Below are 72,089 nucleotides of genomic sequence, written 5' to 3' on the forward strand. Positions count from 1 at the left end.
CTGTGGTGGGACACACAGGAGCTGCGTGCACGAACAGTCCCGGAAACCACAACAAATTTCCATTGTTGCCAAAAGGGCTTGTGGGGACCAAAAGCACAGGCCAAATTCAAATCAAAGGCAACCATTTCAACTGTCTTCTTGATTCTGGCTCTCAGGTTACTACGATTCCTTTTTCCTTCTATAATACTTACCTTTCAGACCATCCAATCAAACCACTGGATGATCTGTTGGAAGTAGAAGGAGCAAATGGACAAGCCGTACCTTACCTGGGATACATTGAGATTAACATGACGTTCCCAGCTAATTTTCTTGGTTCATCCATTAATGTTGATACACTTGCACTTGTCGTGCCTGACGTCCAGCAATCACCCCCAATGATACTTGTTGGTACCAACACTCTTGACGTTGCGTACAGCAAACACTGTGATACCCTCTCTGAGCAGTCATTCCTGCCATCTGGTTCCGGTTACATTGCAGTTTATAAAATCCTCCAGTGTCGCCACATCCAGAATTCAAATGACCAGTATGCTCCTGTAATCTTAAAGTCAGACCAACCGCATACGATTACTGCCGGCCAAACCACTGTCCTTGAGGGATGCCTGGTCACAAGGCTATTCCAAGGTGAGAAAGCAGTTATTCTGGAACACCCCACCTCCAGTTCTCTGCCTGGTGGACTCCTAGTAAAAACCTGCCTTGTGGACTTACCTAAACGTCGGCCATATTCTCTGCCTGTTGTAGTGAGTAATGAGTCCGACCATGAAATCCACATTCCAGCTCGAGCTATTATTGCAGAAATCAGCGCCTTCCAAGAGGTCATTTCCAAAGAGCAACCCACCCAGTATTCAGACCAGTCTATAGAGTCGTTACCTCCATCTCAACCACCATACAACTTTGGAGATTCCCCCTTAACTCCAGACTGGAAAGAACGCATTGTTCAAAAACTCAACACTATTCCTGAAGTATTTGCCAAACACGATCTGGATTTCGGCAGGACCAACAAAGTTAAACACCAAATCAAATTGTCCGATCCAACTCCTTTCAAGCAAAGACCACGACCAATTCACCCTCAAGATCTTGATGCTGTCAGGAAGCACCTGCAAGAACTTCTTGACTCTGGCGTCATCAGAGAATCTGACTCACCATTTGCCTCTCCAATTGTGGTTGCACGCAAAAAGAACGGCAGTATACGTCTTTGTATTGACTACCGCAAACTCAATCTGCAAACAATCAAAGATGCTTATGCTCTGCCTAAACTGGAAGACACCTTCTCCGCACTTGCAGGATCAAAGTGGTTCACGGTGCTAGACCTCAAGTCGGGTTACTACCAAATCGAAATGGAGGAGAAGGATAAGGCAAAGACTGCCTTTGTCTGCCCAGTAGGATTTTGGGAATTTAATCGGATGCCACAAGGGATTACCAACGCACCAAGCACTTTCCAACGGCTGATGGAAAAATGCATGGGAGAATTAAATCTAAAAGAAGTCTTGGTTTTCATTGACGATCTCATTGTCTTTGCACCAACTCTTGAGGAACATGAAGCTCGCCTGATGAAAGTTCTCACCAGACTCAAAGATTTTGGCTTGAAGCTTTCACTTGAGAAATGCATGTTCTTCCAGACATCGGTGAAGTATCTGGGCCATGTAGTGTCCCAGGCTGGTGTTGAAACTGATCTGGACAAGATTTCCACACTCACTTCTTGGCCAGTGCCAAAAAACTTGAAGGAATTAAGATCTTTCCTTGGTTTTGCTGGGTACTACAGACGTTTTGTCCAGGGATATTCGGCCATTGTCAAGCCGTTACATGAACTCACTGCTGGTTATCCACCTTCCCAGAGGAAACTGAGACGAACTGTAAAGCCAGAGAATTACCTCAACCCCAAAGAGCCATTTGGAGGACGATGGACGCAAATGTGTCAACAAGCTTTTGAGTCCATTATTGACAAACTCACTTCTGCCCCAGTTCTGGCATTTGCTGATCCCCAGAAACCATACACGCTCCACACTGATGCCAGTGCCACAGGTCTTGGTGCGGTGCTGTATCAAGAGCAGGATGGAAAAAACAGAGCTGTAGCATATGCCAGCAGAGGTCTTTCCCGGAGTGAGTCAAAGTATCCCGCCCACAAATTGGAGTTTCTTGCTTTGAAGTGGGCGGTGACTGAAAAATTCCACGACTACCTTTATGGTGCTCAGTTTACAGTTGTGACAGACAGCAACCCATTAACATACCTATTATCATCAGCAAAACTTGACGCTACCGGTTACAGATGGCTTTCAGCTTTGTCCACTTTCACCTTCAAATTAATCTACAGAGCAGGAAAGCAGAACTCGGATGCTGATGGTTTGTCTCGCCGACCTCATGGTGAACTGTCTGATGATCCTCGGTCACAGAAAGAACGTGAGCGAATCTGGAGATTTGCATGGCAACATCTCAATGAACCAGATTATGTCTCTATTGACCAGCATACCATCAAAGCAGTTTGTGACCGTCATCTGATGTACAGTTCAAGCACGGATCCTGATCTTGCTCTGGTGTTATCCATGTCTGTCAATGTCGACAGTCTGCCTGACAGTTTCACGGACGACATCCAGTTCACCTCCATGGTACTCCCCCAAATCTCAACAGCTGACCTTGCAGCCAAACAACGCCTTGACCCTGTCATCCGGCATGTCATAGCTCAGGTTGAACGAGGCGAGTCACCACCGCCATTCCTGAGGGAAGAACTTCCCGATCTACCTCTATTACTGCGAGAAGTAAATAAACTGGAGCTCCATAACACCCTTCTCGTCAGGAAGAGACAAGTGGGAAGTGACTTCGCATACCAGCTAGTGCTACCTGAGGAATATCGACCAGTTGTACTTAACCACCTACATGATCAAATGGGTCACATGGGAATTGACAGAACGCTGGACTTGGTCCGTTCCCGGTTTTATTGGCCTAAGATGACACGTGATGTGGTCAATAAAATAAGACAGTGCGAAAGATGCGTGAGACGCAAATCCCCATCTGAACGAGCCGCACCTCTGGTCAATATCAAAACCTCTCATCCCATGGAACTGGTGTGCATGGATTTTCTCTCTGTGGAACCAGATCGTGGAGTCAAAGACATACTTGTCATAACTGACCATTTCACAAAATATGCCATTGCTGTGCCAACACCAAACCAGAAAGCCGGGACTGTTGCCAAATGTTTATGGGACAACTTTCTTGTGCATTATGGTATCCCAGAACGTTTGCACAGTGACCAAGGCCCTGACTTTGAATCCAGAATCATCCGAGAGCTTTGTGAAATGGCTGGGATCCACAAAATAAGAACCACTCCATACCATCCAAGAGGCAATCCTGTTGAACGGTTTAACCGAACATTACTGGATATGCTAGGAACACTCACAGCTCAACAGAAATCCCATTGGAAAGATTTTGTAAAACCCCTGGTGCATGCATACAATTGCACAAGAAACGATGTTACAGGTTTTTCACCATATGAGCTTATGTTTGGCCGCCAACCTCGCTTACCGGTGGACTTGGCCTTTGGACTACCCCTTGCCAAAGAAGGATCAACATCCCACACACAATATGTGGACAAACTAAAGTCCCACCTAGAAGAAAGTTACAAGCTGGCCATCGAAAACTCACAAAAGGTGATGACACGTAACAAAAACAGATTTGATAAAAATGTCACTGCATCACAGCTGAATGTTGGAGACAGAGTTCTTGTGAGGAACGTGCGGCTAAGAGGCAAACACAAGCTTGCAGATAAATGGGAGTCATCTGTGTACATTGTAGTGAAGAAAGCCGGCACTCTTCCTGTGTATACAGTTCGACCCGAAGGCCAAGACAAGCCCCTGAGAACTTTACATCGAGACCTCCTACTGCCCTGTGGGTATTTACCACCTGAAAAGGAAATGCTTACTAAGCAGAAGAGGAAAATGCCTGTCTTACCCGTGTCTCCTGTACGTGCTGATGATGCTGATAACAATGACGAAGAGGAACTAATCTCATACCTACCTGTTCCCTTCTCTGCTGAACCTGTCACCTTCACAACAACCATCGACTTACCCAATACTCCGCAACCTGTGCCGCTTATCAACCAGCCCGATGTCCCTGTAGTATTGGCTACAGAGGAAGAGAATGCTATCCTCTCAGAGGAACCTGTACCTGCTGAAGAGGAACAAGTTATTGCTAGCGGAACCGTGGAAGCTGGCTTTGAGCCAGTTGATCTTGTCGAAACTTCTCACGATGAAGAAAGTCTGTCTTCTGATTCGGAAGGGTCCAGAAGTAACTTGTCACAACACTCACCTACTGAATCAGAGCCTCTCAGTCCTGAGGCAGAACCACCCTTGAGGCATTCAACCCGCACCAGGAATCCTCCTGATCGGCTGCAATACATCAAGCCTGGTAAGCCTCTGTTAAAGAGCGTTCAGACCTTCCTGCATGGGTTAAGTTCTGTCTTCTCCTTCGCTCTTCAAGACGATGAAGAAGAGGAGACGATGCCTTCACACCTCAGCCAACCAGTCATTCGCTGCCAGCCTAGTCCATGTACGAGGTCGTCCATGAGATTAGGGGGGGAGGGTGTAACCACGGTAACCTCTGACCCCACTTCCGCCAGTCCCTTTATTGTGGCGGGAATGAATCCTGTATAAGTTCCGGGTCAATCAGCTGTATGTCCCTGCTCCTCTGGCTGCTGTTGTCCCTGTGGTTGGCGTACTTGTCAGATATCGACAAATTTTGCACTACAGGCCAGTTGACAGCGTGCAATAACCCGGCCGATTCATTCATCTTTACACTACCTCACACTCGACTCAACGGTCAGGTTTTTTTTTTTTGTTCTCCCGCGATCTGCCCTGATCAGCGCGAGATGGCGAGCCACCCGACCACCGCTACGTTGCGGTAGGAATTGTGAACCTATGGACTGAATCACAAATTGTTGACACATGACCTATCACAGGTCCATGGAACTAAACTAAATCACATACTGGACTACACCTCATCCCACCTCCTTTTGGAACCTACTAAGCTGTTTTGTATTGTCAACATTATTTTTGTTTGTGATATATATGCATATGTTTTTATTTCTTTTGTACATCCGTCTATACACTTCTCATAACAAACATAATATATATATATATTTGAGCTCTACTTTTGTTTCCTGTGTTTTATTCACACCCTTAGGCTCCATAGTCGAATCTTATTCTGATAGCTCATTGTCTATGAGGCTGCAGTCAGGCGCCCTGGTCCTTTAACCGCGTTACATAAGACTTTAAAATTCAAATGATGGGTAATTTTCAAAGTCTCAAGTTTATTTCCTTTCAGAGGTTTCAGTCTCCTTAGACTTCAGCAGTACGTTTTCCAACAGGAGTCTGTAACAGAGGAGGACAGTAAGTAAGCAACACATAAAAACTACTAGAGGTACTAAACAGTATTAGCACACCAAGTAGTAAACAGTCTGACCATAAACAGAGAGGTTATTGTCCCTTAATGGAAATTTCACGTATTGATGGTAATTGGCCATAACATTCCTGCATTGGTTAAAATCACAACCCACAGTACGTGACTACAGCACTTGTTTCTGTAGTCATGTTATCTCACTGTGGCAGAATGTAAACAGACCCTTGGACCTGCTAGCCTTGAACAGTGAAGGTACTGGAGTCACTTTTTCCTGAAGCTCTTCCAGTAAATGTAACCTCTGCCTTCCTGTCCCAGTTTGAGTCTGTGCTGCAGCTGGAAGCCTGGTGTGGAGCTCAGAAGAAATCTGCCAAAGTAAGAGCAAACTAGAAAATCAGCTGGAGATGCTTTCCCTTGAATTTGTTAGCCCTCTGATGGTACCACAGCCATTTTTCATCCACAGCGTTTTTTAATATTAGGCCATTTTCACTGTGGTGAATAGAATATAGTCAAACCTTCCAACCCTTTTTTTTTCTTTCGAATTGCAGTCTGAGTTTATTAGATTAGCTTAAAGTGGCTAAGCTACAAACCGCCATCCACATGACGCGCTAGAGCCATAAATCGCCTCATTAAAACCCATTATAAACGCTGTTTTTCTTTTTTTCTTTTCTTTTCTTTTTTTTTCTTTTTTTTTTTTTTGCCTGTCCCGTTTGGCTCTTTTGCCATCAGAATTGTTGTCTAAAGGCAAAGAAAGATGCCCAATGGATTTACTTTACCAAATTGACCATCCCAGTCTTGCCATAATGGTCCATTTGATTCACCTTTTATTGTTTATTTTATTTTCACTTACTGAATACGGGACAGACTTGACTGGGGGAAAGAAGGGGAGAAAGAAAGAGGGAAAGAGAAACAGCTGAGAAGAGGGACGGGGGAGAAGGGCAAAAGACAAAAACCAACAGAACGGGCAGAGAAAAAAAAATGCATATATCAATCACCTGGATCACCTGCTGAGAAAGAAAAAAGAAAACAAGCAGAAGAGAACAAGAGTAATAGAATAAACAGCATCACAATGATATATGGGAATATGACAGTAAATACTAAATATTAAACATTATTGTGCAGCACATAAGATCAACAGAACACAGTGTGCTTTGAGGTAGGAGCCAAAAAGGGTGTAGTTTGTGGGTGTGATCACCCGTGTGTACACCTGTGAGCATGGACGCGCTTGTTTTTTGTTTTTTAAAAGGTTCCTTCATGTAATGATCTGCTAGAGGGTGTGGGGGGCCACAGCCCCGTCCTCCAGGGCATGAAGCAGGTATGGAGGAGATCAAAACTCCAGACATCCAGAGGCCCCCAGAACACAAGAGACCAAGGAAGACCAACAGAGGGGCAGCCGCGCCACTGTCCCAGAAAGAGCTGAGGAGAGTCCCAGATGAGGGCTCACTCAGCAGCCGCGGAGCAGAAGCCAGGGGGAGTTGCAGTGACGCGCCCGTGAGCTCCGCCGGCAGCCAGCTGTGCCTGAGTGACCGAGCCCCAGGCCGAGAGGCCGGGGGCACCCCACCTCCGAAGTGGCCCAAGCGAGCCCCAGGCTCCAGGCCCCGATAAGCGGCCGCCAAGGAGTGAGCCGGTGTGTACCTGGACGCCCATCCCCGGACACAAAGAACCACCAACGCACCGATGTCTGAGGGAGTCCGCCACTGGCAGGGAAAGTGGTGGTAGGGGGAGATAGGCCTCCAAACCTTGGAGGGCCTAAGATGTCCCCAGAGAGGTGGCACCTGACACCCAACCTGACATATAGACACAGACATACAGGCACACACATATACAAACATCCATTCCCACCCTCATGCTCTCATATATTATGTATATATTATTATTATATTATATATTATGTACTTCCGGCGCCCCCCGTGTGCGGCAGCCTGTTACAGCAGCTCTGCTCATTCTGAGTTTCTTTCTTTCTTATCTTTTTTCTCGTAATTTTTTTATAACTAACGTATTAGTAATTAGAATCTGCAACCATGTTCTACCGTTTTGTGCTAGTCCTGGTCGTTTTTCTCAGTTTATTTCTACTTTTTTCACCCGTGTCTGGGGACCCAGAGCAGAGATCCTTTGTTTACAGTAAGGATCAGCTGTTAGCGCTGAGTCCTGCAGCGGTACTGCCGGCGGACAGACCCGATATTCCCAGCGAGCTGAGGAGGAAAAGACGGGGGTGTCGTGCTGGGAAGGAGCGCCGTCGCCCGAGAAGGAGACGTTATCGACCATCTCTTCCTTCTGTAATTATTGGAAACGTAAGATCTTTGCCCAATAAGATGGATGAGCTCATGTCGCTAACCTGGTCACAGAGGGAGTACCGGCAATGTAGCATTATGATGCTAACGGAGTCGTGGCTAACATCGCTAACTCCGGACACAAGTGTGACACTTCCGGGATTCCAGCTGCTGCGAGCGGACAGGACCAGAGACAGCGGTAAGAGGAAAGGAGGGGGACTGGCAGTTTTTGTGAACGACAGATGGTGTAACCCTGGGCACATCACTGTAAAAGAGCAACTCTGCAGCAGAGACATTGAGCTGTTAGCCGTTAGCATGCGTCCGTACTACCTGCCCCGGGAGTTCTCGCATGTTATCGCGATAACAGCGTATGTCCCCCCCTCGGCCAACGCGGATGCAGCCTGTGACTCTCTCCACTCTGTGGTCAGCAGACTGCAAACACAATCACCGAGAGCCCTTCTCATAATATCAGGGGACTTCAATCATGCCTCACTGGACTCCACACTGCCCACCTTCACCCAGTATGTGACCTGCCCAACCAGAGTCAATAAAACACTGGACTTACTGTATGCCAATGCAGAAGAGGCATACAGTTCATCACCTCTCCCTCCCCTGGGCAGATCTGATCACAACCTGGTGCACCTTGTCCCTGTGTATGAGCCCTTAGTGCGCAGGGAGCCACCAGCCACCCGCACAGTACAGAGATGGTCAGAGGAGAGCGAGGAGGCTCTTAAGGATTGTTTTGAGTCGACTGTGTGGGAGGTGATTTGTGATGACCACGGTGAGGACATCGACAGCCTTACTACATGCATTACTGACTATATAAACTTCTGTGTGGATAACACTGTACCTACCAGGACTGTACGGTGTTTCTCCAACAACAAACCTTGGATTACCCCAGAAATTAAAACCGTCCTCAAGCAGAAGAGGAGGGCCTTCAAATCCAGAGACAAAGAGGAGTTGAAAAGGGTGCAGAGAGAGCTGAGGGGACTGATAAGGAATGGGAAGGAGAGCTACAGGCAGAAGATGGAGAACCAGCTTCAACAAAACAACGTTGGTGAAGTCTGGAGAGGCCTCAGAACCATCTCGGGCCACAAACAGCAGAACTCTCTGCCTGGGAGGGATGTGAGATGGGCAAATGAACTGAATCATTTCTTCAACAGATTTGACTCAGCCATGAGGCAGTCTGCAACATCGGCTGCAGACTCACCCACCCCCACTGCTGCTGTTCCACCTCAGACACTTCACACCTCCTCTATTCACCCTGCTCACTCCCCCCCACCCCCAACAACAGCATCCAATACACACTCAACACAAGGCTCCAGCCTGTCTCTCTCAACCACCCAGGTTAGGAGGGAACTGAGGAGGATTAATGGCAAGAAGGCAGCGGGTCCAGATGGCATCAGCTCGAGGGTCGTCAGGTCCTGCGCGGACCAACTGTGTGGGGTGATGGAGCACCTCTTCAACCTGAGCCTGAGGTTGGGAAGAGTCCCACAGCTCTGGAAAACCTCCTGTGTTGTACCAGTGCCAAAGACTTCACGCCCCAAGGACCTCAACAGCTACAGGCCGGTGGCTCTGACATCCCACCTGATGAAGACCCTGGAGCGGTTGGTCCTGGCTCAGCTTCGGCGCCTAATAAGCTCATCACTGGACCCACTTCAGTTTGCCTACCAGCCTGGCATTGGAGCGGATGATGCCGTCATTCACCTCCTACATCGTTCCCTCGCTCACCTGGAGACCGCTGGAAGCACTGTGAGAATCATGTTCTTTGATTTCTCCAGTGCCTTCAACACCATTCTTCCCGCGGTTCTAAAGGACAAGCTGGTGAACTCTGGAGTGGACCATCACCTCACTACCTGGATCCTGGACTACCTCACCGACCGACCACAGTATGTGAGGACTCAGGGCTGTGTGTCGGACAGGGTCGTCTGCAGTACGGGGGCCCCACAGAGAACGGTTCTGGCTCCGTTCCTCTTCACCATCTACACTGCAGACTTCTCCCACAATTCCACCCAGTGCTTCCTGCAGAAGTTCTCTGATGACTCTGCAATAGTCGGCCTCATCACTGATGGGGACGACAAGGAGTACAGAGGTCTGACCTAAGACTTTGTAGACTGGTGCCAGCTGAACTACCTCCAGATCAACGCCAGTAAAACCAAGGAACTGGTGGTAGACTTCCGCAGGCACAAGCATCCTCCACTGCAACCACTGAACATCCAAGGTATGGACATTGAGGCTGTGGACAGCTACAGGTACCTTGGTGTTCATCTGAACAATAGACTGGACTGGACTCATAACTCAGACGCCCTCTACAGGAAAGGGCAGAGCAGGCTGTACCTGCTGCGGAGACTCAGGTCGTTTGGAGTGGAGGGCCCACTCCTGAAGAAATTCTATGACTCTGTTGTGGCTTCTGCTATCTTTTATGGCGTGGTCTGCTGGGGCGGCAGCATCTCTGCTGGGGACAGGAAGAGACTGAACAGGGTGATCCGAAGGGCCAGCTCTGTTCTAGGATGCCCTCTGGACCCAGTGGAGGTGGTGAGTGACAGGAGAACGGCGGCTAAGCTGTCATCCCTGATGGACAACATCTCCCACCCCATGCAGCAGACTGTGACAGCACTGAGCAGCTCCTTCAGTGGGAGACTGCGGCACCCACGGTGTGGGACGGAGAGATTTCGCAGGTCTTTCCTCCCCACTGCTGTCAGACTCCATAATAAAGACTTTAACTGATCAAGCACACACATCCATACATATGCAATAATACTAAGTGCAATAATCCTTTCTGTCATCGTTGTATTTTTACTCAGTTGTATATAGTATTTGTATTTGTATTCTATTTTTATCTTATTGTATATTTATTTTATTTTATTCTACTGTATATAGTATTTTATTTTATTCTATTCTGTACAGCTGTGTACTGTATTTATTCTTATTGTATTCTAATTTTTGCCTCATAACTTTTGCACTGTCCACTTCCTGCTGTGACAAAACAAATTTCCCAAGTGTGGGACTAATAAAGGTTATCTTATCTTATCTTATCTTATCTTATCTTATATGCACTTACTCCACACTCAACCAACGTGGAGACAGACATAAAGAGACGCTGTACACACGATCACACTCACCAAGCGTACTCTACAAACCGGGTCTAGGTACCCTTGCCCCTGGAGGGGGGAACTGCACCCAGACCCAGGTGGTGTTACCCTTTTCCCTGCGGTGGGGGGAGGCAGACCGCCCCGACTCCGCAGCAGCAGGGAGGCCCCACACTCCAGACCGCAGTCGGACGGCCAACTCCTCCTCCTAGCTCCCCCGCTCCAGCAGGTCGCAGAGAATGGGGGTGAGAGAAGACTCCAAACCTCCCTCCACCCGCTCATTGTAGTGTTGATGCATGTGTGTTCTAAGGTGCATTTAAAACCCAGGAGGGCATGGAGCTACCTGCCAGAGAGCAGCAGGTAAGCGCATGGTCCCTCCTGCTGGCCCTCAATGTCTACGTGTATTTAACATTGAGAGGTGGGCAACGACGCCAGGGGTGAGGTGTACACCCTGATGGTACTTTGGATTCCGTGTATCGTGCCCACCCCCAAGATCCTATATGTATGTGTAATGAGAGTGTGAGTAATGTGAATGTCTAAGTTGTGGGATAAAATTGAGGCAGAGGCAGCCAGAAGGGGACGGGTGGCCTCCTCTGCACCCTGGTGACATACCCCTACTCCAAGGTCCTGCATGTGTGGGTGGTTGTGGTGGAGCGGGAAGAGGGAGGCAGCTGGAGATGGGGAGGGAAGGACCTGTGTAATCTTTCATGGTTGACTCCTAGGCGCTGTTGTCACATGTTAATCGTAATCCCTCTGACCACCTTTTAAATTAAGGTTTCAAATCCATGAGGTTTGGTGGCAGGTTTAACAGATTTTAATATTCAACTCTGATAAGCTCAGCAATCAAGTATTTGCCGTAAGTTAAGACTTTAAAATTCAAATGATGGGTAATTTTCAAAGTCTCAAGTTTATTTCCTTTCAGAGGTTTCAGTCTCCTTAGACTTCAGCAGTACGTTTTCCAACAGGAGTCTGTAACAGAGGAGGACAGTAAGTAAGCAACACATAAAAACTACTAGAGGTACTAAACAGTATTAGCACACCAAGTAGTAAACAGTCTGACGGGCGCGTCACTGCAACTCCCCCTGACTTCTGCTCCGCGGCTGCTGGGTGAGCCCTCATCTGGGACTCTCCTCAGCTCTTACTGGAACAGTGGCGCGGCTGCCCCTCTGTTGGTCTTCCATGGTCTCTTGTGTTCTGGGGGCCTCTGGATGTCTGGAGTTTTGATCTCCTCCATACCCACTTCACACCCTGGAGGACGGGGCTGTGGCCCCCCCACACTCCCTAGCAGATCATTACATGGAGAAACCTTTGGAATGCAAACATGCTGATCCACACAGGTATGCACACATGGGTATTCACAGACGCGGACTAAAGCTTTCTTGGCTGCTGCCTCAAAGCACACTGTGCGCTGTCTATCTTGCGTGCTGCACAATATCGTTTATTATTTAGTAAATATTGATATCTATGACTAGCTAGTTTATTGTGATGGCGCTTTGTTTTCTCTATTATTATGTTGCTCTTTGTTGTTTGCTGTCTCCTCTGTTTGTTTTTTTTTGTTTGTTTTTGTTTTTTTCTCCATACAGGTGACCCAGGAGTTCTTTTTTTTTTCTCTCTCTTCCCCCCCCTTCTCACCGTCTCTTCTCCCCTTTGGTTTTCTTTCTTTCTCTCCCCCTCTTTCTCTCATTCATTCCCCCTGTCCTACTTATTAAAAAAAAAAAAAAAAAAAAAATGACAAAGGATGAACTGAAGCTCTGCTATCACGTAATGTCGCATACTGCTGTTTCTGATGTCATTTAAAAAAACAAAACAAAAAAAAAAAACAGTCTGACCATAAACAGAGAGGTTATTGTCCCTTAATGGAAATTTCACGTATTGATGGTAATTGGCCATAACATTCCTGCATTGGTTAAAATCACAACCCACAGTACGTGACTACAGCACTTGTTTCTGTAGTCATGTTATCTCACTGTGGCAGAATGTAAACAGACCCTTGGACCTGCTAGCCTTGAACAGTGAAGGTACTGGAGTCATTTTTTTCTGAAGCTCTTCCAGTAAATGTAACCTCTGCCTTCCTGTCCCAGTTTGAGTCTGTGCTGCAGCTGGAAGCCTGGTGTGGAGCTCAGAAGAAATCTGCCAAAGTAAGAGCAAACTAGAAAATCAGAGAAAAACTTGTTATTGGGATAATAACCGAAATCTTCTCAGACAAAATGCTGATTTAAACAATTTGTCAAACGCTCTTCAAACAGTTTAAAATGAAAAGAGTAAAAAGAGAAGCGGTGTTTTCAGCTGCTGCTTCATAACAGTGAGAGTTCAGATAAATTAACAGTCATTGTAGAAAGAACAAACACACACTTTTCAGAGGTGTGTGTGTCGATCATTCCAGCATTTAAACAGTCAACAATTACAATTCAGTTTCAATTTTATTTACACAGCACCAAATCACTCTGAGGATGCCTCACTGATCCTCAGAGTATGTAGTCCTGCAAGAACACACAGGAGTCACTAAACAATTATTTCATGCAAGAAATTTCATAAAAACCAAATTAGTGTCCAAAGCGGTCATTATATTCAGGGCCACATGTATGCCTGTTGCATACATGTCATGCATGCTCTTTGGGTTTTTTTAAACAGCACATTGTTGCTGGACATGCTAAAGGAAGGTAGAAGTTACTGTTTTTCGAACCATAAGGCACACCGCATTATGAGGCACATTAAGCGAAACAAAACAGTCAGATAAGTCAAACTTTGCTCAGATCATTCTTCTTGCTTCCTCTACTTCTGTACCAGTGATTCATTAATGTTGAATCCTTTTGCAGCTGCTCTGACCGGAAAACAGGGTTTGGATTTTGGTTTCATTCTATAATACTCGACTTATTTTTCTACAAAGTTTGAACTTTGAGAGTGTTTAAACAAAAGAGAAAAGTGTGAAAATGTTTATACCTGTCTGAAAAAAGTGTATAAAGTGTGTAGTGAGGGGTTTTACAGCCTTAAAGCATCTATAATAATTGTAAAAAAATAAATAAATAAATAAAGCTGGCTACTTCATGGATTATGTCTTTGTCACCACCTGGTTGGATTACTGCAATGTTGAGGATTTCCACCAAAGCACATGACAGGTTCCAGTATGTCTAGAGCTAAGCCACCAGATTTTGAATAGGCACTAAGCTGTGACAACACATCACCCACACCCTCATAATTATCCACTGGCTCCTCGTCATGTCGCGCCTTACTTAAAAGATCATTCCTCTTACTTCTCACAAAAATCTCTCAATGCTCTGCGCCCTCAGTACTCGTCTGACCTGCTGGACCCATACAGTCCACAGCCATGGGTCTGCTTTCTGTCCTTCACACCTTAACTTCATACCTTTGGTGACAGAGCTTCCTCTGCAAGTCTCTCCTAAATAAGCTTCCCAATGTTCCATCACTGTAGTCCTTCAAGAAACTTCCCAAAACTCACCTCTTGAACCAAACCTTCAACCTCTAGCCTTTATTTTTGTGTTTTTTTATTTGTACTCATGTGTAAAGCATTCTTGGGTTTCTTGAAAGATGCCATATACAGTGCTCAGCATAAATGAGTACACCCCACTACATTTGTCAGAAAACCTTTGGTTTCCTTTCAGAATCAACATTTTCTATGAGATGCTATACTACAAAATACTCTCACAAATGTGGGCAATTGATTGCAAACTAGATTTGTTAATTTGCACACACAAAAAATGATTTTCCTAACAAACTCATTCAAGCCCATGCAGCAAAAATGAGGACACCCTACTTATAGTCTTAGGAGAAAAGCCATACTTAAGACTACAAAATTTGAATTAACAGGCATTCAACCACAGGTGAGTCCAAAGATTCATTTAAGACGTGTCTAGCAAAATGTAAGAAAGATGGAAGCGCAACCATCTTACAGAGACGTCCATGCCATCCATGGAAGTTAACATCTCAACAGGAGCGTCTCCTGATGAGAAGGGTTGAAGAAAATCACCATGGAAGTTCACTGCCGTTAGCTAAAGCAATAGAAAGCCAAACTGGAGTGACTGTTTTCCGTGACACCATACGGCGCACACTGCAGAGGAATGGCATGCATGGGTATCGTCCATGAAGGAAGCCTCTCCTAAAGCCCATGCACAAAAAAGCACGCCTAGAATTTGCTAGGGCCCATGCTGAAAAAGATGAAGACTACAGGGACTCTATACTCTGGAGTGATGAGACAAAGATCACTGTTTTTGGAACTAATGGTTTCAAAACTGTATGGCGTCATGAAGGTGAGGATTTCAACGAGAAATGCATAGTTCCTACAGTGAAACGTGGTGGTGGCAGTGTCCTTATGTGGGGCTGCATGAGTGCTGCTGGTGCTGGGGAGCTGCATTTCATTGATGGTATCATGAACTCAACAATGTACTGCTCTATACTGAAGGAGAAGATGCTGCCATCACTCCGTGCACTTGGTCGTCACGCACTTTTCCAACACGACAATGATCCAAAACACACATCTAAAGCTACTGTTGCATTTCTGAGAAAGATCAGGGTGAAGGTGATTGAATGGCCAAGTATGTCTCCTGATCTGAACCCAATCGAACACCTGTGGGGAATTCTGAAGCGGCAAGTTGAGCATCACTCTCCATCCAGCATCCAGGCTCTAAAAGAGGTTGTTCTTGAAGAATGGAAAAAGATAGATGTTGCAATATGTCGTAACTTGTTCATTCCATGCCTAGAAGATTTGATGCTGTCCTTGAAAATCATGGTGGTCATACAAAATACTAGATGTAGTAGTTTTTGTTGCAGGGTGTATTCATTTTTGCTTCAACCAATTTTAGTAAAACTGAAGATTTTGTGATCTAAGTTATATTATTAACCTTAATTTCATGATATGGAGTTAAACAAGTGTTCAATAAAACTCAGCCTGGTGAAAATTTTGGAAATTGTTCTTTTGTTCATTGAGCTACTGATTAAATTCGTGCTTCTTGAAGGGGGTGTACTTATTTATGCTGAGCACTGTGAATCTACAATAGAAGGATATTGTAGCACTGACTAAATGTTGTCCTAAAAATGAATAACTTAAAAAAGACGAGTTGAGATGCACTTACTAGTAGCTGTGGTCCTAACAAATAGTACTGTGCACCAATAGTTTTATCTATAATAACTCTGGCATACAAGTCACTCCGTAAAGGGAATGGCAGACCCGCATTTCTTATAGCAGCCCAAGTCCCAGGAACATGCCTGGGAAGAGTCCCACTCATCTGTTCAAGAGAGGTGTATGAAAACAGGTCAGTCAGTTATCAAAGGTGATTTGCTGGAAGCAAATGTTGTAGGCAACCACTGTGAACAACACCTTGTAGCAGAATAATTCAGGGAAACCTGTAACAAAACTCTATGACCAAGTTTACAGGCAAGATCATGCAGGTAATGTGAGCATAACAGCAGATCTGAGAATAGATCACAGCAATGATGGCCACTGCAGGTTATACATCCTTAATTTTAAGAGTGGCTGGAACCAACACCAGCCACCGCTGGAGAAAGAACCTTAAAAGTAAAATAATCACATTAGTGTCACGGCTCGGCTGTGTGGTAGGCAGGAGGAGGACCCAAACGCAAAACTCACAGACACGGGGATGAACTCAAAATCACAGCTTTAATGCTGGAATGGCAGAACATGGGAAATACAAAACTAAACTGGGAAAAGTAAACTAACATACGCAGAGAGACACAGGGAGATCCACACAACATGAGGGACGACGCAGACAGAAATACACAGAGGGTTAACGAGGAAGGTGGGAACACACGGGGAACACAGGTGACACTGATAATCATAACGAGACAGGGCGGGGTGAACTGAACATGACATGTACGGGCGTGAGAGTCACAAAGTAAACAGGAAGTGCACAGAGGTTCAGACAGGAGGAGAGAGAGCACGGGGAAAACACAGACATAACGGGCTGGGAAAACATGAAACAACCACAAAGGGAGACGAGGGCTCATAAATACATAGAGGGCACACAGGGGGAAGAGAGAGCACGGGGAGAACTTAGACATAATGGGCAGGGGAAACATGGAATAAAACATAAGGAGAGACGAGGGCTCACAGATACACAGAGGGGCACACAGGGGGTAAAAGCCATGAAGGGAAAACACTTAGGGAACAACACAACAGGGCAACTCAGAAAACATGGCCTAAGCAAGGAACAAAATACAAACATACAAGAACACTGTTGAAAACACGCAGTTCTTTGAATCTTTGGGCTGAAGGAAGGACAATACTCGGTGTATCAATGCTCAATCAACAATCATTTATTTCCATACAATTCAACAATAAGAGCATTACAACGTCCGGACGGGAGAGATGCTACCAGAGGGTCAGGCACATGTCTCAAAATGGTGACGGGTTGCTCAGCTTTTTATAGTCTCTAGTGGCCCCCAGCTAGTCGTAAAAGCCAAAACATCACATTTTTTCTCTGTTACAGCGCCTAAGTTATGACCTCGGCAGTTGTTTCTCTGCTTTCTGTAAGGTGGGGGTGTGGAATGTGGTCTGTCTATCTCCCCTGTCTTTAGACACAGAGTCTCCTGCTTACAACCTTCTCTTCATGATTCAACAATTAAGCATGTCAAGAAAACAGTGTAACACATTCCCAGCAGATCAAGGATACAGAGTGATGCACATTTATCTAATGAACTAATATGTGAATATGTTCTGTTAACTCAAAAGTATAATGAGAACTAAACTACATACAGATCACACACTCTATATTAAAGGGTATAATGTGATCTACAGCAGTATTCTAATTCAACTACTTTGATTACATATATAAGGTAACATATAATAACAGAATAATTTAATAATTCCCCCTTTTGATCTCTGAAAGAGATCACTTACAACATGCACTCCAGGGTCGCAAGGTCCAAGTTTTCTTGATCCTGAGGCCCTCTGTCCCCCTTTAACGGGTGGACCATATGTGGGATGACCTCTGTGTTCACGCAGTTCAGATGCAAGCAAAGTTAGATTTACAACCATAACAGCAGTTACAGATGACTCTCCCATCACTCCCCAATTCTCCCACAGCTTTATTTTGGTGCTCCAGTTTTCCACTCCCATTTTAATGCCCCCTTATACCTTTCAAATGTACTTAGACTAGAACCTCTGTCTAAGGAGCTTTTAACCTTTATTTTTATTGCTGCAGCTACCAGTGTCTTCCAGTTGGGTGATTCTCAGCTTCTTTCTTCGACCTCCGGGGATAGACCACCCTTTAGTCATTGCACAGTTCTGGGGATTATTCCGCCCCGATTTCAAACAAGGATCTGTGTGTTTTGGGTTCACCGGCGTGTCCCCCTTTTTGCCAAGAGCCTCTCGAACCTCGTTGGTCTGGTGTTCCTGGTTTTCGCCAACCCCTTCATGGTTATTGCTGTGTCTGTGGGATCCATCTTCTCCAGGAGCCCAAACGTCATGACACTTGACCCCAGTTGCTGTCTCGGCTGTCCCTACATCTGTCTCTGCTGTGAAGGGTCCTCACATCTCCGTGTCCCCGTCTGGTGTCTGTTCCTTTCTCTGCAAGAGACAGAAAACCAAAACACCTCTCTCCCTAGCCTTGATAATCTAATATTGTTATCCATTGTTGTTCTAATGATTCAAATTTGGTTTACAATATTATGTTCAGGACTTATTCTAATCATAATCTATGTGTGTGCAAAAGAAATAAAAATTAGTGAACCCTTTCTAAGTCTAACACATTATAAGCTTAAGTTTTACCATAGCTAATTTATTAAACACAGAAATAACGTCATAAGATGTTCATAAAACCATTGTTTGATGTTCGGACTCAACTCCCCCTTTTTGACACACTCCCATGTGTCAATTCATTGGAGCTAGACACTTAAAAGAGAAGGTTAGTGACATCATATCTGGTAACTGGTCCATCCAGAGCTGTAACATTTTGAAATGTACATACAACAAGCCAAACCACACCTTGGTCACACCAACCCTTTTCTGCCCCGAAGATGTCCAATGCCATCCTAGTATGGACTGTCAAAAGTGGCTTTAACGCTGACTATCCTGACAATCCATTTTATAACGTTTCCTGGTCAGATTTGCCAATCTCTGCACCAGGGTTGTAATAGTTTTGCAATTTTCATCAGTTTTTATTTTTATTTAGCTTCGACTTCAGATTTTCAATTTTATATCAGTTTTAATTAGTTTTTACCAATTCTTTGCTAGTTTAGTGTAGTTTTGTATTTTCTGAAAATCCTTAGTTTCAATTTAGTTTTATTTGTGTTTTGCAAAAATTAAGTGTAACAAAATCCCAGTTCCATCATATCAGTCATGCTCTTCTGGTTATCCTTGGGTGTTGAGACTAATAACTATTAACTCTTGCCTCACCGTGTGGTCCTAATTTTGGTTGAAGTGAATTGATAACCTTTTGAAGGCGATTGTTTCACACATTTATTTAGATGTCCCAGTCCTGTTGTCTCGGGATACATCACGCTGCCTTATCTGGGGTTAGCTGTTTTCTGGGGATGCGGGTTGAGTGGGTGAGCTCTTCAAGGAGGGGGAGTGTGCTCCCCCTGATGAGGTCTTCTAGGTAAGCTAGGTTAACCTTCTTGTGTGGGCTTTTCAAGTGCACTTTAAGGTTAGTGGGACTTTTAGTTTTATAAATGTCCCTCATGACCCCCTGATGACCCAGTATTTCATTTTTGCACACTGTAGTACACATTTAGTTTTTGCTTGTAGCTCGCATACTCTACTTGCCACTCCTCTAAGTCCTGATGTTTCTTAGAGAGGGCAACAGTACCTTTAAAATTATATCACACGTGTGGGGGTGTGGCCTTGCCAATTGTTTTGCCCACCTTTTCAAAATGGCTGGCGTGCCCAAAAGCACATTTCATGGAAAAAGAAAGGTAAGCTTGATATTTATATTTAAAATGTTTTGTTAAACTCAGATTTTTATTTTATTCTTTTTGCAAGTACCCCTCCTCGGTGGCGAGAAACTGTTGGTGTGGTCAAGTGGGTGCTCTAGAAACAAACGCTCAGGACAGAACAGTTATCAGTCATGTACTTCCTACAAATTTTGCATATGTTTTATTCCATATTGATCCTCTGAGTGTAATGGTACATTTTAATTTGAATTTATCCAAACTAAACACAATATTTTCTTTATTTACTTTGCTCTTGTTCTTTTCCAGTACCACATCCTATCAAATGTCCCTGTCGATTATATTCTACATTTAATAACTTACTATTTCAAGTGAGAACCTAAATCATGTGGACCAATGTTTATTATTGCATATCTCTATTCTGAATGTGGCCAGTCATTCATAGGTATTGTTCAATTTTGGCGATTTTCCTCTATAACATTTAATTGACTTTTTACAGTGGCCTGCTATGGTTAATAATAACATATTCCAGTCATGAGTGATATCAATAGTTATCTCCACTGTAGCATTTGGCATTCCCAATAATATAACATGATACCTTAATCAAAACACAGCTACTATAGCACAGTTTTCTTAATGCAAACATCAGTAACTCAAAATCAGCAACCACAGTGTTAAGTCTGCAGTTCATACTTATGTGAAGCTAGAGTCTCCTCCTCCAGTCTCTCTTATCCTCCTGCTCCTGAAAAAACAAAACAAAACAAAGCGAAGCATCCACCCTTCTCTTGTCGGCTGGGTGAATTGTTTATGAATTGTTTATTGGCATTTACTAATCCTAAAGTGGGTGCAGTCATTGTCTCAGTATCAAGTCAGTCAAAACTTTTAGTTGTCAGTCCATCACAGTCCATTCACATGCATACCTCCACACACATTCATACCAGATGTTGCTGATAATGGAGTCTCACGCGCAACCTATTCGAGCATCCATCACCAGCAAGATGACGTCATCATTTTAAAGGAAAACAATTCCTTGTTGTTTTTGTTTTTTTTTGGGCCGGATTGACTCGGTGCAATCCTTTTAGATCATTGTTCCCTATAAGTGAATTTCTCCCAAGCCAATTACAATCATGGAGAAGCACACTTTGCAACTGTTTACAGTAATAATATTTTATAGCGCTTTAAATTTCAATCTTTCAGGCCTTGTTTAAAGAGCCGATTGTTAAATCATGAACTCACAAAATATCAACATATCACCACCGGTGGATCACACCTCTCAGATGTTTTTTCTCCAGTGCACTGTAACAAAAACGAAAACAGACATAACCAACAAAATACTACTAAAATAACACAAACTAGGGCCCGTTGCAGACATGTCCAAGCATAAAACTATCCCTCTCTCGCTTACGAGAAAGAACACAAGCCAAAGCTCACTGATAAAACCAAGCTAGCGCTAAACCAAAACCAAACAATCAACCAGAAATTCACAGGAACATTTTGCTTCCTGCCGGGACAATATTGTGTGGGAATGAGAACCTCAGGTGCCGTAACACCTTTTGTTCCTCCTTGAATTAAAACTCAATCACAGAAAATGCCGTACTCCGACCTAAAACTTACACTATTAATTCATCATTTTCACTCTGTGCCACTGTTCCTCATCAGGGCTATGTGAAGCACAGCAAAGAATTCAGTCAAGGCCTTGAGCCATAAACAGACATCACGCACAGACATTGTTTTCATAACCAAACCGTTTTAGAGCTTATTCCTAAAATCTACATAAATGCCTTCTAGGTGACATATAACACATTCTAAGTAATCAATGGCTCCTCATAATAATTATGCATTGGGATGTTTGTGTGCAGCATTTTGCATATCAGCATAAGCAAAGCATTCTTCATTGCATCAGCGTGTATGTGTGTGTGCGTGTGGATCACTCTTTATTGCACAAGCGTGTGCATGTGTATGTGTGTGCATCACTTCTCAGTGAATCAACATTCCCGTGTGTGTGTGTGTGTGTGTGTGTGTGTTTCTCTTCATTCTGAGTCAGTGCATGTAGATGTGTGTGTTTGTGTGGGTGTTTGTGTTCATCACTTTCCTGTTCTGGTGTTCTGGGTAAACCACGGCCTGAAGCATGCCCTGGGGTCCTGCCCCCCCCTCCTTTTCAGTTTGTTTGCGACCATTGCTGCTGCTTCTGCTCAAAATTCAGTCCGTCCTGGTTCTGACCCCAATTGGGGCAGTCCTTTCTCCAGGGTCGATGTTCACCGCAGGTGAAACCTGCATCTTCTTCTGTGTTTTTGTCCATTCTGAGGTGCCTTCTGTCCTCAGTTACTCCTCTTGTCTCGGTCACGCCCTTTTTCGCCACCCGATCATCCGTGTTGGTCCATCACTGTCCTGCACAGTGTGAATGCAAAGTTATCAAGGTCAGCATTCTTTCGCTCGGCCTTACTTTTCATTCGGGCTTGGCGGGCGTCTCTTTACAGCTCTGTCAGCTGACGCAGTCTGGGAATTTTCCCCCGTGTAGTGAAACGGGCCTTAGGTTTAGTGCTCTCCGTCTCGGCTGCATGAGATCACATTCTTGCAGGTCTGTTGACATTCTCAGGTCGTTGTTGTGGGTCCAGCTGTTGCAGCATTTGGTCAGTGTCACGTATGGGGGAGAGCAGGAGTCCAGTCAGCCTCGGCTTTCAGGGCCGGCAAAGCAGCCTGTAATTAAATATGTATAGAAAAAACAAAAACAAAACAAAACAAAAACAAACAAAAAACAAAAACAAAAACAAACGAACAGGAAAATGTTGTTGTGTTGGCTGTGTTATTCAGAGGGGAGACAATGGGGCCAGGCCCTATGTGTTGTGTTGGCTGTGTTATTCAGAGGGGAGACAATGGGGCCAGGCCCTATGTCAGCCTTCTCTCCCCCTTTTTTTTGTTTTTTGTCTCCCGATATAATCAACTCCTAACCCACCAAGTTGACAGGACAACACCGGTATATGTTAAAATTCTTAAGATCATGTTTAAAAGCCCAAAAAAGGAATTTTCTTTCATTCAGTAATCACTTTTATTAATCAATCAACAGAAAACATGTCACAATTTGAATCTTTTAACCACTAAATTTGTTGTGTCTTGCCTGGTTGGTTAGACCAGTGTTCCTTTTTTTTTTTTTTTTTTGTTAAATTGTTGTCCTGCAACCCAGAGGGTTTCTTTGTCAGTAATGTATAGACTTCATCATTTAAGTATGTTAATTTTTCTTTAACCTTGCTGGAAAATCTTCACGTGTTCATGAGTGTAAGCTGTTTCTTCATTGCGTGTATGTGCATTTGTATAAAAGCAGGTTAATTTTATCTTTTCTCAAACTAGGCGTTACCTTAAAAGGAGCCTTTCTCTCAGATTTCTCTGCTTGTGTGTGTTTTTGTTTCACCTTTTTGTTGTGATGCTCCGGACGCCTTCCCAACCTCCACAAGTCCGTTGGCCCCAATTTTATGTGTTAAAACTTCTCTTAATTTCTCCTCTAATTCTCTCCTCGCTGCTGTCTGTTTCACAGCTGCTGATTCGTGCTGGGTGTGGTTCCCATTACCTATAATTTTGCTTCGGCCGCTGTGCTTGTGGGGGCAGTTGGTCCAGGTCCGCAGCTTCCTGTATTAACACACTAAGAGATTTATTTAATTTCATTTTCATCACTTTTAAACCGATAAGCAGGCAACACGCCTACCTTGACAGCGTAAACTGTACGCCAGTCTCCCAACACATTCCTCTCTCTACTCCTCTATAATTCTCCACTGCACACCTCTTACTATCTCTCCTTTTTATTTTTATTACACCACAGAGTAATACACCCAATTATGCCCGTCTATCTCTATGTGGCTCCAAATTCCCTCTTTATTTTAATTTCACACTCGTCAGGGGACAGGCACACAACAATTTCAACCACTGAAACGAGGAATTCAACCTTTTTATATTTCTTTACTAATCTAGACTCAACGTTTGGTCGCAAAATGTGTCTTGTTCTAGTCCGGAAATAAATGTGAACCCGTGATTACACGGCCGTTCCAGTGTTATTTCCGTAGCTATGCGGGGGCCCTCACCTCCCCAAGTCACCACCTCGGCACCCGGACAACGCCGGTCCTGGCCACGCGTCCACGGACAGGAGGGTCGCCACTCCTAGGGCAAAGTTCCACAGGTACACTAGGCATCAACCTTTGATCCTAAAATGTGTATTTGCTCTAATGTCCTCCTAATCAAACACATTAACCGTCACTGTCACTGTGTTCACGCTTCACACTCCACACACTCAGAGCGCGCCTCACTCACACTCTCACTCAGTGCGCGCTTCACCCACAAGACAGCACCCAGAGCGCGCCTCGCAGCTTCACACACACTCTCTCACCCAGAGCGCGCTTTGACACTCACACACAACACTTTTCCTCAGCGGGAATTCTACACAGAAACCTCTGAGCTCAACTATTAGATCTTCTTAAAGCACACTGCACCATAGACCAAAATACCCTTTTCTCTGCGCTTATGACCGCCACCACGGGGCAAAGTCGCATCATAAACGTGATGCTTGCATCCCCGAAGTTATACCAGACATCATAAACCAGGTTTTGCTCTATGTACTTCTTGGCAAGTAAAATTTTACTTTGTTTTATGACCGCAGCCCTTAAAGAAAAAAAACTCGACTGACGCCACAAACCACCGTCAAACCTCTATCAAATGTACTAAAACTAGCACCAACCACTACTGCACTTCACGGCCGCATATCACCGGAACACGGCCGTATCATAAACCAAACCTACGGACGTGTTTCGCTCTCGCGTTGCCAGTGTTTAACCGCACCGTGAAGCCAGCATCTGCTTTTCCTTAAATCAACTTCTATTTCATAGCCGGCAAGAGCCAGGACGTAACCGACACCATAAACAAACTTCAAACCTCAACTTCAATGTACTGAACTAATGGCCGCGTCTTCAGAAGAAATTCTAATGTATTATTGCTACAGAAGCCAGTATTAGACAAAATTAAATGTGGAAGGTAAAGTGGCTGCATCTAGTCCAACGTAGTATGTTATTAGTATCTCGGTAGAAGCAGATTACTGCAATCTAGACCAACGTAGTATGTTATTAGTATCTCGGTAGAAGCAGTTTATTTAACACACTGGAATTCAGCCTCAACTTATGTTGTTAGTATCTTGCGCCAAAAACCAGACACCGACAAATTTACTGTGAAAATACATGTGACTCAGCGAACAGATTAATTTGGAAAGCCCAATATGCACATTTGGTATTTATAATACAACAGGCTGTGCTTACCTTTTTATTTTTGGACCGGTCCTCTGTTCACCTCGCCTCACGATCTCACCAAAGGTCAAATCTACACCTCCTCAGCACACCAAAGATCCGGGTCACGGCACCAAGTTGTTGAAAACACGCAGTTCTTTGAATCTTTGGGCTGAAGGAAGGACAATACTCGGTGTATCAATGCTCAATCAACAATCATTTATTTCCATACAATTCAACAATAAGAGCATTACAACGTCCGGACGGGAGAGATGCTACCAGAGGGTCAGGCATATGTCTCAAAATGGTGACGGGTTGCTCAGCTTTTTATAGTCTCTAGTGGCCCCCAGCTAGTCGTAAAAGCCAAAACATCACATTTTTTCTCTGTTACAGCGCCTAAGTTATGACCTCGGCAGTTGTTTCTCTGCTTTCTGTAAGGTGGGGGTGTGGAATGTGGTCTGTCTATCTCCCCTGTCTTTAGACACAGAGTCTCCTGCTTACAACCTTCTCTTCATGATTCAACAATTAAGCATGTCAAGAAAACAGTGTAACACATTCCCAGCAGATCAAGGATACAGAGTGATGCACATTTATCTAATGAACTAATATGTGAATATGTTCTGTTAACTCAAAAGTATAATGAGAACTAAACTACATACAGATCACACACTCTATATTAAAGGGTATAATGTGATCTACAGCAGTATTCTAATTCAACTACTTTGATTACATATATAAGGTAACATATAATAACAGAATAATTTAATAACACTAAGAACACTGGGCCAACATGGCCCAGGACCATGACAGTACCCCCCCCCGCAAGGGCTGGCTCCAGACAGCCCAAACACAGAAAAACAAAACCAAACAGAAAACAACCCAGGGCGGGCGGCGGGGGCCCAGGACGGAGGGCTCGGAACAGAAAACAAAAGAAGAGCACAGCAAACACCGGAGCCCAAGAAAACAACCCAAACACAGAGCAGTTCAGGGGGCCGACCATGCGGAAGGCAACGGCGGAGACGTGGAACCAGTCCAGGGGGCCGACCGTGCGGAAGGCAACGGCGGCGACGCGGAAACAGTTCAGGAGGCCGGCCGTGCGCAAGGCAACGGCGGCGACGCGGAAACAGTTCAGGAGGCCGGCCGTGCGCAAGGCAACGGCGGCGATGCGGAAACAGTTCAGGAGGCCGGCCGTGCGCAAGGCAACGGCGGCGACGTGGAAACAGTTCAGGAGGCCGGCCGTGCGGAAGGCAGCGGCGGCGGCGAAGGAGACGACGGAGCAGTTCAGGAGGCCGACCGCGCGGAAGGCAGCGGCGGCGGCGAAGGAGACGACGGAGCAGTTCAGGGGGCTGACCGCGCGGAAGGCAGCGGCGGCCCTCCAGTCTCAGGCGTGCTGGCCATGGCCTGGTGGGCACAGGACCAGACGAGGCAGGACCAGACGAGGCAGGACCAGACGGTGGCGATGCGGGGGCCGGACCAGGCGAAGCACAGGCTGAGGCCGGACCAGACGAGGACGAAGACTCGGAGGCCGGACCAGACGAGGACGAAGACTCGGAGGCCGGACCAGGCGGAGCTGCAGAGGCTGAGGCCGGACCAGGCGGAGCAGAAGCAGAAGCCAAAGCTGGACCAGAAGCAGAGGCTGAGACTGGACCAGGCGTAGCAGAAGCACAGGCAGAGGCTGGCCCAGGCGATGACGAAGACTCGGATGCAGCTGGACCAGGCGACGACGAGGCGGTCGCAGATGGCGGCTGGACAGGCTCCTCGGGCCCTCCAGCGGAGACAGGAGGCTGAACGGGCCCCTCGGACCCTCCAGCGGAGACAGGAGGCTGAACGGGCCCCTCGGACCCTCCAGCGGAGACAGGAGGCTGAACGGGCCCCTCGGACCCTCCAGCGGAGACAGGAGGCTGAACGGGCTCCTCGGACCCTCCAGCGGAGACAGGAGGCTGAACGGGCTCCTCGGACCCTCCAGCGGAGACAGGAGGCTGAACGGGCCCCTCGGACCCTCCAGCGGAGACAGGAGGCTGAACGGGCTCCTCGGACCCTCCAGCGGAGACAGGAGGCTGAACGGGCCCCTCGGACCCTCCAGCGGAGACAGGAGGCTGAACGGGCCCCTCGGACCCTCCAGCGGAGACGAGGAGTGGCTGGAGAGGTTCTCCTGAACCCACAGTGGAGACGGATGCAGAGCCAGCAGGTGCGGAGACTTCTGGCTGAGGGGACCCTAACTGTGGCTGCACAGGGCAAGCAGTCTTATGCTTAGCAGGCAAGGGCAAAGCAGAGTTTACACAGGCGGCGTCTGAGTTAGCTCTTTCGAGTTGTGGCACAGAAAAAACCACAGCCTGAGAAAGTGACGAAGCAACATTGGGAGCCACAGGTACAGGAGCTGGTGTAATGATTAAACTGTTCATAGCAGAGGAATGGATAATGGTCTCTGTGTCGCCTGGCTCAGGCAGAATACTAGGAGTGGATGTTAACTGGGCTTGCTCAGCAACACAGGTCTCGTTCTCAGTAACTATTTGAGAAGCCGAGAGAGCAATGGCTGGTTGAGGAGTTGGCTGGGGAACGTCAGAAATGTCTAAAGACAAAACAGGCTGGAACATGAAACAGTCACTAGAAGGAGCATCAGCAATGGAACACACGGTTTCAGGGGGTTTGTGCTCCTCAGCATGCACTGCTACATCCTGAGCTGATGATGGGGGTGTGTGGCTGAGCTCAGACTGAGAAACCTCAGAACGTACAGGCTGAGTAAAATGGTTCTGCGGTGCTGCAATGCTAGTAGCAGTATGTCGGTGAGTCTGGTGTAGAATAACAGTCTTTGGTTCCGCTAACTCTACGGGTGAAACGTTCATACTGGCTAACTCAGAGGAAATGCTGCGAGCGTTACAAGAACCTGATTGCTTTGGAACACAAAGATCGCTAGGTAGGGCGGTCGGTGAATAGTTTGGCACCAAGGTGTCACTCGGAATAACGTCTTTAGAGTCCAAACACACAGTGGCGGAGTTATCCAAGTCAGGCAACACAATGGCAGGCAAAACAGAGTTACTCACAGTGGTGGAACAGTCATGGGGTCCGGGACCAGACAACTTGGGCTGAGTGTGTGACTCACAGTCACTCTCTCCTACGGGTGCAGCCAGCTCAGCTGTACTGCGGTGCTGAACTAGCACAGGGGGCTGCACTGAAGTCTGCACAGGGGGCTGCACTGAAGTCTGCACAGGGGGCTGCACTGATGGCTGTAGCAATGGTTGTGGTGAGAGTGGAGTAGGTAGTGGAGTTAATGACTTCACAGGGGAACGAACTAGAGGTAGTGACGGTTGTGGTGCTGGTGGTTGAGTGGGTGACTGTGCTAAAGGAGGCCGCACTGGGGACACTGGAGACTGCACTGGGGACACTGGAGACTGCACTGGGGAAGGCAGAGCTGCGGGAGACTGCGCTAGAGACAGCAGTGATGGTTGTAGTGGAGGTGTGACGGGTGGAGGAGTGGCTGAAGTGGCTGCGGGTCGGGCGGCTAGTGGCTCAGCTACAGAGCATATTAACGGCAGGGCTATGGGTTGAATGTCTACCTGAGTAGCAGCCTGAATGGCTGGGTGTAGTGATGGTGGTGGTGGAAGGGAAACAGGTGGTAGTGTGGATGACGGAACTAAGGGCGACTGAGTGGCAGACCGAACTGATGACTGAAGCGATGGTAGAGGTGAAAATGGAGCGTGTGGTGGAGTTAATGGCTGAGCTAGCGGGGACACAGGAGACTGAACCGAGGGTGGCTGCGCGGGAGCTAACTGAGCTGAGGGTGGCTGCGCGGGAGCTAACTGAGCTGAGGGTGGCTGCGAGGGAGCTAACTGAGCTGAGGGTGGCTGCGAGGGAGCTAACTGAGCTGAGGGTGGCTGCGAGGGAGCTAACTGAGCTGAGGGTGGCTGCGAGGGAGCTAACTGAGCTGAGGGTGGCTGCGAGGGAGCTAACTGAGCTGAGGGTGGCTGCGAGGGAGCTAACTGAGCTGTGAAGGGCTGCGAGGGAGCTGACTGAGCTGTGAAGGGCTGCGAGGGAGCTGACTGAGCTGTGAAGGGCTGCGAGGGAGCTGACCGAGCTGGAAGTAGCAGCGAGGGAGCCGACTGAGCTTCTGGTAGCACAGCAGGTGAATTAGAAGGCTGAATGTCCGGCTGTGGGGTGGCGCATCAGCGGCGTGAATGCCGTTTCCTTTTTGATGATGGCTCTGACGGGCCGAGCGGCTCCACATCCGGCCCTTCAGGCAGGTGGGTAGTAGCAGCTGGGGGATGAAGGTGGAGCTCGTTGCGGATTAAATCCTGTTTGAGTGGGTGGAGCGCACTGAGTAGCCAGGGAAGACCAGAGATTAAACGCTGTAGTTTGGTTTCCACAGCACGGCGAAATTCCTTCCCCTCATGTTCGAGCCACAGATGCAGGAGTCTTTCCACGGAGTAGATAATGTCCAGACGCAGTTCTTCTGGTGGGTTGAGTGCTGCTGGGTCCATATCTGGTTACGTCGTACTGTCACGGCTCGGCTGTGTGGTAGGCAGGAGGAGGACCCAAACGCAAAACTCACAGACACGGGGATGAACTCAAAATCACAGCTTTAATGCTGGAATGGCAGAACATGGGAAATACAAAACTAAACTGGGAAAAGTAAACTAACATACGCAGAGAGACACAGGGAGATCCACACAACATGAGGGACGACGTCACGCTGAACAGAGGGAGACGCAGACAGAAATACACAGAGGGTTAACGAGGAAGGTGGGAACACACGGGGAACACAGGTGACACTGATAATCATAACGAGACAGGGCGGGGTGAACTGAACATGACATGTACGGGCGTGAGAGTCACAAAGTAAACAGGAAGTGCACAGAGGTTCAGACAGGAGGAGAGAGAGCACGGGGAAAACACAGACATAACGGGCTGGGAAAACATGAAACAACCACAAAGGGAGACGAGGGCTCATAAATACATAGAGGGCACACAGGGGGAAGAGAGAGCACGGGGAGAACTTAGACATAATGGGCAGGGGAAACATGGAATAAAACATAAGGAGAGACGAGGGCTCACAGATACACAGAGGGGCACACAGGGGGTAAAAGCCATGAAGGGAAAACACTTAGGGAACAACACAACAGGGCAACTCAGAAAACATGGCCTAAGCAAGGAACAAAATACAAACATACAAGAACACTAAGAACACTGGGCCAACATGGCCCAGGACCATGACAATTAGAGTATATTTGCGACCGGTTGGGGTGAGAGAAGGAAGACAGGATAAAGACATACACCGAGAGAGCTAATACCAAGTGACATAGTCACCCAAAGGAGAGGAATTTAGCTGGTGGGAAATAATAATAATAATAATAATAAACTTTATTTATAAAGCACACTTAAAAACCAAGGGTATGCCAAGGTGCTTAACAAGTAAAATAGAGTATAGGAGGAGGATAATAGAAATAGGACCAAAGCAAGTACTAAATATGCAAGCAGATAACTGTCACTAATACATAGGAAAGCAACAGGTACAGAGCAAACAAGAATTTAAATGAGCATAAAAGTGCATGATATAAAATCATAAAAGAAATATTAACTAGAGGGAAAGGCAAGATTGAATAAGTGGGTTTTTAATCGTGATTTGAACAGTGCAATGGAATCAGATGCGCGGAGGTCGAGAGGAAGGGTGTTCCACAGTACCGGGGCAGCCAGAGCAAACGCACGGTCACCCCGAGACTTCAGTCGAGATCTGGGTTGGGTCAGAAGTAGTTGAGTGGCAGATCTGAGTGTTCTAGCAGGAGTATGTGGTTTGAGAAGTTCACTAAGATAACTTGGCACTAATTTATTAATAGTTTTGAAAGTTGATAGGTTTGTAGCTTGAACCTATTCGCTGGAACGTTAAGACAATATAATTACACTGCTAAGCAAGACACAAATAGGCAAAGTTCTTCATGTTACTCGTGCACGGGAGAGACCGGACAGAGCGCCGTCCCTTCGCTTGACCCCAGTTGCTCTCGTCCGTCCTCCCGTAACACTGTCCTTTTATTGAGGTTACATGAATATGCATAAGTTCATTAACATATGACATCTACATACACACAAAGAGTACCTTGCCTGTGTGTGTGTGTGTGTGTGTGTGTGTGTGTGTGTGTGTGTGTGTGTGTGCGTGTGTGTGTGTGTGTGTGTGTGTGTGTGTGGACTGCTGATCAAAGGGTCAAACATCCTTGGTCAGGAAGAGGGTAGCCTCCCCCTCCCCCTAGATGGTTCATCCTAGATAACACGGTGAGGAAGTCCTGCAGTTCATCTAAACAAAGAGCACTTAGACTAGAACAGACGCAACTACGTTAATCCTACCATAAAACAATAAGACACGGTATGACCTCTCATGCTCCCAAAGTGCTGTCTAATACACACAAAGTTTGCAGACTATCAAGGATCAAAACCTCTACCAATCTACAACTAATTACAAAACTCTAAGCATATATAAGTAAATATTTCTAAGCATAAATGACAATCAACAATACAAATCTAACAAAAGTAAGAAGTAATATTTTAAATTGAATACGGTACTTTATGGGCAGCCAATGCAGGCTAGCTAGGACAGGGGTAATATGGCAAAATTTCCTGGTACCTGTTAAAAGGCGGGCTGCTGCATTTTGGACTGTTTGCAGTCTAAGAAGAAGAGAAGAGGGAAGACCATAGTACAAGGAGTTACAATAATCCAACCTGGAGGTCACAAAAGCGTGAATAAGCTTCTCCAGGTCCTCATGCGGAATATAATGCCTAGCCTTAGAGATAAGGCGCAGTTGGTGGAAGCTAGATCTCACTACAGCAGACACTTGCTTATCGAGTTTGAGCGAGCTATCCAGCAGTACACCCAAGTTACTGACATAGTCACAAGAAAAACTAACAAAGGAACCCAGGGCAGCACAGAGTTGGGCACGAGGGATTTTACTGTTGAACACCACAATCTCAGTCTTCTTATCATTTAAAACGAGGGAATTACTCAGGAACCATTCTTTGACCTCCCGCATGCATTCTTGAAAGTAGTGCAGGGACACAGCAAGGTCGTCAGTAAGTTCAAAATAGATCTGTATGTCATCGGCATAACAGTGGAAGGCGATATTGTATTTTTCAAAGATTGCACCTAGAGGGAGCAAATACAATGAGAAGAGAATAGGGCCTAAAACTGATCCTTGAGGCACACCACAACAGACCGGAGCGGAGGAAGAGGAGAAGGTGCCTAAGTGAACTGATAAGGATCTATCAGCGAGGTATGATTTAAACCAGTCGAGGGCAGTGCCTCTAATACCCACAGTGTGCTCAAGTCTTAGTAATAAAATGTTATGGTCTACCATATCAAAGGCCGAAGAGAGGTCCAGTAAAACTAGAACCATAGAGCGTCCAGTATCAGTGATTACAAGAATATCATTAAGAACTCTAACCAACGCTGTTTCAGTGCTATGCAATGGCTTAAAGGCAGATTGAAATTTCTCAGCAATATTGTTCGTGTCCAAGTACGCCTGGAGCTGGGAGAGAACTAGTCTCTCCAGGATCTTGGACAAGAACGAAAGCTTAGAGATCGGTCTATAGTTTGAAAGGTCATAACAGTCAGAATTTCTTTTTTTAAGAATCGGGTGGACTACAGCATGCTTAAAGGACAAAGGAACACAGCCTGAGAGCAAGGAAAAGTTCATAAGAAATAGGATACTAGGTCCGATTACATCAAAACAGTCCTTAGCTAAACAAGATGGAAGAATGTCAAGCACAGTATTGGTGTTATTCATTTGAGCAACTAGCCGCTTAAGAGTCAAAAGTGACACAGGCTCAAACTGGTGGAAAGTTGAAATGCACTCAGGAATGGGGAGAGGATATAAAGCAGGGGGAAGGGAGGACTTAAGAGATGAGACCTTTTTTAAAAAGTGAGTTTGAAATCGCTCACAAAGACCCTGAGAATGAATTAAAGGCATGTCCGGAGAAGGGTTAACCACAGAGTTAAAAATTTTAAATAAGGTACGGGGGTTATGGTCATTGTCCAGGATGATTTTGGACAAGAAGGACGCTTTGGCCGTTTTAGCAGCACTTTGGAATTTTAAGCGGCTAGTCCGTAGCATGTCATGGGAAACCTGAAGTTTATCTTTTTTCCACCTTCTCTCAGCGCGCCGACACACGCGACGTAAGGCGCGCGTAGTGTCATTAAGCCAACACTGAGAGTAGGTTCTAGGGCGCTTCATCTTAATGGGGGCAACAGTATCAAGGATTGAAGAAATCAGCGATAGGAAGGAATTAGCACAGTCATCAACCGAGTGAAAAGAACAACAGTCGAGAGTGACAGATGCAGAATCCAAGAAAGACATAGAGAAGTTTGACATCGCTTCAGCATTAATTACACGTAGCGGGCGAAGGGGAGCCGCAGGATGTAGTTCATTAGTGCATAAGCCAGTATCAAATATAACTGGGAAATGATCTGAGATCCCAGCGTCACTTATATCCTTGATACAAATGTCCAGACCATATGAGAAAACCAAGTCCAAAGTATGTCCTTTAACATGCGTTGGGTCATTAACCCACTGAGCCAGGTTAAAAGAGTCCGTTAAGGCAAGGAAATCTTTAGCAAATGAGTCATCCTTACAGCAGAGTGTGGTCGTGGATGCAGTCATCTCCAATAATTGGACTTCAAAGCTAGAGTAGGTAGGTGAGGGTAGCTGCCGAACTGCATACGAATTCTTAAAAACCGAGGCTACGCCGCCACCCCTACCAGTAAGCCTTGGTGAGCTAAAAGCAACACAGTCCGACGGAAGAAGTTCAGTAAAAGGGATGAACTCACCAGGACGAATCCAGGTTTCAGTCAGGAATAAGGCATCAATCCCATTAGTGGAGATGAAGTCATTTAAAAGAAAGGTCTTATTGACCAGCGACCTGACATTAAGCAATGCTATCCGTATCCTAGGGGCTAAGTCGCCACGGGTGGTGCGTCGTAGGACACTTAGGTTGTTTCGGCAAACGCCGCGTCGGAGTGATGTTATCCAAACCCGAGCAGGAGAACATGCCACAGGAATCGCAGGGTAGACTTCGTGGTCGGCCAAGCAGATCCAACGGTGGGTGAGCAACTTAGCATCAGAGCGCTCCTGGGAAGGAGGGAAAGAAGATAAAATATCCAGGCTGACATGTGGGTAGCCAGTGGCTCTGGCTTTAAAGTAGAGCCTGAAGCGAACGCGACGGCCGCTCCTTCTACCGCTCCTTCTACCGCGTTTCCTATAGCGTTTCTTGTGTAGATTCGGAATAGGTAGATGGAGGAAGCCGGTCGGAGGGTCCGGTCGGGGCGCGGTGGCGTCACTCAGGTTCCAGCAAGGATCAGGCCGAGAGGAATGAGAGAGTCTTAGATTTAAAAGTGTTTGCCTGTCGTATGTAATCAGTGCACAGCCATTAGATGCGCATACAACTAAAAGGATAAAAAAATATAATGCCAAGGTCCATAAAGAGCGTAGAGAGGGTAAGAAGCAGCGAAGCAGATGTAGCCGAGGACGGCAAGCCACGTACACCGGCGCCATCTTGCTAGCAAAGATTAACAGGCCGTGCCCTCTATAAGCTGGTCGGGGATGGAGGGAATGAGATCAGAATTAGTAGTCACACTATTCCAGGAGGCATTCTAATCAGATGCCTGAACTCCTTGAACTGACTCCTTTCGATGTTGAGGAGCAGCGGCTACTACTAAGAGCCCTTTGTGAATGATTGACTGTCTCTAAGGTAGAATCCTGCCACCCTTCAGAGCAAGCTAATTTCCACCGCTTGTATACACGATCAAGTTTTGGGTCACTTGTAACTACAGCTGAGAAAGGGGACTGTGGCGAGGCGTGGTTGGTGGTGCCGCTGCAGGGGTGGCGAACACACCTGCAGGGCATCCCCAATCGTGCCTCGCTGGGTTAAAGGTGTGCTGGGTCCTGGATTCCCATGTGGTTGTTGTTGATGTGAAAAGCATAACTATGTTGTCTGGTCTGTTGTCGCTTCATTACAAATCAAATCAAATCAAATCACTTTTTATTGTCACATCACATGTGCAGGTACATTGGTACAGCACATGCGAGTGAAATTCTTGTGTGCGAGCTTCACAAGCAACAGAGTTGTGCAAATACAATAACATAAACAGGCAAAATATACGAATGGCTAAATCTGAAACTAATAAATATATGTACAATATATAATAGTATATGCAAAAAAAAAAATTCTGGATGTGTATACTAAATGTTTTTCTACATGTGTGTGTGTGTGTGTGTGTGTGTGTGTGTGTACACATATTTTACAAATTAAATAGAGTCAATAAATAAAATATATAAAAATATACAGAGTTGAGACATGTGCAAAACAGTGGCATTACTGTACAGTATGCAGTGCATAATGTTGAAGTTCCAGTAGTGGAGGTGAGGTGTCTATGACGTGTTCAGCAGTCTGATGGCCTGATGGAAAAAGCTGTCTCTCAGTCTGCTGGTACGGGACCGGATGCTGCAGAACCTCCTTCCTGATGGAAGTAGTCTGAACAGTTTATGGCTGGGGTGACTGGAGTCCTTGATGATCCTCCCCGCTTTCCTCAGGCACTGCTTCCTGTAGATGTCTTGGAGGGAGGGAAGCTCACCTCCAATTATCCGTTCAGAGCACCGCACTACTCGCTGGAGAGCTTTGCAGTTGTAGGCGGTGCTGTTGCCATACCAGGTGGTGATGCATCCAGTGAGGATGCTCTCAATGGCACAGTGATAGAAGGTCCTGAGGATGCGGGGGCTCATGCCGAATCTTTTCAGTCTCCTGAGAAAGAAGAGGCGCTGCTGCGCCTTCTTCACTGTTTTGTTTGTGTGTACTGACCACGTAAGATCCTCAGCCAGATGTACACCAAGGAACCGGAAGCTGCTCACTCTCTCCACAGCAGTGCCGTTGATGGTGATGGGGGTGTGTACTTCTCTGCACCTCCGGAAGTCCACTATCAACTCCTTTGTCTTTGCGACGTTGAGGGTGAGATGGTTGTCTTGACACCAGTGGGTCAGGGCGCTGACCTCCTCCCTGTAAGCCGTCTCATCACCGTTGGTGATAAGACCCACCACTGTAGTGTCGTCCGCAAACTTCACAATGATGTTGGAGTTGTTAGTGGCCGTGCAGTCGTAGGTGTAGAGTGAAGGGGCGTAGATCAAATCAACAGTGTCACTTTTATGCTCAGGTCTCTCTTTATCTTGACAGAGCGGTACAACAGATGCATAACTGCAGTTGCAGCCTTAGTGCATTAGTAAATCTTCCACTCCTTTCTCCCCTAACTCGTGAACAAAACCTTGAGATACTTAAACTCCTCCACCTGGGGCGGCAAATTCTCCCAGATCTGAAGTGGGCACTCCACCCTTTTCTGGCTTAGGGCCATGGCCTCAGACTTTTAGGTGCTAATTCTCATTTCCATTGCTTCACACTCAGCTGCAAACCAGTCCAGTGCAAGCTGGAGGCCAAACTTTGATGAAGCCAACCACATTATCAGCAAAAAGCAGAGATGGGATTCTGAGGCCTGGTGAAGAGGTGGTCCAGCATTCCTCCTTTGGCCACTTGGCTACGTCAAGAAGTATTCTGTCCATTAAAACCTATGAACTGAGTCAGTGACAAATGGCAGACCTGGTGGAGTCCAATACCCAGAGGAAACAAGTGTGACAATCAAGGATGTGTTTAACATCCTCAGTGATGATTCATCCCCAGGCTCTTCCTCTACAAAAAGCATGTGCGTGGGATTGAAGAGGTCCTGGAAGTATTCCTTCCACCACCCTGACTATAACCTCAGTTGAAGTCACGAGCACCCCACCTCCACTGTGAGTACAGCCCCGCTTTGCTCTCCTGAGTCACCTGACAGTTTGCTAATTGATTTTAGGCAGATTGAAATTCTTTTTCCATAGCTTCACCAAACTCCTTTTGGTTTTGCTTCCACCACTGACAGAGCTACATTCCACTTGGCGTGCCATTAGCTGTTAGCTAACTCTGAAGTCCCACAGGCTAACCAACCTTGGACTTTTTCAACTTAACAGCTTCCTTCACCTGCAGTGTCCACAATCTGCTTCAGTGATTACAACCAAAACAATATTGTTGCGACAGCTGATCCATGCAGTCACCTCAGCAAATGGAGGTCCAGAGTTGACAGAAGACTTTAGAAATGAAGTAAAACAATGAGACCAGAAGGAGTCTGGACTGACTACAAATTTAGCAACATACCACTGAGTAGAGCTCCTGAGTAAGATGTGTGTTCTGTTCTGCAGTCTTCATTTGAGGCTTTGTTATGGAGATCTGTCTCCATGCGCTAATGAACTACTTTAAACCACATTTTTGTATTGTATCAGTAATTATTGATTTCTGCTTATAAATACAGCTCAGAGTCATCGGATTTTCATCACATCAATTCAACAGAATTGCAATGATGAAGGTAAGTGAAATCTTTAAATTTCTGACTGAATATATATCAGTCCTATAGAGGTTTTGCAGACACGTGACCGCTTACAACTTGTCGGCCATTTTGGACATGTAATAATCCCAAAACTTAATGTAACATTATGTAGATGAGATAAACTATGAGTAAACAAATTAGTGTATAGACACTCTCCGAGGAAGCAAAGCTGTCATGGTCCCGGGACTTCTAACCAGTGTTTTGTGTTCTCTTGTATTTTTGTCATTTGGTGTTACGTTTTAGGTCCACTGTTTATTCTAAAGGTTCCTAGGTTATTCTGTTTAGATGTCGTTTATTAGATTTCCCCTCGTGTCTTTTCCCCGTGTCTCCCTCTGTGTATCTGAGTTCTTATGCCTTGTTTCCCCCTGCTTGTATTTTATTCCGTGCCTTTCCAGCCCATTATATCCGTGTTCTCCCCATGTTCTCTCCCCCTCCAGTCCGCGTCCAGGTGTACTTCCTGTTTTACTTTGATAGTCTCCTGTCGGTGTACGTCATGCTGTATTTGCTCCTGCACCATCTCACAACTATCAGTGTTCCCCGTGTGCTCCCACCCCCTCATTATCCTTCGGTGTATTTATGTCCGTGACCACGTCTCACTCAGTTCTGTGTTGCGTCCTCCCTCATAGTTGTGTGCTGTGTTTCCTTGTGCGTTAGCTTTAATATTTCCCAGTTTAGTTTTTGTTTTGCCGTTCTGTAAATGAAGCGTCATTTTGAGCTTAAGTTTTGTTCCCCGTGAGTTTGCATTTGGGTCCTCGCCTGGCTGCAGACAGCCGTTTCATGACAAAAACACTTTCCTGACTAGCATCTCGCTCGTACTTTGAGGCGACTGTTGTTGTGGTTCGGCGCTGTATAAATAAAACTGAATTGAATTGAAAATTGAATTTTTTAGCCCCAGCTCTTGTCAGCGGTCCAGCATGTCTGATCTGCTGACAGTAAATAACTGTGACTCATGTAAGCTTTCTTATGTTAGAACCCTAATGTCAGTTCAGGAGTGATCACTACCGCTGATCGTGTTCAATATGGCGGACAGCAGTTGAGCGACATGTGCATGATGTCACATGCAGAACCTCTATAGTTTGTGTCTGTGTGGCACCATCACAGTCTGACAGTCACAAACGTTGCAGCTCTACATGAAGCTTTGACTGAAGTAAAATAAGAACACCTCCTCTGTTCCAGCTGCTGTCAGCCTTCATCCTTCTCCTGCTTCCTCTGCTGACCGGCTGTGAACCTTTCATCCTTCCACTGGACTGCAGCGATGTCTATACCCAAGACACCAGTCGAACCAGTGGAGTGTACACCATTTATCCCATTGGAGCCACGTCTGCTGTCCTGGTAGACTGGAGTTATTTACTCCAATGATAAGCTGATTTTTTAATGTTGTCATTTTCAGACCATCGTGATTCATCCAAAGATGCAGAAGATGCATTTCCTTTGTGTTTTCGTTGATTCATTTGGTTCTTCCGGCCAAAAATGCACCAAAATCATTACATTTCATTCTCCAGACCAGTGGTTCCCAAACTTTTTTGTTAGGCACCTCTTTGTTTCCCCCCCCCCCACCGGCACAAACACATCCTCCAACCATGCACACCCACCATATTTAGTTTTCAAACTTCATTGCAGATTATTTCACACCTCAAACAATGTAAACAATGAAACAAATAAAAGTAAACTGCAATAAATTACAGGTAGCAATAAAATAAACTCCTACCTCTTTTAAATAACAGAACAACGTAACATCTTTACGGTGTAATTATTTTAGGTGTAGTTGTTTTTGTTTTTTGTTTTTTTACTGTGTGAGAATATTCAACATTGCTATCAACACATTTTTCAAAAAATGAGTTTAAAAACATAACAACTGTGGGATGCTGTTTGTTTGTTGTTGATTTGGATTTGGACAGCCCACTGCGTGCTCCTAATGCAGGGAAACCAAATTCTGTCGGGGATACCTACCTTGGCACCACCGTTGTGCAGGTGAAGCCAAAGGCAAGATATGCTTAATCATGTGTTCTAGTCTTTGGCTGGAAGGAAGTTGGTTTGGAAGAATATTTGGAGATGGTTTATCTTCTGCTTTGCTTTTGTGTGGGAGCCCCTCTGCTCTAGACAAGACCTCCTCCAGCCAACCTGCAGGATGTTCACTCACCACCAGGGGGCACTTTGATATAGTGTATCACATGTTAATATGTATTATCGTATGTGTATTATTATTGTATTTATCTTTCTCTATTTTCTAATGATTGTGTGTGTGTGTGTGTGTGTGTGTGTGTGTGTGTGTGTGTCTGCAGGTATACTGTGACATCGACTCACAAGGACAGTGGACGGTGAGTATCCGAACTCCCAGCTTCATGTCTGGTTGTCTGAAGTGCTTAGACTGCTTAGTGATGGTATGAGAGCCCAATAAGAATCAATAAGAGAATCAAAATGAAGGAATTCTTATGAATTCCCATCCCTACCTACTAGGAATGGATCAATCCTGAGCTAAATGATTGGATCGGATATCAGGGAGAAATAAAAAAAAGTAACCCGATCCATTAAGTATCAGGAAAGCACCTCACCAAACTTGTGGTATGTTGTAACCCAGCTCATGATCTTAACACGTCAGGGCCCTGTTTCAGGAAGCCGGTTTAGTGGAAAAACTGAGTAAGTATACCCTGAGTTAACGAAAACTCTGGGTTTTCGGTTTCACAAAGCGAGTTCAGCTGCAGCCTGAGTGAGTCACTATGACGACACACTCCGTGAAGCTAACCTGCCCCCTAGCAGGTTTACTACAACTAACCCTGACTGTCTCCGCCCCTTTGTCGGAAACCTGACAGTAGGAAGTGTCGGACATGGCGTGCCACTTCCTTGAAGAGCCAGTAGATCGTGAAGCCCAAATTCTCCGCAGAGCTCTCCGCCGGGAGAGAGTGATCAGAGCGCGTTTGGACATTTTATCATTTCCTGATGATTTTCTGTGCGAACGTTACCGTGTTACGCCCCAGTCTAGGGGTACAGGAACGCAACACAAGTTTGAAAGAATTGCCCCGCCCTGGTCCCCAAAACCATACACAAAGGGAAACCAATTTCTTAGTGAATCGTGATTTATTTTTCTGCACTGCAAAAATGAAGCTCCGGGGTGAACAAAGGCCAAAATAACAAACAAAACAAGCTAAGTCAGGAGGAGGTGTTATCTACAACCCTATGTGAAATCAAATATCAAACAAAAGACAAGCGCTACACCTAACTCCCTAACTGAAATAAACAGGAGAAAACAGTGCAAGGAAAAACAATAAGGCAGCTCACCCCTTCTGTTGCAGTGCTATTTACAAGGCTATTTACAATGAAAACTAATGTACACACTATATACAAAACTCCAAAAAAGTCGCACAAAGTCACAGGCACAAAAGTCTCAGGTTTTGGAGGCCAGGGTCAGGTCTGCTGCTGCTGTCAGTGGCTGCCCCGGGACAACTGCTGGTGAGGGATTTGAATGAAGATCACATGGCCAGGGGACCAATCAGCAGCCGTCAGCTCATCCACTCCGGGACCTGCAAAGACTTAAAGGCACAGACAACAACAGCCACCAAAACAGATTATGGACAGGGCCATAACACCCCCCTTCCCAAGACCAAACATCTCCCCTAAAGATGTTTGGCGCTTAGGGGTTCCGAAAACCACGTGACAGCGCATCTGCCAGTACATTCTCTGTCCCTTTTTTGTGATGGATCTCCAGATTGAAATCTTGTACTAAGAGGGACCATCTCATGAGCCTTTGGTTAGAATTTTGCATTCGGGTCAAAAACACGAGGGGGTTGTGGTCTGTGTAAACAATGACAGGTGCTGAACTGGAACCGACATAGACCTCGAAATGCTGTAGAGCAAGCAATAGAGAGAGGGCTTCTTTTTCAATGGTGCTGTATTTCTGTTGGTGGGAGTTGAATTTTTTCGAAAAGTAACCAATTGGGTGATCAACACCCTGCCTATCCTCCTGCAACAGTACCGCACCTGCACCGTTGGCGCTGGCATCCACCTCAAGTTTAAACGGATGTGTGAAAACAGGAGCGGCAAGTACTGGTGTGCTGCAGAGGAGAGCTTTGGCAGACTCAAAAGCATTCTGGCATGTGGGGGACCATACAAATGGTTTTGACACACTTGTGAGACTGGTGAGAGGTGCAACTACATCTGCAAAATTCTTACAGAAGCCACGATAATAGCCGGCCATACCAAGGAACCGGCGAAGTTCACGTCTAGTGCGAGGCACAGGGAAATCTAGGATAGCCTGGACTTTAGCCAGCAGGGGGCGCACCTGTCCCTGACCCACCTGCTTCCCTAGATAAGTCACAGTGGCCTTACCAAAGTCACATTTGGCAAGATTTAGGGTAAGGGATGCCTCTTGTAATCTTTCAAAAATCTCCGTGAGTGTTCCAAGGTGATCTGACCAAGTCTCTGAATAGGCTACAATGTCGTCTAAGTACACTTCACAGTTTGTGACACCACCTAAGACAATGTGCATAAGGCGTTGGAATGTGGCAGGGGCATTTCGAAGGCCAAAAGGCATGACGGTGTATTGGAGGAAGTGATCAGGAGTGACAAAAGCAGAAATTTCAGATGCACGCGGAGTGAGGGGAACTTGCCAATAACCCTTTAATAAGTCCAGTTTGGTGACAAACTTTGCGGAGCCAACCCTATCCACACAATCTTCCATGCGGGGAAGAGGGTAGGAGTCGGGTTTGGTCACACTGTTCACTTTTCGAAAATCACTACAAAAACGTGGAGTTTTGTCTTCCTTCGGCACAAGAAGGCATGGGGAACTCCAGGCACTCGAACTAGGGACAGCAAGACCATTTTCCAGCAAGTAGGAAACTTCTTGCTGAAAAAGTGCACGTTTGGTAGGGTTCACACGATAAGCGTGTTGTTTGATCGGAGAGTGGTCACCTACATCTATGTCATGTTCGAGGACAGTAGTGCGAGACGGAGTGTCAGCAAACAGAGATGGGTAAGTATTGATCAGAGAACACACATCGGTCTGGGCAGCCTCATCTAAATGTTTTAGGTGAGATTTCAAATTATCCAATATTTCAGAGTTTCTGAGTCGGGAGCAACCCTCAGCACAAACGAAAGCTAAGCCATCACTTTCTGGGCTATACTGAGACGGGGATGCTGGCACAACTACCGACACGGCAGACAGCGCAGCGGGGGATGAGGAGGAGTTTACACCTGCATCACGAACAAAATAAGGCTTCATCAGATTAACATGACACACACGACGCTTTCTCCTACGGTCTGGGGTACCTATAACATAATCTGTGTCACTCAGTTTCTCTTGGACAGTATAGGGCCCACAGAACTTTGCCTGGAGAGAGGATCCAGGAACGGGTAGGAGAGTCAACACTTTGTCACCCACTTCAAATTTTCTCTGCATGGACTTTTTGTCGAATTTCCTTTTCATTTTTTCCTGAGACGCGGAAAGAGCCTCGCGTGCAATTTCGCATGCTTTATGCAGACGCTCCCTAAAACAACTTACGTAATCTAATACGTTCTGCTCGGGGGTAGCTGTGTCGGACAGATATCTCTCTTTAAGCAGCCGCAGGGGACCACGCACTGTGTGTCCAAACACCAGCTCTGCGGGACTGAAACCCGTGGACTCCTGCACACTCTCCCTCACCGCTAGAAGGAGAAGTGGCAGACCTTCGTCCCACTCTCTTCCTGACTCGAGGCAGAACTTCCTCATCATGGCTTTTAAAGTCTGGTGGAAACGCTCAAGCGCACCCTGTGATTCGGGGTGATATGCACTGGATTTTTGATGCTTGATGGATAGCGATTTTAAGACCTGAGCGAATATCTTGGACATGAAGTTAGACCCTTGGTCTGTTTGAACTGATTTAGGCAAACCGAAAAGGGAGAAAAAGTTTACTAATGCTCTGACAATGGCTTTGACTTTGATAGTGTGTAACGGAATAGCCTCGGGGAAGCGTGTGGCGGCGCACATTAAAGTCAAGAGGTACTGATGTCCTGACTTGGTTTTTGGAAGCGGACCTACACAATCGATGATTATGTGCTCAAATGGTTCGCCTAAGGCTGGGATTGGGTGCAATGGAGCAGGAGGAATAACCTGGTTGGGTTTTCCGCTGACCTGGCAAACGTGGCAAGAGCGGCAATATTTGGTCACATCAGTCTTCAAACCTGGCCAGAAAAAGTGACGCAGAATACGAAGGTAGGTCTTCCTAATTCCTAAATGTCCAGAGAAACTGTCATGTGCTAGGCTGAGTACTTGGTGTCGGAAATTTTGCGGTACAACTGCTTGTTGAAATACGTTCCAGCCAAGATCACTAGAGGAGGGAGGATGCCATTTGCGCATTAACACATCATTTTCAATGCTGTAGACACGGGGATTCTGATCGCTTGAATTTGCGGCAAGTAAACATTTGGCCAAAGTCGGGTCATTCTGTTGCGCATGAACGAAATCTGTTTTGTTTACCTCAAAAGACAGGTCAGGTGTAGCGGGTAGCAGTTTATCAGACACACATTTTTCAGCTTTTTCCACAGGCAGTTCAGCTTTCTCAGGAACAGCTTCAGAACATAGAAAAGAGTCAGACAAGTCAACATCACCATATTTACGCTTGTGGGCGCGTGTGACAACACAGGCAGGAAAAACAGAGGGCAGACTGTCAGCAGCAGGCTCGGAAACAAAATCAAAATCATCGACGGGGTTTTCAATTACTTCAGGGATCGGGAAAACTTTCCCATTGGCTAGATCATTCCCCAGAATCATAGTAACCCCCTGCACGGGCAAGCGAGCGCGCACCCCAACTGTTACCGGGCCCGAAACGAGAGGCGACTGTAGGAAGACTCTGTGCAGCGGAGCTCGTAACACACTCATTTTCACTCCCCACACGAGAGCATCAGCACCACAAAACGAGTTACTTGAGAAAGGCAACGCGCTTTCCAAAATGAGAGACTGGGCAGCCCCAGTGTCGCGCAAAATTACAATCGGCACGCGATCCTCCTCTATTCCAGTCAGTGAGGCGAACCCTTGTGAAATGAATGGTCGGTAACTGCTGTCAAGACTGTCATTTCCTGGTTCATCACTGACGGGATTAGGAGTAGCAACCGATTGAACAAAACCAATGCTTTTTGGCTTTTTCCATGTGTGAGTTTGCTCTTTGCGACGGAGCGACGGACAACTGGCAATGAGATGGCCAGTATCATGGCAATAAAAGCATTCTCGGACAGTCATGGGGACCCGATCAGGGCGCGTTTGACGCTTAGGAGAAACCCTCAAACTCCTCGCAGGTTTCGACAACGGGGCACATTCACGGCGCACAGCTGAAAACGCAACGCGATGGGTCAACACAAACTCATCTGCGAGAACAGCAGCTTTAGACAACGAATCCACCTTTTGCTCATTGATATATACAACAACATTCTCTGGAAGACACGTTTTGAATTCCTCCAGCAGGACCAATTCTCTTAGCTGAGCAAAGTCCTTCACTTTACTTGCAGCTAACCACTTATCAAACAAGAGAGTCTTCTCCCTGGCAAACTCTACATGTGTTTGTGAGTCAACCTCACTTTCTCTGAAAGGTGGCACTAAAGCAATTTGCCTGCTTGCATCAAATTGGTCAGAGGAGAGTGAATCAGAAGATTTACTCACAACTTTACTCACTGGGGTAGAGGTAACATTGCGCTGCCGGGAAGGATCCAGCTCCATAGCCCTTATGCGGAGATGCATAAGCTCAACCTCTTTGGACTTAGTCGCAAGCTCCACCTCTTTCAGGCGAAGGGCGAGCCCAAGATCCTCCGTAACCAATCCTGTTGATTGTCCGGCTGGGCTAACGTTTGGGATCTGAATGGCAGCAGGAGCCTCCGCCCCTGGCGACACCCGTCCACTGGGAGCTTTTGGGATGGTTGCAGCAGCTTCTGCTCCCGCATCCACCACCAAACCTCCAGTCGCCTCAACCGGCCGAGGTTTCGACTCCGCAAAAACCCCCTTATCCACCAGCTGAGCTGTCAGGCACTGCTTAATTTCTGCCTTTTTAGCATGTAAAGGCACACTAACATCAAACAAATCTGCCACCAACAACAAATCCGCCTTTGTGCATCGATCCAACTTATCCACGGTGGGTTGTAGTGCAAAATCATCCACATCAAAAGTCATTGTGACTAGACAAAAGAAAAAAAAAAAGGACGAGCCCCCACTTTATGTTACGCCCCAGTCTAGGGGTACAGGAACGCAACACAAGTTTGAAAGAATTGCCCTGCCCTGGTCCCCAAAACCATACACAAAGGGAAACCAATTTCTTAGTGAATCGTGATTTATTTTTCTGCACTGCAAAAATGAAGCTCCGGGGTGAACAAAGGCCAAAATAACAAACAAAACAAGCTAAGTCAGGAGGAGGTGTTATCTACAACCCTATGTGAAATCAAATATCAAACAAAAGACAAGCGCTACACCTAACTCCCTAACTGAAATAAACAGGAGAAAACAGTGCAAGGAAAAACAATAAGGCAGCTCACCCCTTCTGTTGCAGTGCTATTTACAAGGCTATTTACAATGAAAACTAATGTACACACTATATACAAAACTCCAAAAAAGTCGCACAAAGTCACAGGCACAAAAGTCTCAGGTTTTGGAGGCCAGGGTCAGGTCTGCTGCTGCTGTCAGTGGCTGCCCCGGGACAACTGCTGGTGAGGGATTTGAATGAAGATCACATGGCCAGGGGACCAATCAGCAGCCGTCAGCTCATCCACTCCGGGACCTGCAAAGACTTAAAGGCACAGACAACAACAGCCACCAAAACAGATTATGGACAGGGCCATAACAACCGTTTCTCAGCACAATCTATAATTTATTTGGATAACATCCTCAGGCCATATATTGCTCATGTGACACATCGCAGACATGCTCTCAGTTCTGTACATATTATTTGTATTGCACTTCGGTTTTTTGCAAACGGGAGCTTTCTGTATAATATTGGTGACACTGAGCACGTTTCCAAGGCTACCGTCTGTCGGGCAGTCAGGAATGTTACAGTTGCACTGAAACGTCTCCTGTACTCGTTTGTGGTGTTCCCCGGTCATAGACCCACAAGATTTATCAAAGAGGGATGCCACAAAATTGCAGGTATCAGGATGACCAAAACTTAATGTATGATGTGGTGATACTTGGACTACTACTTAAATTGCACATTTATTTTCAGGGTTCCCAGGCGTGATTGGCTGTACAGATGGCACTCACATTCCAATCATTGCTCCTTCAGTAAATGAAGGAGACTATGTGAACAGGAAGTCTTTCCACAGCATTAATGTACAGGTACATAGTTCCCTGTAGCATGTCAAACTAACAAATTATTTCATTATAGTAATGGATGCTAATTTGTGTTCTCTGCACTGTGAAGATCATATGTGATGCTGCCAACATTATCACAAATGTGGAAGCCAAGTGGCCAGGCTCTGTCCATGACTCACAAATATTCCGTGAATGTACACTGAGCACAAAATTTGGACATGGTGAGTTGAGAATACTTTAAAATATATAAAGACCAATTGCTTCAGGGACATTTGAACTGAAGTGTACCCTTCTGTCTTAGGAGAGTTCACTGGCTACTTGCTTGGTGATAGGGGGTATCCATGTTTACCCTATTTGCTTACCCCTTACCCTGACCCTGAACCGGGCCCACAGCAGCGATATAATCTGGCTAATTGCAGGACAAGAGCCAGAATTGAAATGACTATCGGAATGCTTAAGGCCCGGTTCCAGTGCCTGCAAAGACTCAGGGTCACCCCAGAAAGGGCATGTGACATTATTGTGGCATGTGTGATTCTTCACAACATTGCCACAATTAGAGGAGAACACTGTCCTTCTGAACCAAACATCAGCAGTGATCCAAACCATGAACATCCTGACCCTCCCACGGACATACAAGATGGAAGAGCAGTCAGAGACACCATATGTCACAATCATTTCTTTTGACCCATCACCTCAACATGTTGAAAGAAGAATAAACAGATTTTTTGTTCAACTGGCTTTATTGGTCGCCTGTATTTCCTGTACACAAAGTATTAAAAGATGTAAACCTCATAAAGTGTCTCTGTTGCTTCCTCCTCTGTAACAGCTGTCAATGTTTCTTCATTATTTTCCTGTAGTAAAGAAATAGACAACATTGCTGTTCTACTGTAAACTCATATAATCTGTGGAGTATTACTCACAACTGCATGTTGGTCTGGCTCAACAGGAGGCTGCACCAGATGCAGTACACCATCACCATCAACTGATAGAATATGAGGTTTATACAGGTCACTTATAACTTACAAGGGACCAAATGGCAATTAACAAACATACCAAGCACCTTACACTTCATTGTCATTATGCTCTCAAAGACAACCAAGGCTGAGGGAAGGCAAAATCAGTCGGAAAATAACTTCACTACAAAATAATTCATTATGGTAAAGAGTTTATCAAATGAATGTGTCGCACTGCAAAGGTGACTGTGAAGAAAGGATGTATGCACATCATGTATTATTTTGAATTTACCCCTTATGTAGGCACTTGTGTCTTGCGGGGTTATTGACTCAGAGGATGTCCCCGCAGAGATGCCTTCGGCCACAGGGCGCCCACTGTTTTGGCTGAGGGCCAACTGCTCAGCCTCTGTGAGTGGTGGTGGTGGAGGACCCCCACCTGTTTTTCGGGCCTCCGCTTTTTTTCTGTTGGCTATAACGGGCCACATTTGAGCATACAGAGTAAGCAAATATGTACTTGTAATGTGCTCAGATAATTTCAATAAGTGCTTACAGAAAGAAAATTAATGTAGCCTCTAACTGCAATTGATTTACATGGGACAAACAGACCAAGCACTATGGCTCATAATACAATTACACCTTACCTGTTTGGACTATATTTTTATATTTCATTTTTACTTGCTGCCAGGCACGTTTGGGGCCTGTTGGGTTGCACCTGCGCTCACATCACATCACAAAATAAAATGTATAAAATAACAAATAAAATAACATATGATAAAATAACGTGTTAAATGGGTGGAAATCCCTCGATCAATGTTTAAATTAACACTCACGCATTGACTCTGTCGGCTATGTTTTGCCATGCATGCTTTTTGCAGCTGTGGCTGTGTTACTTTTTTCCACGGAATTTGCATGTTATCGGCATATGCTGCCATCAGAATTTCGGCCTCAAGCGCTGTGAAATACATTGACCGCGCCTTCTTTCCCTCCGTCTCCATGGTGACTCGCTTAATCTGTGCTCCGCTTATCAGGGCTTTATGTATCCTCGTCCGCGCGCTTCACTTGGGGTTAAAGCAACTCCGCGTTGACTGAACTAATTGTTATCAGCCTTTCTGAAATGGAATATTCCGAGTTGGACAGTTCGGGGTTACTCAACCGTGAGTGTCGTTTTTCACTCTGAGTTTTCCAAACCGGCTTCCTGAAACAGGGCCCAGAGCAGTATGCGTCACGTAATAGAGCAGCTGTTGTGTGCGAGACCTCTCAGCGGTCTGGAGTTCACACTGAAATCCTCACTACGTGCTGCCAAACTGGCATTTCATCTACGAGCAAGCGATCCCAGAGAAGTAAAGCAGGTGTGCAAGTTCATCTCGAATGTTTGTAAAGCAATCCCATGGGGTTTTTTTGGTTTTTTTGGGGGGGTTTTTGTGTCCCGTTTGGATCTTTAGCCATCAGAATTGTTGTCTTAAGGCCAAGAAAGATGCCAAGCGGATTTATTTTACCAAGTGGATCATCATGGCCTTGCCATATTGGTCCATTTGAAAGCAATCCCATGTTAAGCTTAACAACTGATATATGGAGCTCAGACTTCTGTGCGTTGTCATTGCTAAGTCTGACCGTACAATGGATAGGCTCAAGTTTTACTTTGAAAAAAACTGCAGGCTAAACAGTTTCATGGTTTGAAAAAAAAAAAAACTAAGAAAAACACTTTTTTCCATACTTGTGTTAAGTTTTGTATAGAAATTACACAAAATTCAGTCTCAAGTTAAATGTGATAGAAACAGCTCACACTGACATCCATCTTGTTAAAAGATGAGTGTCGTGAAGCTGTGTTTGCATTTATTTGCACTGCTTTCCAGGAGGACCCAAAATGCAGGACTCACGAAGGCAGAAGTAACTCAAAATACTCAGCTTTATTGCTGGGAAGAAACTGAACAAAACACTAACTAGACTGGGAGAATGGAACAAACTAAACAGGTTGGTAGGCTGGCAAACAGAACACAGTGAAAGAGAGACGCGACAACGAGCAGGGAGAGACGCAGACACTCAATACAAGAGGTGAACAGAGCTAAGAGGAAACAGCTGGGAGACACAGCTGACACTGATTACCCCGACGAGAGAGGGAGAGCACAAAGCTGAACGCACAGACCTACAAAGTAAAACAGGAAGTACACGACAGACAGAGATCAGACACAGAACTAAACAGACGCAGACTCATGAGCAGACAGAATAACACCATGGACAGACAGAAGGAACACAGAGAAGAGGGAGCACAGAATAAACACTGGGAAGCCAAATAACAAAACTTAAAAACAAGAACTCAGGAAGTACTGCCAAACTAGGAAGCTGAAATACTAGGACAGAAGCCAAAGCAAACAGTCATACTTTATAACAGAGTCAAAAGTAAAAGTACAAAACCAAAAACACTGGGTCACCGATCCAGGACCGTGACACAAATACTTGCAGGCTTTTACCAACAAGTTGTCCTTGAGCCAGAAACTAAAACAATATTAATGCAGAGGACAGAAAGTTCAAATTCCAAAAAGCTGCTGTTAAGCAAAAGCGCACTGATGGCTTCATGTATTCTAGTTAGTTTTAAACTATCAACAATACACAGCACAACTTTACAAATAAACAACAGGGCAAACTTGCTCTTGAACTTGATTCCAGCCAAATGCTTCATATTGTTTATCTCCAAAAGTTGATTCTGTTCATCTGGACGTAGCGTTTTGTGGGAGAAACGTTTCATCATCATCATCAGGTGACGTCTTCAGTCTCAGCTGACTGCAGGTTTCAGTCTGCATTTGCATAATGACTGAAACCAGCCCACTGAAGGAACAATGGGCTGAGAGGTCAGTTCCTTAATCATAATTATGCAAATTCTCATGAACATTGATCAAAGACCACTGATCAATGGTCATGAGAATCAATGATCCCGCATCGGTGGGAGCTCCAAGACTCTCCTAAGTAGCTCCCCCGACGAGCCCTGATCAGCGGTCCCCGGACCGGTCCCGGTCCGTGAGTAGTTTGGTACCGGGCCGCGAGAGTTGAGGCTCAGGTGTGAAATGTATGGTTTTCAGGGTTTTTATCGGTTTTCAGCGTTATTTTGTTATCGTTTTGATCGTTAACTCTGTTTTCCTGGGTCTTTTCACGTGTTATGAATAACTCTTCTTTTTTTCGGTACCGGTACTAGTTTTATTTTGTTGTATTTATCCGCAACATCTTAAAGGCCGGTCCGTGAAAACATTGTTGGGCATAAACTGGTCCATGGCGCAAAAAAGGTTTGAGACCGCTGCTCTAGCAGGGCCACACCCACCAGGCCTGAAGGCGCCTGTAAACAAGTGTTAAAAAAAAACAACACAGTTACTTGTTTGTTTGTTTGTTTGTTTGTCTGTATTTAATGACAATGTGCCCAAATTATTTTTCTCCTGTGGAGATTTATTTATTTAAAGAGCAACATGGACATTTAAAAGAGAGGACGTGTTTTTCTAATTATGTGTAAGAAAATAAATGCTACCAAAAAAACTGCACAGTCATGGCTTTTTCTTTTCTTTTTCTTTTTTCAGAATACAAAATTTTAAGGCAAACAATACTGAAAGAAAATTTCAAACCTTTTTAACTATGGTGTTTAACAAAAACAAGCAAGCAAACAAGAAATAAATAAATAAGCAGATGTTAGAACTGCAGCTAAATAGTTTTCAGATGGCCCAACCGTCTAAACCCAAACAGAGACCTAGAATGTGCCTATCTCTGAAGAACTTTAGGTAAGCATCTGATGTTTACATGTGCTGTGCGTGACAATTTTGTTTGCCCATATTTGACAAATACTTTTCCTGCCTCCTCCCCAGGTGTTCCAGAGGAGGTTGGACGGCTCGGTGAACTTCTACAGACCCTGGGATCAGTACAAGAGGGGCTTTGGTAACGCTGCTGGAGAGTACTGGCTCGGTGAGGAATGGGTGCTGTTTATCAGTCATTAAGTTATCTGTTCATAAAGTAGACCCTCTTATGGGACTTCAGGGGTAGTGGTATAACCATAAAAACTTGATCAATGAGTTTATGATCCTCTCCAGGTTTGGAAAATGTCTTCTACCTGACACAGAGAAAAAGGTACGAACTGATGGTCAACATGGAAGATTTTGATGGAAACAAAGTGTTTGCTCGTTACTCCTCGTTCTCCATCAATGGGGAGTCTGACGGCTACAGGCTGAATGTGTCTGGATTCACTAATGGAGGGGCAGGTGGGTGAATACATATTTAAGTAAGTTGAAAGTGACATTTTGTGCTGGATTCTTGTGGGGAGTCTGTAGGAGCAGCAGGTCATGAATCAGTGCCTGGGGAAAGGAGCTCAAATACAGGAGGCTGGTCCAAAAATAGTCCATTTAGAACACTCCCAGTACACCTGCTGATCAGTCTGACTGGGATTAAAGGTAATGTTGGGATTGTTCGTCTGTGTTTCTGTAGGAGATGCCTTGAGTTATCACAACGGACAGAAGTTCACTACATTTGACAAAGACCAGGACAGCTGGCCAGGGAACTGTGCAAAATCATTTCTGGGGGCGTTCTGGTACAACGCCTGTCACTATGCAAACCCTAACGGGGTTTATCGTTGGGGGGCAGATGTTACTATCTATGCTGTTGGTGTGGAATGGCACCAGTGGAAAGGTTATGATTACTCTCTGAAGACCATCAGCATGAAGATCCGTCCTGTGCAGTAAATCTGCAGGACAAACACATCTGTGACATGAATATTTAACAGCAGCAGTCAAAGCAAAGATCGCTTTCCTTTGATTACGAGAGAGAGAAAGATTAGAGATCTTTTTCTTTAAACCTGTTTATGTCCTGTAATGTTACATGATGTGATCTCCTCTGAAATGTTGTCATCAATAAAGCTGCACCAAAAAATTTGACTCTCTCTTTCTTAAGCCTCTCCTTTCTCTCTGAGCTTTTCCACCACTCCATCCCAGCAGACACTCAGTAAGAAGCAGAGTCTGTTTTCCTACCATCAGCTGCACTCGAGCTTTATTACAAGACTGAAATAATCCCTTCGTTTCTACTCTCAGTCTGAACCAGCTGCTGTTGCTCGCTGCCTGAAGGTAAGAAGGTAAGAACCTGCTGCCCCAGGTTGGGGGGGCGCCAGAGGGGGGATTCACCCAGGGCACCAAACAGGCTAGGGCCGCCACTGCAGCTGAGTGTCATGATCACTAATGTCACGTAACTTTGCCAACCTTTGGCCAGAAATAAAGTTTTCATGTTCTTTGTTATGGAACATTTGTATCACTACATAAATCATTGGGATAAAACTCAGTACTTATTTTCAGAGGTTTACTTTTCAGGGCCTTCCACCATTAAAAAATTATCCACCACCACACTTCCACATTGGTCTGTTAAGTTATTGTGTCCCCAGAATCTTTCTGATTTTATCTTGTTTAATTTATTTGCTTTTAGTTTTTGCAGCATGCTTTCTATTTCCATTTTCTTTTTTCTATTTTCTTTTCTTTTCGTTTCTATTTCCATTGTGTTTTCTGTGCTTTTGCCACGTTTTTCTGTTTGCTGGTGTTTTCTTAACTTCTAGTCTGTTTGGTCTCTCAGAGTAGAAAGTACAGATATTTGGTTAAAAATGTAGGAGCAAATGCAGTACAAGTACTTGGTGGAGCGCAGGAGATGGAGCAGGTTACCTACCAATCGGAAGGTTGGCGGTTTGATCCTCTTGTGCCCATTGTTTGGTTCAGTCTCACAGCTCTCATTCAGTCTCATTCTCTGATATTTCAGTGGAAATGTTCTTAACCTGTGCAAAAAGAAAACAATTCCTGAAACATACATGCAGGCCAGTTTTCTTTCCAGCACTGTGCGTATGTTAGTGAATTAGAGTCAGGCATTCTGTGGTCTTGGTTATACTCAGATTTCCCCTTTCTTTTTTTGTGAACCTCTTTTACATTGCAGTACATCAACTACACATGAGGGACCTTAACTTGCACATTCAGTAGTGCAGTTAAGAATTAATGCAGTTTTGCTTTGTGTCAGCAAATTGTGTGAAAGTAGCGACTGTGACCAGTTTTATATGAACTACTATAGAGAAAGGTTGGGTCTGACGTTTTTGGTCATTGAATTATTCACTTTTCATAAAATCGCTGGCTACATTGTTGGCAAGTATCCATAATTCTCTAAACAGAAAAGTGGACGCTAAGTGTGGAAGTCAAAATATCACCTAATCCAAACTGCAGCACAGTGATGTGGGGAGTAGTGACATTGCATCATAGTAAGAAGGTCCTGGACTCAAATCTACACTGTTGGCTGCAGCATGCTTAGCAAAAGCAAACATGGTGTACATGAGACGAGGGACTATCAAAATAAAACAGGAAGTAACTGATACCAAGATCAGGACTAATACTGTCAGGTTAAGGCTGTGTGCAGGTAGGAGTGGAAGTAGAAGGACCCAAAGTGCAGACACTCGGAGGCGGAAAATGGCTCAAAACTCAGCTTTTATTGCTGGATGGCAAAAAGTGGCAAAAAGTAACAGAAATCCAAAATCCAAAAATCCAAATAAATTTACATGACCAGGCAAACAGAACACACAGCATAAATGAGAGTAGATCACGACACAGACACAAAGAAACACAGGGCTTAAATACACAGAGAGAGCAATCAGGGAATGGGTAACAGGTGGGAAACACAGCTGGGGCAAATCAGGCCTAACGAGACAAGGGGAAGCAAAACCAGACACATTAACATCAGACATGGACTTTCAAAGTAAAACAAGAAACATAACACAGACTCACAGGCAGGCACTATAACAAAGGGAACAAAGACGTGGGACCAGGGCAGACACAGACACTGACTGGATGTGGGGATACAGCAGACAGGGGAGACAGCAACTATGGACACAGACAGAAAACCTAACCAAACCCCACCCAGAGAACCTAAACTAAGAATGATCCTAAAACCCATAAAGCAAAGCTAGAAAATAATGAAATAACAAAATCAAAGAACCAAAAACACAAAACACTGGGTCAACGACCCAGGGACCCTAACAGTACCCCCCCCCCCCCCCCCCCCCCCTTAAGGGCTGGCTTCCAGACAGCCCAAACCAGAACACCAAAAAACAAAAAACAACCCAACCAGGGCGGGCGGTGGGGGAAACAGGACGGAGGGCACGAAACAAATCGAGCCAGAAACCAAAACACAGGGAACAAGGTCCAAAATAACAGCACTAAGGCCCAGGAACAGTCCAAAAACAAATAAACGAGCCCATGAAAGGCGCAGAGGCCCAGGCAACAGTCTCGAAAAAAAAGTTCAGGGGGCCGGCCCGGAGGCTGATGGCACAACAGTTCAAGCCCGGGCAGGTCAGGGGGGCAGCCCGGAGGCTGACGGTCCGAGAGCCCAGAAAACAGGCCAGGAGGCCGGGCAGGCGGGAGGCACCGGTGCAGATCAGGAGGCCGGCCGGGCGGGAGGCACCGGCGTAGTTCAGGGGGCCGTCCATGACGGCAACGATGTCCAGTCATCGGCCGGACAGGACGAGCAGGACGGGCAGGATGGGCAGGACGTGCAGGCCGGACGGGACGTGCAGGCCGGACGGGACGTGCAGGCCGGACGGGACGTGCAGGACGAGCAGGCCGGACAGGACGTGCAGGAACAGACAGCATGGAGACCTCAGGAGCAGACGAAGCTGAACACTCGGAGGCCGGACCAGGCGGAGCTGCAGAGGCGGGGGCCGGACCAGGCGGAGCTGCAGAGGCGGGGGCCGGACCAGGCGGTGGAGCCGGTGGTGGCTGAACGGCCTCGCCAGAACCATCAGCAGACACTGGGACGTGCTGGCTGGGTCCTCCCGGACCCCCAGCTGACTAGGCAAGAGGCTGAACCGGCCCCTCGGACCCTCCAGCGGAGACAGGTGGCTGAACGGGCCCCTCGGACCCTCCAGCGGAGACAGGAGGCTGAACGGGCCCCTCGGACCCTTCAGCGGAGACAGGAGGCTGAACTGGCCCCTCGGATCCTCCAGCAGGAAGAGACGGCTGAAGCGGTTCCTCGGACCCTCCAGCGGAGACAGGTGGCTGAACGGGCCCCTCGGACCCTCCAGCGGAGACAGGTGGCTGAAGCGGTTCCTCGGACCCTCCAGCGGAGACAGGTGGCTGACCAGAAGATTGAGGAGAGGGGCGACGGTGGCGTCGTTTCCTTCTGAAGGAGGGAACTGAAACTGGCGGAGAAACGGAGACCTCCTCCTCATCCTCCAACCACATGGCCGCCAGGAAAAAGGCAGGCGAATGGGCAGGCGAACAAGGTCCCGACTGGTGTGAGGAAGGAGAGGCAGTCTGAGGTAGCGACGAGGCAGGTGGTGAGTGTGTGTTGTCCTGGGGCGGCGGTAAAGAAGTGGAGGTGGAGGTAGAGAGAGCAAGCTCGCCAGCCCTGACTTGCTCCCTCCAGGCAGCTATGGAGCTGCCCAGCACAGTGTCCATAGAAAGCTGAGTAAGCTTTCCTGAGATCAGATGGCCCAGGATGTGAGTGGGCGTTAAGGCGTCTGGGAGGGATCTCAAAACTGGGTTATAGATGGCAGAGAGTTGGTGTCGTAAACCCCGCCTCTGTTCAAATCTGATCTCAGGAATTCACATGATAAGGTGGGGCCAGGTTTCACAATGAACTCACCCGAAACTCTGGCTGATTGGGACCCACACCCAGTTTCACACCTTGGCTCAGGCGATTAGAGGATCATCAGGGGGTCCTTTGCCCCTCTGTGGGGGGATACTCCCACTAGGTTTATATCTGGGACTCTCCACCATTTGACCTTAGAGCTGAAGAAGCTTCTCGGATGAGAGGCGAAACGTCTTCAAGCAACTCAAAGAAGTCCAGACGCTTTTCTTTGCAAGCTCCTTAGACTACGATGACTACGATGACCTGGATGACTGAGAACCTTCACAGACAATGTAGAAGGTAGTCATACACAGTGAGGATGGCACACTATTCATACAATACAATTTTATTTATATAGCACATTTAAACACCAGAGGTATGCCCAAGTGCTTCACAGAACCAAATAAGAGCAATAACAATTCATGAGATAATCAACCTCTGTGTGAGTAGCGTCTCAGTAGCTGCACTGTGTTGGCGCATGACTATGAAGGAAACAGCAGTAAAGGATTTATATCCTTAAACTTAGCTACATCACTTTGAGAAGAAATCCCGTATGAAATTAATTTCCCACTGTTTTGTAACCAGTGTTGTAAATAGAAATGTTCTTAAGAAATAATCAGACAAAAGTAGGTTTTCTGGGAATTCTGTTAAATGTTCAGTTTATGCCATATGAAAGAAAAACATCCAGAGTGTGATTAAAATCATCGGTGGGCTCTTTTACATTTTGAGAGAAGCCAATGGCATCTAATAATAGATTAAATGCAGTGTTGAGATTGTTATTTTCAGCAACTAAATGGATGTTAAAATCAACCACTACAATGAAATGAGCACCAAATCAGATAAAAAGTCTGAGAAACTCTGCACAGCAAAATCTCCAGTGTTAAATTAACACTAGAGAGTGTCTATATGGGTCCACACCTCTGAGTGTTAAATACAACACTGTTGAGTGTTAAATTAACACTTTTGACAGTGTTATATGTTTAAAAGTAACCTAGTCAGTTTTGAAGATTAACAATGGCTAACACTGAGCAGTGCTGATTTTGTAACACTGTAAAATAACTCAAAATGTTAGAAATATTACAGTGTTAGAAAATCAGCACTGCTCAGTGTTAGCCATTGTTAATCTTCAAAACTATGTTACTTTTAAACATATAACACTGTCAAAAGTGTTAATTTAACACTCAACAGTGTTGTATTTAACACTCAGAGGTGTGGACCCATATAGACACTCTCCAGTGTTAATTTAACAGTGGAGATTTTGCTGTGTGAGACGTAGAGAATGTACCTACTCTGAGACGTTTTTTTCAAATTTTTATTTGTCACGTACACAGTCATACACAGTACGATATGTAGTGAAATGCTTGGACAACTGCTCGTGACCTAAAGAAAACAAAAAAGGAAAAGGCTATGAATAAGAAAGGAAATAAATATGAAAAATTAAAAAGGGTAAATTTAACTAGGAAGGAATAAAATATAAATTAAGGTTAAAAATGAAATAACTGTACATAGGTGTATGACACATTACAAGAACTAAAACAATTGTTTGAGCTTTAATTGTATACCTCAGACTGTTAAATGAATTAAAACTCCTCCTCCTCGGCATGCGCTTTGAGGATTTGCACAGTTAGTATGACCCAGGGGTGTTAATTCATTTAGACTAAGGTATTCATCCTGCTGTAACTTAGAAGAGATCTGCAATGGACAGACAGAGGTGTCAGTGGTACTATCGTGAATTGCGAATTGTGATTCAGCCTCATTCTCTCCTTCAGATGCCCGTGATCTCACCCTGGATCCAAACACAGCAAAGAACCAACTCATATTGTCTGAAGGAAACAAGAAGGCAACACGAGGAGAGATGCAGTCGTATCCCGACCTTCCTGAGAGGTTCCTCGGGTTTTGTGCAGAGAGGCTCTAACTGGGCGTTGTTACTGGGAGGTAGAGTGGAGTACCAGCTCTGGCATGGTTGATGTAGGTGTTAGCTACAAGTGCCTTGAGAGGAAAGGAAGTGGTGCAACATGCATGCTTGGATGTTATGATTTGTCCTGGAGTCTTCACTGTTTACACCTTCCTTTAAGACTGCCTCTGACTTTCTGTGCAAAACATAATATGATGACCATTGAATACCCTGGTCCTACTGGTTGCCCAAAACTGGGAGTGTTTCTTGATTGGCCTGCAGGTACTCTTTCCTACTATAAAGTCTCATCTCACAAACTGAGTCACACCTTCAGAACCAAATTCTCTGAGCCTGTTTATCCAGGCTTCATCTTTGAGGCCTGATAAACGATTACTTGTCCCTGTGTCTGTGAAGCTGGTGATACATGACTCAACTTAAGTTCATTTGATGTCCAAGTATGTGAGTTAGAGAGAGTTAAAGGGAATTTCTGTCATTTTCAGTTTACACAGTGTGTAATACCTTTTATCCCTCTTTTCAACATTCATACTTTCATTGATCCTGCAATTTAATTCTGTTCACAATCTCAGCTGTTTCCTTGTGATGATTTGATAAGATTGAAGTTTTTCCTCATTTTCTGATGTTTTGTTTTGCTGCATTTGATCAGCTGATTGATTAGAAAACACTTTAAAAATATATTTTTTTACATTCACTCCCGCACTCACACCTATGGGCAATTTGGATTAATCAATTAACCTATCCGTGATTTGTACAGCCCAGTGCGTGCTCCTAACCCAGGGGAAACAAATTCTGTTGGGGAGACCTACCTCGGCACTAGGGCTGGGTCTCCTCACTGATTTATAAAATAGACTGGATTCCGATTCGATTCAGTTTTGCCTCAGACAGTCTGAAATATTATGATTATGATCATTTATCAGTACTGACACTTGTGAGACTTTATCAGAGGTGCGAGCAACAGAGGCCTTTGTGTCAAAGTAACTGAGGATAAAACACAGAAAAACATGAAGGAGATTTTCCTGGCCTGGCTTTTTAAAACAGATAACGTTAAAAATATTCTGCAGTAGTTCAAAAACTGAAGAAAACCATGAATCAACATCTGAACATTATGCTGCTGAAGTGAAGCAAGCTTACAGTTACAGAGGCTTTATTAGAGACACAGCTAAGAGTTTTGTAACTTGGCATCATTTTAAAAAGTTTACATTTCTTTGGTATTGAACAGCGGAAAAGAGGCTTTATTGTCAGAAGTCATTTTTGAGAAAATTTATTTATTTTGAATTTTGGTTCAGTGGTGGTGACTTCCTGTTTTATTTTGACAGTCCCTCATCGTGTGTGTAATGTTTAGTTTTGTTTCCCCTGTCTCGTCAGTTAGATTCTGCCAAGGTGTGTTTCCAGGTGAGTAAGTAAAGTTTACTTATTAAGCGCCTTTCATAGACAGGCAATCACAAAGCGCTGTACACAAAGGTTAAAATAAACTTAATACACAGTTAAGTAACAAAACAGACAATATCCATTTCTTTCATTTCTGAATGATGGCTTGAACAGTGCTCCGTGGGATGTTCAAGGCTTGGGAAATTGTAGCCTAAGCCTGCTTTAAATGTCTCAATAACTTTATCCCTGACCTGTCTGGTGAGTTCTTTGGACTTCATGGTGTTGTTGCTCCCAATATTCTCTTAGACAACCTCTGAGGCCGTCACAGAGCAGCCGTATTTGTACTGACATTAGATTACACACAGGTGCACTCTGTTTAGTCATTAGCACTCATCAGGCAACGTCTATGGACAACTGACTGCACTCAGACCAGAGGGGGCTGAATAATTACGCACACCCCACTTTGCAGTTATTTATTTGTAAGAAATCTTTCGAATCATGAATGATTTTCGTTCCACTTTTCACATGTGCACCACTTTGTGTTGGTCTTTCACGTGGAATTCCAATAAAGCTGATTCATGTATGTGGCTGTAATGTGACAAAATGTGGGAAAGTTCAAGGGGGCCCAATACTTTTGCATCCACTGTACCTGCCAAAAACTTCAACCTGTTGAGTACGATTTTATGGTCAATGGTGTCGAAGGCTGCGCTGAGACAAAATGATCACAGAACAATTTCCTGCATCAGAAGACGTTAATAGATTATTATAGACCCTTAAGAGAGCCGTCTCAGTGGAGTCCTGCTTTTTAAAGCCATATTGAAAAGGGTCAAAAATCTGTAATCTGCACAGTAAGGACCTGAACTGATTTTCAACAAGTTTTTGACACCCCCTTTATAATTGCTTATAAATGGCAATTTTGAAATAGGCCGATTATTACCAGCAGAGCTAGTTTTTTCAATAGAGGAGTTACCTCAGCATGTTTAAAATAAGATGGACCACAGCCTTGTATCAGTGAACTGTTGATGATGGATAGCAATGTGGGGCCAATACTGGTCAGAGTCCCAGACAGGACAGAGGGAGGTAATATATCTAAGGAGCATGATGAGGATTTCATTTGACCTGTTACTGTAGTTAAGTCATTGAGTGTGATTGGAGAAAAAGAAATAAATGACCCAAGAAACACGGGGACATCTTCATAAGGGGAAGCACTTGAGGAGATTTTGGATCACACATTCATCACCATATTTACAAACAGCATATTGAAATGTTGGAGAAACAATGCTGTTGATAGTTTCAATTAGTGTCGTGGTTCTGAGTCGGATAATTCATTGTTTATGCTTTGATTATTAATATATCTTGTTTTGGTTAAATTCCTGTTGTATCTTGTGGAGTTGTTTAGTTCTTTAGCACTGCTTTTATGCCTCCCCTGTCAGCTGTGTCCCCTTGTCTAGTCTCGTCTTTGTGAATTGTGGTGCTTCCTGTTGTACTTTGAAGGTCCGTGTCTTATGTCACCGTATTCTGTTTTGCTTCCTCCCTGTCTCTTTAATGAGGTTCAGCTGTGTCCCCCTCCTGTGTGCCATTCCCTTGTTTCCCTCTGTGTGTTTATAGAGTGTGCTTCTCTCTGTCCCTTTTCGGCCATCTGCTTGTCATCCCCTGTGTTACCTCTACGTTTCTCCTGCCTACTTTCCCGTGTCACCTCTGCTCGCCGCCTTCAGGTTATTTTTTTTATTCCTAGTTTTACCCAGTTTAGGTTCTGTTAGCTCCATGTCAGTCGTTCTTGGTTTTGTTTGTATTTCACCACCTACTGTAAATAAAGATCTCACTTGTAAGTTAGTCGCCTCACTTGGGTCCTTTGTCTCACCACTACACGTCTGCCGTCGCAGCCATGAAAACAATATGATTGTTATGAGGATTTATAAGATTATTGAAGTAAGAGGATCTTGCCTGTTTCACTGAGTTATTGTATAAGTGAAGAAGTTCTCTGAAGTGTTCATGATGGACACCCAGACCAGTGGACTTCCACAGACACTCTGCTTTCTGACAGGAACGTCGAAGTCCACGAGTTTAATTATTTAACAAGGGTGTGCGGGAGCTAATCAGAATCAGAATCAGAATCAGAATACTTTATTCATCCCGAGGGAAATTAGGGTTACAGCAGGCAGCACGCTAATGGCGCATGTGCACTTACAAAGGAACCTTCTGACCAACTTTACACAAACATCACATTGGGCAGACATGTCAGAAAGGTAGGCTGATAGGAAAAAACAACGAAAATACACTACATGAGGTAAGAGGAGGAGAAAAAAAACTCCACTCAGACTGAGCTCCTAGTGGGAGAACAGTTTGATAACAGAAAAAACACCTCAGCACAAAAAGCACATGACTATCAATACACCATAGAAACACAAGACAAGCAACAGGGGCGGGTAAAGGTGAGAGAGAGCCGATGTAGACAGCGCATCCGGTCCTGCAGCATCTGTGCTGGTCCAGTTGACTGCTATCTTCCCCGGTAGGGCACAAGCATCGAAGGCGTTGGAAAGGGAGGGGGGATGAGTGAGTGCTTATCAGTGTAAGTGTGTGTGTGTGCGTGTCCATAGTTTAGCTGAGACAGTGTCCTTCGGCCTATCAGGCTAAGTAAACAGTCCTCCAGCCAATCCAGGTGTCCTTGCATGGGATGGGAAGAATAGCCGTAACACAGTCATTATCAGGGAGTGATTGTTCGGCTCCAGCCTTGGGCCTGCAGCTGGCGCCGTGATGGGGATCCGCAATGTTTATGTTGGTTTTGTTCATTTCCATGCGAGCAGCCCAGGAGAATTTTTCAGGCTGCTCTTTAACACACTGGCCTCTCGATCTCCCGTTGGAGAGCCGCGAGCCTCCCCATGATGGTATCAAACTTCTGTTCCATGGTGTTATCGTTCTTTTGATTCTGAGACCTCACAGCTGCAGTGAGCCGTTCCGCGATGTTTTCCAACTGTCGCTCAAGGGTCTCATTTTGAGCAGGCCTCTCTCTGATGTTTCCCCTCATACGCTCAATGGTGTTGTTTTGAGCCTTCACAGCAGCTGCAAGCGTCTCCAAGGTGTTGACCATATTACGTTCATTGTGAGAGGTTGCGCCTCGTTTCCATTTCGGCAGCCTTGGGGGGGTTTGAACAGCCGGTTCCACTCTCTTATTTCTCCGATAAGCCAGGGCTAAGCCAACTCCAATCAGCAAGAACCCTGTTATCATGGTTCCGAATAGATAGATATCTTCAGCGTCCTCGATTGACAGTCCCGCCAGGCACATGATCCTCCAGTTCTGCCACCCGTCCATCGTGTATCCGGCAGGGAAAGTCCCTCCAGGGCACTCCAGATTTCTCGTTGAGAAAAGGGTGTCAATAGCATTCAGAGACCAGTTGATCAAATCCATAATTCTCTTTTAGGTTTTAGAGAACGACAGTGGGAGGCTATTCCAGGGAAAGTAATGCACACAAGACAAGACAAGGACATAGAGGCTAAGCAGGGAAGATAAGGGTGAGGAGGAGAGGAGAAAAGTGTGACCGCCTTCGCTGAGAGCTAAAGAAAGACAGAGCTAAAGAAAGACAGAGCAATGCCTAGTTTTGAAAGGAGCAACCTGATTGAGAATGGCAAGACAATGTTCATTAAAAGAGTTAATAAGGAGGTCAACATCATCAGAAGAAGTTTTAAAATTAAACAGGAAAGAAAACTTAGAAATATTAAGTGGGAAGAGACCCTGAGTTGATGGACACATGTAAAGAGAATGGCCTATGGTCGCTAAAAACAACGTAATTTAAGGTCAAAAGTGAAGAACAAGTCCAGAGTATGCCCAGCAGTGTGAGTAGTACCGTGTAAGACCCAACCTATCAAAGAATAGCCAGAAAATTCAGATTTTCTTGGAACCAAGCTGTTCATTAACCCTTATAACAAAATCCAATTGTTTTTTTTTTTTGCTATATCATGTTGTGTATGATATATTTTTATTATATATTTTTTATATCGCATTTGATACATTGGAAATTTTTGGCAACATTTTGTTAATTTTAGACAAAAAAAAGACTTTTGTCCATAACATTTTGAAATTATGGCAAGTATTGATCATGTTGATGAGATAGAGGTCTCAGAAACTCATGTATCAAATGTGATACAAAGGGCATTATAAGGTTAACAGAGTCCATGATGCTCAGGAACTCAACTCAAAAACACAACATGTAAAGTAAACAAACACACGAACAAAGGCAGAGGTACAGTCAAACACAAGCGCCATCTTGCCTGCAATTTATGCCAAGATTCCTAACAGAGGATTTTGCCAAAGAACCAAGAGGTCCAAGTGTCTCCTTAATCCCAGACATGCATTTTTCTGATGCAATGATCATTATTTCAGTTTTGTCTTGATTTAATTGAAGGAAACTGCCTCCCAACCACCATTTAACACTGTCTAGTCACTTTAACAAACTGTGGAGTTTAGACATTTCATTTAAATGAAATGACGTGTACAACTGAATATTATGTGACATAAAAGAGTCACATTATTCAATCTTTGAGTCACAGGCTGTCCTCCCTCTTCACCACAGCCATTTCAATGAAAAAATTCACTAGCATGCGTCCTTCTGCATTTCTCTCCTTAACACCAGACCTACCCAACACCACCTCATCAGCTCTGTTCCTTCAAGTATATGTCCATTGAAGTCTGTGTCAGTCACCACTCTCTCCCGTCTGAGGACTGTCTCTACCACTTCATCCAAGTTACTTCATAATTCCTCCCAGTTTCTTTTGGCACCTTGTTCACAAACAGCACTGGAGGCAGTCGTTGATAATCCAGGCCCCAACCACGCTAGTATGGAGATCTCATTTGTGCTGATCTGCATGTTTACACTGGACGCCCTTTCTGACCCAATCCCAATCCTCATTTATCGAGGCTTGGGACTAGGACTACACTAGGACTACACTATCTTGTGGCTGGGTTAAATAAGTAATCAGGTGTGATCAATTAATATTTTAACATGTGAAGAGAATGGAATATACTTACTTTTGTAATCTAGTAATGCGACTGTGATTACATTAAACACGTTACTATCCAGTTCTGTGCTCATTACATTCGAATTCAGTTTGTTTTTACTTTCAGCTTAGCCCCTTTTCCACTAGCACTTACTCCGACTGACTCGTCATAGCACGATGATATACCTGCCGTGGCTTTTAATCAGACTCGGGGACCATGACTTTGTTTTTTCTAGTGATTTCCCACGATTTTGATTTCCATGAACGAGGCACTCTCATGACTCATCATTGACGCCACTGACCAGCCAATCTCGGAACATTTGGAGCGATCACTTGGATTGCTGGTACCAGGTACTATGACCTAATGGAAAACCTTGTAACCGTCGCAAGATGATTCGAGTAGGTACTAATGGACTTGTATGTCACTGAGTCACACCAGTGGGAATGAGAATGGCCTGCAAAACAAACCTCTGTAAGACTGCAGTTTTAATTCATTGTCACCAGTGTTTATGACCTTCATTTCTTGGTGTAATAACAGTCAGATTGAACGTTTGTACTTGAAAATAATCTTGTAGCTCTGAACAAATTTTTTTGGTGTATGATGACAAGGTGTCTTAACCACAATATAGTTTCATGTTAGATTGAAATTATACAAACTGCTTTCATATTTGGTTAAACTGCCCTACGTGGAATTGCCAGAAGAAACTCCAGAAATTCAAGGAAACACAATCCAGGGAATTTTACAAACATGAATCCTTTCCTTATTTGCCACAAATGAATGAGCTCCATCAGTCAAGCACAACACTGCATTTATTATTTAAGTATAGTTGTTGAGAAAAGTTATGTAAAGCACGTTTTAAAATGATAACTTTCACAGTTTCTGTTTTGTCTGTTCAGCCAGTGCCTTATAAAACAACATTAATTAATGTGGTTTAGGACTGAAGAAGCTTCTTGGATGAGAGGTGAAACGTCTTCAAGAAACTCAACGAAGTCCAGTCGCTTTCTTGCAAAGCTCCTTAGACAACATTGGTTAATATACAAAAATTAGACATCAGTTAAAACATTAACTGAAACATTTAAAGGTTATCTTTGATATTTAGAGTTCATATTTAATGTGGCTATAAAAACGGCTTACAGGGAGTGCAGAATTATTAGGCAAGTTGTATTTTTGAGGAATAATTTTATTATTGAACAACAACCATGTTCTCAATGAACCCAAAAAACTCATTAATATCAAAGCTGAATGTTTTTGGAAGTAGTTTTTAGTTTGTTTTTAGTTTTAGCTATTTTAGGGGGATATCTGTGTGTGCAGGTGACTATTACTGTGCATAATTATTAGGCAACTTAACAAAAAACAAATATATACCCATTTTAATTATTTATTTTTACCAGTGAAACCAATATAACATCTCCACATTCACAAATATACATTTCTGACATTCAAAAACAAAACAAAAACAAATCAGCGACCAATATAGCCACCTTTCTTTGCAAGGACACTCAAAAGCCTGCCATCCATGGATTCTGTCAGTGTTTTGATCTGTTCACCATCAACATTGCGTGCAGCAGCAACCACAGCCTCCCAGACACTGTTCAGAGAGGTGTACTGTTTTCCCTCCTTGTAAATCTCACATTTGATGATGGACCACAGGTTCTCAATGGGGTTCAGATCAGGTGAACAAGGAGGCCATGTCATTAGTTTTTCTTCTTTTATACCCTTTCTTGCCAGCCACGCTGTGGAGTACTTGGACGCGTGTGATGGAGCATTGTCCTGCATGAAAATCATGTTTTTCTTGAAGGATGCAGACTTCTTCCTGTACCACTGCTTGAAGAAGGTGTCTTCCAGAAACTGGCAGTAGGACTGGGAGTTGAGCTTGACTCCATCCTCAACCCGAAAAGGCCCCACAAGCTCATCTTTGATGATACCAGCCCAAACCAGTACTCCACCTCCACCTTGCTGGCGTCTGAGTCGGACTGGAGCTCTCTGCCCTTTACCAATCCAGCCACGGGCCCATCCATCTGGCCCATTAAGGCTCACTCTCATTTCATCAGTCCATAAAACCTTAGAAAAATCAGTCTTGAGATATTTCTTGGCCCAGTCTTGACGTTTAAGCTTGTGTGTCTTGTTCAGTGGTGGTCGTCTTTCAGCCTTTCTTACCTTGGCCATGTCTCTCTGAGTATTGCACACCTTGTGCTTTTGGGCACTCCAGTGATGTTGCAGCTCTGAAATATGGCCAAACTGGTGGCAAGTGGCATCTTGGCAGCTGCACGCTTGACTTTTCTCAGTTCATGGGCAGTTATTTTGCGCCTTGGTTTTTCCACACGCTTCTTGCGACCCTGTTGACTATTTTGAATGAAACGCTCGATTGTTCGATGATCACGCTTCAGAAGCTTTGCAATTTTGAGACTGCTGCATCCCTCTGCAAGATATCTCACTATTTTTGACTTTTCTGAGCCTGTCAAGTCCTTCTTTTGACCCATTTTGCCAAAGGAAAGGACGTTGCCTAATAATTATGCACTCCCTGATATAGGGTGTTGATGTCATTAGACCACACCCCTTCTCATTACAGAGATGCACATCACCTAATATGCTTAATTGGTAGTAGGCTTTCGAGCCTATACAGCTTGGAGTAAGACAACATGCATGAAGAGGATGATGTGGACAAAATACTCATTTGCCTAATAATTCTGCACTCCCTGTATAAAAATGGTAGAGGGGATCGCAAATTCAAAAAACTCTATTCTGAAGTCTATTCTGAAGTACACGTTTGGACAGAACCAACTGCTGACATGACTGAGTTTTTCACAACATGAACCACGATTTTTAGGTTCCCAGTTCCTTTCAGGTTTTAAATCATACGTATTGCACGTCTTGCATCTTTTTGCCCAAGTTTATAGATCCGTGTTACATGTTGAGTAGGGTTAGGGTTACTCTGTTGTCTTACTTCCTCTTTTAGTTGGTAAAATGACCAACTGTCAGCTGACTGCAGCAAAATAAAATAAAAACGCATACCATGATGTTAGAGGAATGAGAGCAACACGAAACTGTGGTGACTTTGAGTAAAACAGTGAAATGAACAGAGCTAATCACAGAATTCAGTTTGTTTATACATGGTGTGCTGTAGTTACGAATTCAATCTAATGTTGTTTACACTGAGGACTCAAGCACAGGACACAATGGAAAAGAATGGTGAGATTACACAACTAGATACTTCAACCACTCTTAACCTAAGATTAGCTGTTCATAACACTTCCTACGTTGGAATAGACGTCAGCACGAACTATCGCATGTACGCCATTACCTGCCAGAAACCGGAAGTAACGCCATTTTCACGGAAAATGTATTTTTTTCAGGCCTTATAAGCCTATACTGGCGTTTTTAAAAGTCATGTTTGACTTTAGGCTTTTCTGTACAGATTCTGAGATGCTTAGAACTCAAATTGCACTGCTGGAAATAGTTTATTTTGATCCACATGCTGTTTTTGTTTTTTGTTTTTTTTGCAAATTTGCGTTATGATATTTATTTTTGTTTTTCCTGAAGTATATAAAAATTGGTGTGTCTCAAAAATAAAACTATGCAGATACTCAAAATAAATTTCCTGTGGTGGGAAACTATTTTGTATATACAGTTTTAAGGGGTTAAACCTCTTAAATTTCTCTAACTAGAAGTATATGTATAAAAAACTACAACAATTTTCTTTTCTTTTTTTTTTGCAGTTTATTGCACTTTTTTTGCAATTTATATAGTTACTATGGACTTAATGCATACGTATTATTAAAATTTGGGCTATAACAGTTGTATTGATGGATAGCAACTTGAAATGTTCCCAAAAATGGTACTAAAGTATGTAAAAGTAGAAAGATAAGTCAGGATTCAGCCACCACTGATTCCTTGAAATCGGGAATCAGTAACTGAAAGAGGATTCAAATGTTTAAAGGCCAGTAGTCTGTTTGTCTGTTATCTGAGGATGGTAGCTATACAACAGACTCACTTCAGCTCCTAAAGCATATCAGAAAGCTTTCCATATGTGGTTTGCTGTATGACAAGCTTGGCTGTTCCTAGAGACTAGACTGGTGTTGAGGAATCAAAGCACTTTCTCATGTCTCATTCATCGAATCAAACATACATTTATACAGCACTTTAAGCCATGCTAAGCGCTTTCCAACATCCAGACTTCAATGGATGCATTAAGGGAAACTCGGGGCACAGTTTGGCATGCAGTATAGAGGAGCCAAGGATCAATTGACCAGCCTTAACCTCCTAGGACCTGGCATCCACATATGTGGACATCACATTTTGGGTTATTTAGACCAAAATACTCAATTTTGCTTTACAAGGGCCTGATATCCACTTACGAGGATGTTATACTGCTACTGTTCTATCTAAATTTAAACAAATATCCTCATATGTGGAGCTCATTTTTCTTAGAAATAAAAATTAGGTAAAAAAAAAATCTGGTAATTCTTTGTTTTTACATTCTTCAGGTCCCAATCAGCCCAAATATCAAGGAGATATAAAAATTGCATCCAGTGGAAGAGTTCGGGTCTTAGGAGGTTAAGATTGAGTGACTACTCACTCTACTACTCTTCCATTTAAAGCACAAACAGGAATAACATTGGTGGAAAAACGTGCACTTGCATCAACCATACTTTAAACTTTTTTCCTACTTTTTTGTCTTTTACTTAGTATTGTAGAGTGTTAGTTTGCTTAAATAGTTTTCTCTCAAAGATCCGAGTTGAGAGAGTTTTTGTTCTCCTTATATACCGTATTTTTTGGACCATAAGGAGCACCGGATTACAAGGCGTATTATGCCAAACAAAACAGTCAGATAAGTCAAACTTTACTCAACTCATTCTTCTTGCTTCCTCCACTTCTGTACCATTGATTCATTAATGTTGAAAGCGTCTTGTAGCTGCTCTATTCCCATGTTGTTGCAGTATATTAATGACTAAGTTTGGTCCGTTTACAGCATCCTGCCATGCGATTGCATTTGTCTCTAACCATCAGGAACCCTCACGTTAACTTTTATCGAGTGGAAAAAAGTTAGCGTTCATCCTCCAGCTTCACTGTTTATGCTATGCTATGCTAACATAACCCAACTACAGTAACCCTACAAACGTCACTGCTGTTTAGTTTTCTGTCTTCATTTATGTTGGAAGTGATTGCAGAGCTGTACGTTTTAATTTTTTCAGAAACCTCTCAGTCAGAACATGCTATATTATATATGTATATATATATATATGGTATATTATCTTTAGGTAGAAACTAGCGAGCTAACTTCCTGCTAACTTGTAACTCCCTTAAATGTAATAAATTGTGTTTTCATGGATGCCTGGATGTTACTTAATTAACTTAATTGTTACACCTGGTAAAGCAGCATTGCTGATCACTTTTTTAGTGTGACAAGTCCACCTGAAAAATCATCTGAAATTGTGGGCTGGCCAAAAAACTGCTCAAACTCTTTGACAAAACAAGCATGGGTTACGGCTTAATTTTTTGCCAGAACTGCCAGCCCAATTTAAAGTAAATTTTCTCAGCAAACTCACTACTTTAACAAAGCTAGAGTACTCTGAAGCGTAGTATTAAGAGAGCTGACCAAAAATTAAACCATACTACATAATAATTTCTGTCTTTCATCAATTGGATCCCATTCCTATAAGACTGTTAAAAACGTTGTACCATTAAGTAATGCTTCAGTTTTAAATTGGAACAATTAATCTGTTAACAGGATATGTGCAACAACCTTTCACAGTGGCTGGCAAACAGGGAAATGAATCATGTCTGTGTTTTCCTGAATTTCAGTTTCTACCACGTTGGCAGCTTACTCAAAAGTGGAAGCCAGTTTGCACCATTTCAATTCAACATGAAACTTTAATGTGGTTTAGACCTCCAGTCACCACAGTCCAAAATGACTTGTTCAAGGCTACAAAGTTTTTCAAGTACAAGTGTTTCAGCTACAGTTGTGATTACACAAAGAAATTAATGGCTCATGCACTGCAGTAATGAGCTAAGGCTTTAGAGCAGGCCATTATTATTCCCATTGGAGAGGCTCGGTAACAGAAGATGTGATTTAGGGGAAGGTTATTTGGTGTTGGGGAGATGAGTCAGCCATTCCCAACTTTTACATTGTACAGGGTTACTCAGAACCCTTTTTTGTACGTAAACAAAACCAGTAAGTGAAAGAAAAAGTAACAAGCGAGAGGTTCAAATGGGACCCAAACCAGGATCTCCATCTCAGGATCTCTGTCAGACATGGGTGAGACACAGAATCCAAGCAGAGGAAAAGGTGAGTCTAAAACGTAATAATTTAAATTATATTAAAAATTTACTTTACAATATAAAGTGCTTTTTGATAATTGTGACTGAGTCCTAAATAAATAAAAACTGTAGCTGAAACTGAATTTAAATGTAGGCCTGGTTGATTGTAATATATTTAATGTAACCAAGACATGCATAATTGGATTACAAAAAAGTGAATATATTCCACTCTCATTACATTTAAATATTACTTACATTGTCTCTTTAACATATGACAGATGACAAATATTAAAATATTATTTATGATATATATACACGACACTGATGTTTTATGTGATAAATTGCCCTGTAAGTGCCAATTGTGGAAGATGAAATTCTCCCAAGGTGCCGAAAGTAAAGACATTTAAAAAATATTATGTTAAAAGTTTCAGTACTGATTTATCATTTTTTACTCAAGTAATGGTAAAAGACATACAGACTCTGAAATGTACTCAAAGTTAAAATAAGTTTTTTCAGGGACATTTCCACCAGCTATTTTTTTAAAGCTAACTAAACCTCATGTTTTATTTATAATAAAATAATAATACAATGAAATATAAACATCATTTTTAAAAACTGAATGAACTGACAAAACTTAAACATCCTTTTTGTAAAACACAAGCAGAGAAAAAAAACACTTCTTTTTTAAAGAAAAAAGGTCATTGCGTTGTAGGCCACTGACTGCCTCCAAACCTAATTATCTTTGGCTGACATGGTTCATTTCCATGTCTGATACCCTTTATGTAACCTAACACTGACCATGAGCCCCACAGCTGCTCTGCACCAGTCCAGTACTCCATACGTACTGGTGCAACATGCCATAAGCTCCCTTTCTATACAACATTTGAAGAACATGCAAGTTAATATAGTTCAATCTCTGATGTATCACAATATGAAAAAAATAACTTCACGTCTTGTACAGATCCAGTGTCTGACAAACTCTAAAAAGAATGAGGACCTAATATTTAAGCTTTAAATTTGGGGTTTATCAAATGTCACTTTGCAGTCCTTAACTTTAAAATATAACATTTCTCTTTGTGAAGTTCTCTCTCATTCTTTTTTCTCCCTGTGAAACACACTAGCTGTTCGTTTAGCTAGCAGACACACAGTGCAGCAATCTGAACACAAATTGTTTTGTTTTGAACAGATTGTTTGCTGATATTTGTTGATAAATGTTTTGAAATGTTTGTTGAATTTAAAATTATCTGTAACTTTGAAATAAGTTACTTCCTTTATGCTTGCTTCTCTTCTGTAGCACTAGCTTTATGCTGAAATATTGTACAAGTTATGGGCATCTGCTCAAAAATTACAGTTTTTGCCCATTTAATCCCTGATTATTGCACTATAAATGCTGTATAAATTGTTTTTTTGTTTTTTGTTGTTATGTTTTGTTTTTTGCT

General features: G+C 44.4%; 1 protein-coding gene across 1 annotated transcript; it reads left to right on the forward strand.

The window, feature by feature from the left end:
* The first annotated feature begins 12,767 nt into the window (after positions 1-12,767).
* Positions 12,768-52,390, forward strand: LOC112432458 (microfibril-associated glycoprotein 4-like). The gene is made up of 7 exons (XM_024801016.2): positions 12,768-12,879; positions 37,220-37,273; positions 38,471-38,626; positions 39,577-39,612; positions 51,349-51,445; positions 51,571-51,738; positions 51,962-52,390. The coding sequence occupies exons 2-7, from the start codon at positions 37,265-37,267 to the stop codon at positions 52,213-52,215; spliced, it is 720 nt and encodes a 239-aa protein (XP_024656784.1). The 5' UTR covers positions 12,768-12,879; positions 37,220-37,264; the 3' UTR covers positions 52,216-52,390.
* Positions 52,391-72,089: the final 19,699 nt, after the last annotated feature.

Source organism: Maylandia zebra, linkage group LG16 (assembly GCF_041146795.1).
Source record: "Maylandia zebra isolate NMK-2024a linkage group LG16, Mzebra_GT3a, whole genome shotgun sequence".
Classification (NCBI taxonomy): domain Eukaryota; kingdom Metazoa; phylum Chordata; class Actinopteri; order Cichliformes; family Cichlidae; genus Maylandia; species Maylandia zebra.

Excerpts from the sequence above, each read along its gene's own strand:
- LOC112432458 (XM_024801016.2), top strand. Across the intron at positions 38,627-39,576 it reads GAGCCACGTCTGCTGTCCTG|GTATACTGTGACATCGACTC; the intron begins GTAGACTGGAGT and ends GTGTGTCTGCAG. Across the intron at positions 39,613-51,348 it reads ACTCACAAGGACAGTGGACG|GTGTTCCAGAGGAGGTTGGA; the intron begins GTGAGTATCCGA and ends CCTCCTCCCCAG.